This window comes from Astatotilapia calliptera, chromosome 9, assembly GCF_964374335.1.
Source record: "Astatotilapia calliptera chromosome 9, fAstCal68.1, whole genome shotgun sequence".
NCBI classification, from domain to species: Eukaryota; Metazoa; Chordata; class Actinopteri; order Cichliformes; family Cichlidae; genus Astatotilapia; species Astatotilapia calliptera.
In genome coordinates this window covers 4,706,512-4,772,015 of record NC_137430.1, presented here as the reverse complement: position 1 = coordinate 4,772,015, position 65,504 = coordinate 4,706,512, and the positions used below count along the sequence as shown (strand labels likewise).

The window sequence follows — 65,504 nt, the reverse complement described above, 5'->3', positions numbered from 1 at the left end:
GCCACAGTCCTTGCCCTATGGTGAATGCAGTCTTGGGCCGCGCCTCGGCAGCGAGCTCCACCTGCCAGTACCCACTGCGGAGGTCTAGCGAGCTGAACCAACTGGACCCAGCGATGTAATCCAGTGCGTCATCGATGCGAGGTAACGGGTAAGAGTCCTTGCGGGTGACCGCGTTCAGACGCCTGTAGTCCACACAAGGGCGCCACCCCCCTGTTTTCTTCCGCACCATAACCATAGGTGCGGCCCATGGACTATCCGAGGGTTCAATGACGCCATTAGCTGCCATCTCTTTTATCAGTCCCTCGGCAGCTTGGCGTTTGGCGAGGGGCAGGCGGTGGGGCCGCAGCCGGATTGGAGCAGCTGCTCCAGTGTCTATAGTGTGTTGCACCAGGCCCGTCCTTGTGCAGTCCTCTTCCCTGGCGGCGAAAGTGTCCATAAACTCTGCCAAGAGGCTCTGCAACTGCTGCTGCTGTGTCGCACTGAGGTGCACCCCACTTCGCCGCCCAAGCTCCTCTACTGCCGCGACAGTCTCAGGTGACGGGGAGACTGCCGAGCTAGGCGGCGACTCTGGCTGCGGGATGTTGGCCCTGCTTACGTCCACCCCCTGGGTCCTCTTCCGCACCCTTGCCGCCCTCGGCCCCTGGCTGTGGCATGGAGCTGCGGGGCGTAAGGGCTTTGGGGGTGCTGGTGGGGTGGGGGTCTGTCCCTGGCTACCGCGGCCCACTTGAAGCTGCACGGTCTCAGCACCAAGGTGGATGGCAACTCCCGGTACATCGACCCGTGCCCCCCAGTGGGCCAGCAAGTCCAGTCCAACAATGCACTCGTCTGTTATGTCGGCAAGCCAGAACTCATGGTTCACACTGTTCGTTCCCACCACCACCTGCAGAGTCTTTTTCCCCGGCATCACGGTCTTTTCTCCTGTGACAGTGTACAACGCTGTGTGAGTAGGGGTCCAGTCTTTTGGCAATGAGCCACCCGTCTCCGGGAGCACCCCCCTTCGCAGCAAGCAGATGGTGGACCCCGTGTCTACCAGGGCCCGGCAAGACCGTCCATCAACTATACAGTCCAGGTACAGTCCACGGGTGGACCCACAGCGGCCCACCACGGGATGAGTGTCATGGAGAGGGTTTAACGATTGGGGTGGGGGTTCCCTCACTGTCCCACCCCGTGGCCGTTTCCCGTCGGTGATGTCACTCGGCTCCGAGGACTAGGTGCGGGACAGTTCCGGGCGAGGCGACCAGGTTCCCCGCACCGATAACAGCAGTCCGTCCGGCGCCTCCGACGTGGAACTGCCTCTGATTGGGCTCGTCTGGCCTCCTCCTCCTCATCCGACTGGGACGCGTTCATCTCTCGCTCGACCATCCTGGCCGATCGTCGGGTCCCTGGCTCGCCCCGCAGCACCTCCTCAGCCCGCTCAGCCTCCCTCAGTGCCTCCTCCAGGTCTCGGGGGGATGACAGCCGGACATGCTGTCGCAGCCTCTCCGGTGTGAGGCCCCTCAGGAAGGCGTGGAGACCCAGCTCCTCTCGTGCCGCTCCTGGGAATGTCGGGTAGCCCCGTCGGGCATAGAGGCGGACATCCGCAGCAAAGGACCCCAGGCTCTCTCCTTCGCGTCGGCGTCGGCAAGCCAGCTCCTCCCTGCTCTGTTCGGCTGGTGGTCTCTGTCCAAACCGTCTGCCGAGCGCCGTGGTCAAGGCCCGGAGGTCGCGCTGCTCCTCTGGGGGCAGGTCCAGCAGAACCTGGAGCGCTGGGCCCTCCAGTGCAAGCGCTAGGTGGGTGGCAGTCTCTTCTTGACCCCACCCGTTGTGAGTGGCAGCCAGCGTGACTTGGGCCAGATACGGCTCCAGCTGCGTCGCCCCAGTGTAGTGCTGTAGCTTAGCAGCCGTCCTGCCAGGAAGCTGTGGTGCGGCCCCAGGAATCCCCTCCCGTCGCAGGGAGAGCAGGGGGTGGCTGTTCCGGGGCGCGCTGTGGCCCTCTGGCCGCCCCAGCTCGGGTCTTCTCCGCTGGGTCTCGGCAGCCATGCTTTCCAGAAGCGAGCTGTTGTCTCGGATTACGCGCTCTAATTCGCCTATGGTCGGCTCCATAGTGTCTGCTAGACACTCATGAATCCCACTTCTGACACCAATTGTAACGACCGTGGGTTAGTGGAGCTAAACTGGCTAAACTGCTCACTAGCTAAAACGGCTAGCGGGGCGCTAGCGGCTATCGCTACACTTCACAGCGAGTGGAGAGCACTCGTGCCTCATACACCGCACGACCCCGAGCGTCTCAGCAGCAGACTGATAATCCCCAAATGATCCAGCAGGAGGCAGTAGTGGTTCACACCAGTCATTTATTTGCCGTATTTTTCACCCCACGTAACACTGCTGACACCGAACCCCTATCACGCTCCCACCACATAGAGTCGCGGTGTCAGCCAACTATGCCAATTCACCCCCCTCCACAGAACACACATCAACTTCACTGTGGCTTACATTAACATAACACTAACACAACATGCAAATCAACACATATGAACTAGCAGAACGATAGAAACACAGAGACAACACAATACCCAGAATGCACCTGGCTAACAACCCCAGCCAGGTCATTACAATATCGTGGCACCACTAATGTCTGCTCATAACGTGAATGGAGATCATTCATCCTTTGGGGAGGCGGACAGGTGTGTATAGGTCGACTGGCATAAAGTCAGAATTCAGGAGTGATGGGAATAACGCGTTACTAATGGCGTTACTGTTTTCAGTAATCTAACTAATTACTATTTCTATCGTTACAACGCCGTTACCTTTACTAACAAGAAAATGCGGTGTGGTCGCTTTACTATCTTTCAACAACCAGACGGTTGAAGCTGCCTTCAGCTTATCGCACCTTACCGCATCAGAAGTAGCTGCCTACTAGAAAATCTAGTAGACAGCTAGATAGACAATCTAGGTAGACAATCACTTTCGCCCGCTTAAGCTGCAGTGGGCAGCTTGATGTCTGATGATCACTTTTTGGCACAACACCTGGAGCTAAGGGAGCAAAACAATCGCATAAGTGCTGCTGTTTGACCACTTAAAGATAACAAAGCAACAAGGTGATATATACCAGTTTTTAAATTGTGTTGATAGGCCACCTAAAACCAGAGTAATGCTAAATAATATATACATATTTTTTTCCTGAATAGTTTCGTCATGTTTACTGTCTAAGGACAGTGCAGTGAGCACTCTCTGCTTATGAGAGTGCTTGCTAGAGTTAAAAAAACAAACAAACAAAAAAACCTGCCCCTTCCTGTTGGTGGAAAAACGCACCATGTCGGCCAATCAAAAATGATATGCCAACATGACATTTGGTTGTTTAGGAAGAGGGGGAAGTTTTAGGAGTGACCGCAAGAGAGAGAGAGAGAGAGAAAGACAGCAGAAAAAGAGAGAGAGCGAGAGAGATTTCTGATTTTTAGCTGTTTGGAGCGTGTAGTTAATGTGTTGTCTTGTGTAGTTGGTGTGTAGTGTTGTGTGTTAGACAGTGTTGGGTAAGTTACTTTAAATTAGTAAATTAGTTACATTACTAGTTACTTCTAGCAAAAGTAACTCAGTTACTTCAAGTTACTCATTACTTTCAAAGTAACTAGTTACTAGGGAAAGTAACTTTGTTTTTACTCAGAATTCTGGTTTTAATATTGTGTTGCTTCCCTAACTGGATACCCAGCAAGGATGCCAGTCTTCTAGCTTGCTTACATGTTAGCACGATCTTGCCACAAGTGCACTGTGCCACCTACCAACAGAAAGGAAAAAATAATGTGCACATTTCCACGAGAGAAATCCCACGCCTGGACCGTCGTTGACCGCCGCCATGATTCTAGCCTACGTCACAGCGTCATGTGCGCTTTTTACATCCAACAATAAAACTGCAGTCATGGTGCTTTCGATGTACTCAGAACAGAAATTCTGCCTTCCAAATAGAGATTGACAGACCACGTGACATTTACGCATTGCATTGTGGATATGAGTGGCAACAAAATCAAAACACTCCATCAAGCGCTAGCATTTCCAGTGGTGGTAATCATTAATTCTGCAATTTTAATCCCTATTTGCATTTTATTTGGTCCAAAAACAGTTATGTACAAAACGACGGAGAACACGGCAGCTCCGTACAGAGACAGAGTTCACGCAAAGGCAAAAAAAAAGTACAAGGAAAAAATCAAAGGAGTTGAAAGAGTCAGACCCATATGAGCATACAGAGTGGAGTAAGTACTGCCCAACTTTCATCACTCACATATTTATTATTATATGGTCCAAAATGTTTAGTAACTTCAGATCCCTGCAACAAGCCCAGGTGCAGTTTACTTTGGTGATTTGGACGATTCCATCTCACAGCTGTTGTTAAACTTCTTTTCCTTTATCTCCTGTACAGGCCAACGCATGTATTTGACGTTTCAGGTTGTAGTATTACACAACATTTTCAGATCTAATAGAAATAAAATAAGTGTTTCATAATTCACTCAATTTATTGTCATTATTTATAACTAGCATTATTGCTTCATGCTATTATTGAATCTCACAAGAAAGAGTCAAAATTGTATTCCATTGTGCTTTATTAGCTGCTTCAGTGAAAAACAAATCAACAATGCAAAAAAAACAAAAAAACAAAACATATCAAAACAACATACTGGAAAATGGTTATTCATCACTTGCTTGCTTCAATACAACACTTGGGCAGATGTATGCGTGACGTTTCGTGTTTTGATCTCGCTCTCTCTCTTAACCGATCAAATCTGGCTGTGGTAGCAGCTTTAAACTCGGTCTGACCCAGGCTGATAGAGGGGCCCAGTCTGGATCGCATTCCTGCATTTTGTAGGCTGGTTTTCCTACAAAACACAACAAACATTAGCCCGCAAAGCCACAGTGAACAAAGCAGCATAGCGCAATGTTATGATAAATTACGTAATAACTACAACAGAAGACGTACCTCTGTGGGAATGCTTGGAGCAGACTAACCTGTGAGCTGGAGTGTTCTGGAACGTTATATTTGGTCTTTGAATGGCTGCAATCCAGGCCATCCGTCGCCTCTTTGTTACTTCGGTAACACGGCTTGAACAATTTCTCTTCCACGATGGAATCCGATAACAACCGATCTCTTTACCCGTCGGCTTCCCGTGGCTGTCGTGCGACCGGCTATTGCAGTTAATAATACAACAGCTTCTTGCCATTTTTTGTGTTTCTTTTTATCGCTGTGTGACTGTTTTCTTGTGAAAGCCTGCGCGCGCTAGTACCGCTTGCCACTTGTACCTACAATTCTTTGCGGTTTTACGCCGGAAATGACGTCACATTTTCAATCTCTGTAGGAAGATGTAGGTAACACCAGACTGCAGATGAGCTGCATACAGGGCTGGACTGGGACAAAAAAATATAGGAAAAATCATAAAGCCTTTGAATGAAAACAAACGCTGTTGTGACAGTGATGTACACTGTTTTGATGGTATATATGAATCAATCTATCAATCCTTTGTTGTAAGATTCAGATAATTACTTTTTAAAAGTGAGACATTTTAAATGAGAATAAGAAAGAAAAGTATTTCTTTGTGCCCCCCTTTCCCTGTTAATGCCCCACCTGGACCCCTGGCAAAACTTTGCTAGACCCGCCCCTGCACAGTTACCAGCTGTCAGCTACCTAAAAAAGGATCCTGGTGTTATTTGTCAGAAACAGTTCATAACTTCTCTTCAACTCATTCATGTCACCTAAAAGGTAAACCTGTGTCTCCATCACCTGTTCAGCTCTGATGATCCAGTAAGGACATCTCCTGGTTTCATCTTCATGTTTCCCTCTCACCACATAACCAAACCGACATCATGACCTGCAGTTTTACAGCTGTGGCTCCAGCAAACATCAGCTGATACTAGAAATTAATATTAAATAAATTCTAACAGATCTGATCAACCTTAAACGTGCTGCTGCTGTTTAACGCGACATTCACTGGTTTCCTCTTTCTGGCGCAAAGTGGGCGATAAACAAACAAGAGAGACGGGACTTGCGACAGAAAAAACGATCAGCTGATCATTGATCAGTTTCTTGATTGAAGTAGAAACAGGAGAGGGAGGGAGAGAATGAGAGAAGAACAGGCAGCTGTGCAGCATAACGACAGAATAACTCCAGCTTTGTGTCTTTTTCATTGTAGCTGAAGTTCGGGACAAACTCTTCCTTTTTCATCTCAATACAAAAATAATATTTTCTCTGAATACGAGAATTCCGTTTCTTAGGGGACGGTTGGAAACTCTAATAATTAACCTTATGAACAAAATAAAGTTCACTATCAGTAACATCATAGCACCCACCCAGCTGTATAGAAACTCCGTCATGCTAGCTAGAACGCAGTACGAGTTATTGTAACTGACTCTAAAAAGTCAGCATAACGAAAATAAACTCCACCTAAACTTGGTTTATATCTGACCCAGATAGACTGCAGGTCATAACTTCTTACCTGAAGTTCAGTTCACCTGACACTCGGCCGCCTCGGGTCTCTTTTCCTTCTGCGTCCCTTTTCCTTCATCCACCTGCTGGCCTCCACCACTTGCTAATGTTACTGAATCTGTGGAAGCTCCGCGATAGCCACCACACGAAGTAACAAATAACGACCCTATCTAAATCCCAGTAATGACTAACGCCTTCCTGATTTTGGCATAATAATTAGTTACCGTGCTCGTTACCACAATAATAACGTAGTTACTGTAACACGTTACTTAATAACGCGTTAGTCCCAACACTGGTGTCAGAACAATCAGGTGATGGCTGTCTCCAGGTAGAGAACAGGAGGAGTGATACACCTGCTATCAGACCAGCAGGTATCAGGCTGTGATGTTCTCCTTTATAGTGGACACAAATATTTAGAGTGACACAAATAATTTGTGTGGTATCTTAGTGCAGCGGTCCCCAACCCCCGGGCCTCGGACCGGTACCGGCCCGTGAGTCGTTTGGTACCGGCCCGTGAGTCGTTTGGTACCGGGCCGTGAGAGTTGAGGCTCAGGTCTGAAATGTGTGGGTTTTCAGGGTTTTTATTGATTTTCAGCGTTATTTTGTTATCGTTTTTATCGTTAACTCGGTTTTCCTGGGTCTTTTCACGTGTGTTATGAATAAATCTTCTTTTTTTCGGTACTGGTACTAGTTTTATTTTGTTGTATTTGACACCTCAAAGGCCGGTCCGTGAAAATATTGTCGGGCATAAACCGTCCGTGGCGCAAAAAAGGTTGGGGACCGCTGTTCTTAGTGAATGCAGAACAGCTGATTGTTCTGTGAATAGTTTGAAATGGTTATTAAAAAAGAGGGTAAAAGGTAAATGGCTGCAAATAACTTTGTTGTTTGCAAAACTTGTGCATAGGATTTTAAAATTAACAATTTATATTTGCATTTAAAGTTATGAAATATGATGCATTAAACATGTTTGTGGTTACAGTAAAAAATACAACTTTTTCTACTCAGATTTTATGTTTTTTGTCTGATTTTAAATCAATTGTGTTAATACAGTTTGTCAAAATGTAAACATAACTGTAAATTCAGACACGTGAGGTTGTGCTGATGATACCAAACAAGGCAAACTAAAACGTTTTTAAAGGTGAAATGTAGAGGAAACATCAAAAGTAGTAAAAATTATACCCTGGGAAAAATGTTAAACATTTTTTTTCAAAGTATCACAATAGTTACTTTTCAAGTAATTAATTACTTTTAGAATCTTGTAACTCAGTTACTTTTTTTGAAGAAGTAACTAGTAACTATAATTAATTACTTTTTCAAAGTAACTTGCCCAACACTGGAATTCATTTAGCAATAGTTACCTGTTCACAGTGTACTACAGCTTTTTCTCAGTCACCTTGGTATTTTCCCCACGAGTTGAAATTCTCAATCGGTAAAACCTGTTTCTTATAAGAGTTAAAAATGAATCAAGACATTACAGATGATACGTCAAAGGCTGCTGCTCTCCCAATGTTCCTCCGACATCCTGTCAATCACAGCAATAAAGATGTTTGGTCATTTGTTTGAAACACAGTCTTAACAGTGAGGCCTGATTATTTTCACTCACATTTATACAGAATTCCTTCCTTTGTAAAGACGAAGAGCACAAACATGTCCATGTATCACTGCAGATCAACTTGTTGCCCTGTTTGATATGGAGCGAGTGGAAGCAGCAAAAAAACAGACACATTACATGTGCGTTACAGATGGCTGCACAACTACAAAAACTAACTGTGTTGCCATTGTGACTCGAAAATAATGCCTTAAAACATATAAAGCTGAGGCTCTAGTCCCACACAATTACACAAATCCATATCGTAATCAGCATACACACATGACCTTTTTTTTCTACTCTTCAGTATGAACACATAACCAACAACAGAAAGAAATGTTTAAAAAAAAGCAGCCCCCAAAAGACTTCAAAGACTTCAAAGTAGAAATGGAGGGTACAGTGCTGTAAGCCTCACTGCTCATCACTGCCTTTGTTACCTGTTGAAGATCAGGCTGCTGGGCTCAGCATGCACTCAGTTATAACATCACTCTGGGTTCTTCTCTAGCTTTATATTACAATACTGTCTGTGCAGATGCTTGCAATGAGCTGATGCAGTGTTAACAGTATAATGCCATTGTTTCTGTCATGAGCCCAGTTTGCACTTTACCATCCTGATCTTGTTCTTTCGTGCAATGAGTAAAGAAATATCCGCATTTCCACTCCGCAAAAGTTGTATAGACTGCTCTGCCATATTCCTCATCCCTGCACATGTGAAATAAGCAGTTTTTAGTGTAGGAAAAGAAAAAAAAGGTATGTTTGATCTTTATTTCATTGTATTTTCCATCCATCCATCCATCTTCATCCGCTTTATCTGGGGCCGGGTTGCGGGGGCAGCAGCCTAAGCAGAGAAGCCCAGACCTCCCTCTCCCCAGCCACCTCCTCCAGTTTATCCGGGGGAACACCAAGGCGTTCCCAGGCCAGCCGAGAGATACAGTGGGGCAAAAAAGTATTTAGTCAGCCACCGATTGTGCAAGTTCCCCCACCTAAAATGATGACAGAGGTCAGTAATTTGCACCAGACGTACACTTCAACTGTGAGAGACAGAATGTGAAAAAAAAATCCATGAATCCACATGGTAGGATTTGTAAAGAATTTATTCGTAAATCAGGGTGGAAAATAAGTATTTGGTCAATAACAAAAATACAACTCAATACTTTGTAACATAACCTTTGTTGGCAATAACAGAGGTCAAACATTTACTATAGGTCTTTACCAGGTTTGCACACACAGTAGCTGGTATTTTGGCCCATTCCTCCATGCAGATCTTCTCGAGAGCAGTGATGTTTTGGGGCTGTCGCCGAGCAACACGGACTTTCAACTCCCGCCACAGATTTTCTATGGGGTTGAGGTCTGGAGACTGGCTAGGCCACTCCAGGACTTTCAAATGCTTCTTACGGAGCCACTCCTTTGTTGCCCGGGCGGTGTGTTTTGGATCATTGTCATGTTGGAAGACCCAGCCTCGTTTCATCTTCAAAGTTCTCACTGATGGAAGGAGGTTTTGGCTCAAAATCTCACGATACATGGCCCCATTCATTCTGTCCTTAACACGGATCAGTCGTCCTGTCCCCTTGGCAGGAAAACAGCCCCATAGCATGATGTTTCCACTAGAGATGGCACGATACCACTTTTTTATGTCCGATACCGATACCGATATCATAAATTTGGATATCTGCCGATACCGATATGAATCCGATATAGTGTTTTTTAATCAACAAAACTGTTTTTTAAATATCTTGCTGCATTTTGTATAAGTTCATACTCAAGTTTAAAACAACAACTACACTAAAGCTATTCTGTTATACCTGTATGCAAAAAAAAAATGTTTCATAGTTCAGCAATACTGATCAATCTAATAAACTTAAACCTACACCATCCTCCCTATTCTGGTATTTTAAAGAGTACTTAGCATAAATATTAAGCAACCTAACTAATAGGGTTCCAACTCCCAGCAACAACAAAAATAAATAAATAAAAAATAGGGAACCACCCCTCACGCTCCACCTCATGATGCTTAATCAACGTAATCAACCTTAATTTGATGCAGTGTGAAAAAAAAATGCACAGAAATCAATTATTTTTCAAGAAATATTAAATAGATTCAACATCTTTCTTCAACAAAATTGCAGACTGCACAGATGGTACCTTCCCAAAGGAAAAAGTACTATAGCTTACTAGGGTATATATATTAGACTTAATAGTTACTATATACAGTAATTGACTTCTATTCATTTTACATCAAATTAAAACTTTGGGTGTCAGATAATTATTTATTAAAAGCTAGACATTTTAAATGAGAATAAGAAAGAAAAGTATGTCTTTGTGCCCCCTTTTCCCTGTTAATGCCCTATCGGCCCCCCTGGCTAAACTTTGCTAGATCCGCCCCTGCACAGTTACCAGCGTCAGCTACGTAGAAAAAGATCCTCGAGTAGAAAGTAATAATAAATAAATTCTAACAACAGCTGATCAAGCTTAAACGTGCTGCTGTTGTTCAGCCGCTGGTTTCCTCTTTCTGGTGCAAAGTGGGCCAAAAGCAAACTAGAGACATGGACTCGCGACAGAAAAGCCGATCAGCTGATCGTTAAGCAGTTTCATGATTGAAGTAGCAGCCGGAGAGGCAGTCGCTCCATATATCGCTTGTTAAGCTTAACGCAGGAATGCTTTACAAACATTCAGAGATGGACTTACACACTTGCTGTACTTCTCTCGGGGATAACTTTGTCGGAGATGAAATGCCGGGTCGCTATCCAGACCACCGACAGGTCCCGCATGCCACAGCCGCTCTATCACGTGATGCATACTGCTCCGACGTGCTAACGTTCTGAGGTGAGTTACGGCGTGTTGCAAGTTTTGTGAGGTGCTTTCGTGATATTTAATGGATCGGATTACATTTTTTATTTTTCTCCGATATCCGATCCAGTAATTTAGGTCAGTATCAGACCGATACCGATACGTAATATCGGATCGGTCCATCTCTAGTTTCCACCCCCATGCTTCACAGTAGGTATGGTGTTCTTGGGATGCAACTCAGTATTCTTCTTCCTCCAAACACGACGAGTTGAGTTTATACCAAAAAGTTCTACTTTGGTTTCATCTGACCACATGACATTCTCCCAATCCTCTGCTGTATCATCCATGTGCTCTCTGGCAAACTTCAGACGGGCCTGGACATGCACTGGCTTCAGCAGCGGAACACGTCTGGCACTGCGGGATTTGATTCCCTGCCGTTGTAGTGTGTTACTGATGGTGACCTTTGTTACTTTGGTCCCAGCTCTCTGCAGGTCATTCACCAGGTCCCCCCGTGTGGTTCTGGGATCTTTGCTCACCGTTCTCATGATCATTTTGACCCCACGGGATGAGATCTTGCGTGGAGCCCCAGATCGAGGGAGATTATCAGTGGTCTTGTATGTCTTCCATTTTCTGATGATTGCTCCCACAGTTGATTTTTTCACACCAAGCTGCTTGCCTATTGTAGATTCACTCTTCCCAGTCTGGTGCAGGTCTACAATACTTTTCCTGGTGTCCTTCGAAAGCTCTTTGGTCTTGGCCATGGCGGAGTCTGACTGTTTGAGGCTGTGGACAGGTGTCTTTTATACAGATGATGAGTTCAAACAGGTGCCATTCATACAGGTAACGAGTGGGGGACAGAAAAGCTTCTTACAGAAGACGTTACAGGTCTGTGAGAGCCAGAGATTTTCCTTGTTTGAGGTGACCAAATACTTATTTTCCACCCTGATTTACCAATAAATTCTTTACAAATCCTACCATGTGAATTCATGGATTTTTTTTTCACATTCTGTCTCTCACAGTTGAAGTGTACCTCTGGTGCAAATTACTGTCATCATTTTAAGTGGGGGAACTTGCACAATCGGTGGCTGACTAAATACTTTTTTGCCCCACTGTATACTCCTCCCGGTGGGACATGCCCAGAAAACCTCACCCAGGAGGCGCCCAGGAGGCATCCTTGTCAGATGCCCAAACCATCTCAGCTGGCTCCTTTCGATGTGGAGGAGCAGCGGCTCTACTCTGAGCCCCTCCCGGATGGCGAGCTTGTATTTTATTGTATTGTATTGAATTTTATTTTATTCTTCTTCCACAGCATGTCTTTATCCTGTCTTCCTTCTCTCACCCCAACCGGTCGCAGCAGATGGCCCCGCCCCTCCCTGAGCCTGGTTCTGCTGGAGGTTTCTTCCTGTTAAAAGGGAGTGTTTCCTTCCCACTGTCGCCAAAGTGCTTGATTATAGGGGGTCATCTGATTGTTGGGTTTTTCTCTGTATGTATTATTGTAGAGTTGATCTTCCAATGGCCTTGAGGCGACTGTTGTTGTGATTTGTTGCTGTATAAATCAATCAATCAATCAATCAATTAAATGAATTATTTTGTTCTGCAGGTAACTGAAGAATCGTTGTAATGCAAGTAACAACATAACTGTAACTGCAATGTTTTTACTGAATATAATACAATAACACATTACATTGCTGTCTTACTAAAAGTAGTGAGATTACTGTACAGGGCACAAAACAACTATGAAACATGGAGAATGATTTAAATGATTATACTTATATCTTACACTTGAAGGTTCGTTATGTGGATGTTTCCTTTACTCTCTGCACACCTCGACAACAACAAAACACTTCCTGTACATTCCTCATGATACTTCACTGGCCAATCAGAAGCCAGGAAATCCTATATTCGGATAAATGCAGGGAAACTAACTAGGTAGGTTCAACACATACTTGTTACTGTTTTGAAAGTGCACGTGCAAACATTCAGATATGTAAACATGTAACCACCAAATGGGTAAATAACTAGCTCTATAACCCTCATAAACACCTCTTCGTTTATCAAACGACATATAAATTTACTTCTACACTTCTAGAAATATTTTCAGTGGATTTGTACATCTCACAGTGTTGTTTCCCACATTTTCTCATCAGGAACAGCAACTTCTCATCAGGATCCCCTGGGAGCTGGGATCTTTATTAAAAGATCCCAGCTCCCAGGGCAGCATGTTGAATGTGTCTGGTCTACAATTTGAACGCAGATAATGTTTCTTTTTCAGCTTCTGACAGGGGGCATGTAAGACATACTCGAAGCTCAACTTGAAGTTCACATTAACCAAATCACACAATTTTTGTTCTGTGCCTTTAAGTGATTTTTATAACAGTTACACTCACACAGTCACCTCTAATGGATGCACCTGGACTGCAGGAGGCAGTGACTGAACAGCCAATCCTTCCATTAGTAGATGACCTGCTAAACTTCCTGAACCAAATGAAATACAAGTTCTTTCTAGATATGGCGATCCATTTATTGGCCGCAGATTCGGGTCGTCCAGTGATTCTGCAATGTTTTGCTACTTTAGTATACTATTGTACACAGCAAAGTGCTGTTATATAAGTGCCACACAATTCATTCTCATAACATAGTGCACAATATGTTTTGTTCTTAGTTGTTAGACGGTTCCCTAAGAAGATTTATTTTACGTAAAATGTCACAGAAGAATATTTACTCATTTATTTCTTTATCAGTTGTTGGTGTTGTGTTGGATTTTTTTCTCCCATATAGTGATTCTGAAGTGAGTGTTTATACTGTTATAGTGAAAAGTTGAATTTAGAAAATCTAGTTGATTAAATTCTGTACTGTACATTTCATTTATGCACTGTATGTTTAGATGCCCTATGAAGATAATCAAGAACATTTATCATGGTTTCATAATTGTCATAAACGTTTTACCTAATATATATGTATATATATATATATATATATATATATATATATATATATATATATATATATATATTCAATTCTATAATTTTTTTATTTTATTTTATATATACAACATTCGTTTGACTGGGAGGGTCCTTCATATTTTAAATTGCATTTTCAGAGTACCTCACCAAGAAAGTTAATTATTACAAGGTTATAGAACAACTATAAAAAGATGAAAGCAGCAAAAATAAAGCAAATGATATAACACACAATAAAGATATTACCAAGTCCAGCTAAAGGCCAGAAACGATTTCCTTAGCTACAGAACTTACATACAAAGCCAAAGAAGATCTTTTTAATAAATATCCTCAGATAATATCTACAATCACTGGAGATTAGTTGAGTTATCCCTCAGAAAAATGTTATGAAATCAGGTATTACTCATCCAGCTTTGTACGTTATTTTATCCTGTGCTGATTTTGATCATTGATACAATTATTCATTAATGTTAAATGTTTTTATAATTAGCAGTGATAAGAGATTGCTGATGTTTAAACTCAGTGCTGTTTTTAATGGATCATCTGTAAGAGGTCACAGGGCAAAATCCTTCACGGTAATTCACTGTAAAAAGCTTGGTACGTTTTTTAGACTTATTTTTTAGAGGTTTGTCTGACCACGTCATTCTGATGTGACAGCAGACCAAAACAAATAAACAGATACAGGTATGTTAAGTACAGCTCGTGGTTTAGTACCTTGTGGCACCGCCTTTACCAGCAGTAATTAATATTTGTTCTGTTTGACATTATCAGTCCGTCACATGTTTGTGGAGGTATTTTGGCTCATTCTTCTTAACAGTATTGCCTCAGTTTATTCAGGTTTGCAGGTAATCATTAGGTTGAGGTCTGGCCTTTGACTAGCCCATTTTCCTTTTATTCCCAGTCTCTTGTAGATTTGCTCCGGTGCTTTGGATCATTGTCCTGTTGCATGACCCAATTACAGCCAGCCTTTGGCTATTGGACAGATGGCCTCACATTTGGCTTTAGAAATCTTTGGTGTACAAAATAATTCACATTTAACTCAGTGACTGCAAGATGTCCAGGCTCTTTGGCTCCAAAACACACTCAAATCCTCACCTCTCCACCACTGTGCTTTGCAGTTGTTATGAGGTGTTTGTGCTATGCTGTGTTTGGTTTTTGCCAATACTAGCATTGTGTATCAGGGCCAGACATCTCCGTTTTGATCTTGTCTGAAAAAAGAACATTGTATTAGATCGCTCGTGGCTTGCTGGAACTTTGCAAATCTAAGGCATGCTCCCATGGTTTTCTTAGAGTGAAGAAGTTTTCTTCTGGCAACCTTTCCAAACATGCCATACTTTTTCACTCTTCGATCTCTGTAGAGCTGCTGTGTCTTTTAGTTTAGTTTCTCTAAACATCGCACAGTCTGCTCTTAAGTTGAATTTGCTGAAATGTCCAATCCTGGGAAGATTGTGGCTTTCTGTTAAGACAGACCTAAATGCCACAGATCTGCAAACTGGCCACACATCAGCTTTTATAAAGGTGGTTACGCTAGCTGCATTTGATTGCTTAGTTTTCACAGCATGCTCTGCAATCCTGTAAAAACTATGTCACATAATTGTATCTGTAAAATTAGACGTACTAACAGAATCATTTTATTCATCTAAGCTCAGATTCATCTGTAAAATTGAAAACACTCTGTTTCCAAGCTTTATTGTGGTTCTTCTAAATGTAGTGTAAAGATTCTGTTGGCAGTGTAGTATATGGGGAAGCCTGATTAGCCGCACTTCAACATACAGGTTGTTTGTTGCTTTGGCTAAAATGTTTCTACTCCCATCTGCTTTGCTGGTGTGTTTACTCACTGTGTGCGAGACAATACATTAGTATACACCTGTTGAGACTGCATGCTACACAGATTATAATTCACGTTTGTTTACTGTCAGAAAAAAAGCTCATAACAGGTGTTCTATTAAAGCAACACAGTGTGCTAACATCATCATTACAAAACTGAACTCACGGGATTTAACATGAATTCGAGGTCCCTCACTTTCAGACTCCATTAGTCTTTATCAAACCTCATCATGGAAACCTTGGTGTTTGGTGTGGACGTTAACTACACAGCTCCAACACCCTATATGCTGATTAAGCACTCGAATATCTACTGTTACTCTTACATTAATTTGATTTTGTCTCATGTGAGGTCTGAAATGACACCAAAATAATGATGAAGAGCTACAGCTACTAACAGGGCTACTGTGTTTGGATATTAAATGTAAAAATAATAATAATTGAGGCAGGTATGTCGATTTTTCTAAAGGTTTGAGTGTCTTAAAGGAAAGTGTGAATGGAAAAGATTACAAGCAATTCTGTAACCATTTATTGTTTTAGAAACATAAAACATACAAACCATGCCTTTATTAATAAGGCACAAAACACTGTTATATATTAAACTGGTTTTTGATTTCAAATAGATAAACATTTTGTAATTTTGTTTTGTTTTTAATACATCCACCACCTAAGTATATTATTAGAGTGCAATTTGCAAAAAGGTTTGTAAAAAAAATTCTGTTAAGTAGCCTCAATATACTGACGGCACTTTTATCACTGTGCGCTGTGATGTACAGCACCTCTTGATCTATGTTTTGCTGACTCAAAGGCTACTTAAATCAGTACAGAAGCAGAGTGAGGCAGAATTATGTGTAAGAATAGAAAATGTATACAAAGTACACAGTATCAACCTACTACACGCTAAGCTCTGATTTCTTAATGAAACAAAAATGTGCAAAAATCAATGACACTTGTAACCCTGGAGAGTTACTAAGGGTTTTAGTGTGTTATGAGTGATGTTAGTATTTTGAGTTCACTGTTAAGTTTTATTAAGTTAAATTATTTTGTTGAGAATTAATAAAATAGAAGATGTCTATAATGTCCTGATGGTCCTTGAAGTATACAGGGGGAAGTACCGCCTCCTGCCGTTCACTGCATAGCAGCTACGGATATCAGGAGAGAGGGAGAGGAAGAAAAGTCCGTTTTTCCAAGTGGAAAGCGTGGTTGTTTTTATCCTGTACGGTGGAAATAAGCTATCTAGGAATTGTTGTTACCCAGAAAGGAGTTTGTTACTGCTCGGATTCTTCTGGGTGAGTTAATTTGTTGTGAACAAGAATATTGTGAGTTTAAGCCACTAACGATGACATGCTAGCGGCTATCGCGGCTATTGCTATTAGCCATGTGGCTGTACATGTGTGATTGTGAGGATTAAACTGTATGTTAGAGTTTGTTAGCTTCCTATGACGATGCATGTAAAGATTGTAAGTCATATGTATGCTGTAGATGTTGATATGTTCCTATATCAATCCTTAATTGTGTTCATTGTGAGGTGAATACAGTTTAAAGAAAATGGGGTTATGTTTCTTTGTAGTTGTGCTACAACGCTTCACCATCGCCATTTTGAAGCTCCAGGAGAGCCCATTTTATTGGTTACTTTGGTAAGAAGTTATCATTGTCTATGTTTTGGAATATTCTGTCGTTCTTTCTGTATACTGGAAAGGTAAAATGCAAATTTGTTAGTATGTATGAACGAAACATAAGAAAGGATATATGTATAAATGACTAAATATAGATTTTTGAATGTTATTCTGACTGTGTTATACAGGTCAGGTTTTTTTTACTTGGGAGTACAGTTCAGTGATGATCCAGTCCAAAGATGGCGAGCCACCCTTCCAGGATCCTTGAGATGATTGCTCTAGGAAGAGAACTAAATTCTTTGGACGAACTGTGAACTGTACAAACTCTACTTAAGTGGTAGGACAGATTTGCACCTCATTCCTCCTTTGCACACCCTGCAAGGAGAATCCTCATTGCTGGACTCACACTTAAGGGTGTCGGCTGACACGAGAGAGAGAGACTGAGTCAAATCCCCCGGGGTTGTGTGTGTTTTGTTTATTATTTTCCGTGACTTGGGCCCAATTTTTCCTTTCATGTACTGTTATTGTTTTCATTGTATGTATGTAAGATTCTTTAATTGTGAATACTGTCATGATCGCTGTGTGGCAGGCAGGAGAAGGACCCAAGATGCAGACTCACAGACACGGGGATAAACTTAAAGAACACAGCTTTAATGCTGGCACGGCAGAACGTAGGACATACAAAACTAAACTGGGATAACTAAATACAAAGCTCGCCAAGAAACACAGGGAGGAGCACACACAACATGAGGGAGAACGCGACGCCGAACAGAGGAAGACGCAGACAGAAATACACAGAGGGTTAACGAGGAAAGTGGGAACACACGGGGAACACAGGTGACACAGATAACCATAACGAGACAGGGCGGGGTGAACATAACGCTGACGGGTACAGGCACAGAGGTTCAGACAGGAGGAGAGAGAGCACGGGAAGAACGCAGACATAACGGGCTAGGGAAAACATAGAATAAAGCACAAAGAGAGACGAGGGCTCATAAATACACAGAGGGGCACACAGGGGGTAAGAGTCACGAAGGGAAAACACATAAGGAACAACGTAACAGATCAACCCAGGAAGCATGGCCTAAATAAAGAACAAAATACAAAAATACATGAAAACTAAGAATACTGGGCCCACATGGCCCAGGACCATGACACCACCCCCCCCTAAAGGGCTGGCTCCTGACAGCCCAAACCCGAGAAACAAAAACAAAAACAGAAAACAACCCACCCAGGGCGGGAGGCGGGGGACCAGGACGGAGGGACCAGAACGGGAAACAAAACAAACAACAGAAAACACAGGAGCACATGACCGTAGTCAAAATAAAGTTCAGGGGGCCGACCCAGAGCCCACAGGCACAAGAGTTCACGGGTCACACGGTCGGGGGGCCGACCAGGCGGGTGGCACAGGTGGCAGAGCTGGTCCGGAGGCCGGCCGCGCGGAAGGCAGCGGCGGCGGCGAAGGAGACGACGGAGCAGTTCAGGAGGCCGGCCGCGCGGAAGGCAGCGGCGGCGGCGAAGGAGACGGCGGAGCAGTTCAGGGGGCCGGCCGCGCGGAAGGCAGCGGCGGCTCTCCAGTGTCAGGCGTGCTGGCCATGGCCCGGTGGGCACAGGACCAGACGAAGCACAGGCCGAAGCCGCGACAGACGAGGCTGAAGACTCAGAGGCTGCTGCAGCTGACGAAGGCTCGGAGGCTGCTGCAGCTGACGAAGGCTCGGAGGCTGCTGCAGCTGACGAAGGCTCGGAGGCTGCTGCAGCTGACGAAGGCTCGGAGGCTGCTGCAGCTGACGAAGGCTCGGAGGCTGCTGCAGCTGACGAAGGCTCGGAGGCTGCTGCAGCTGACGAAGGCTCGGAGGCTGCTGCAGCTGACGAAGGCTCGGAGGCTGCTGCAGCTGACGAAGGCTCGGAGGCTGCTGCAGCTGACGAAGGCTCGGAGGCTGCTGCAGCTGACGAAGGCTCGGAGGCTGCTGCAGCTGACGAAGGCTCTGAAGCTGCTGCAGCTGACGAAGGCTCTGAGGCTGCAGCGGACGAAGGCTCTGAGGCTGCAGCGGACGAAGGCTCTGAGGCTGCAGCGGACGAAGGCTCTGAGGCTGCAGCGGACGAAGGCTCTGAGGCTGCAGCGGACGAAGCACAGGCTGGACCAGGCGTAGCAGAAGGTGGCTGGATGGGCTCCTCGGGCCCTCCAGCTGATGTGGCATGGTGCTGGACGAGCTCCTCGGGCCCTCCAGCTGAGACAGGAGGCTGAACGGGCCCCTCGGACCCTCCAGCGGAGACAGGAGGCTGAACGGGCCCCTCGGACCCTCCAGCTGACGAGGCATGAGGCTGAACGGGCCCCTCGGACCCTCCAGCGGAGACAGGAGGCTGAACGGGCCCCTCGGACCCTCCAGCTGACGAGGCATGAGGCTGGACGGGCCCCTCAGACCCTCCAGCGGAGACAGGAGGCTGAACGGGCCCCTCGGACCCTCCAGCTGACGTGGCATGAGGCTGGTGCGGTTCTCCAGAACCCCCAGCTGACGAGGAAGGTTGCTGAACGGGCCCCTCGGACCCTCCAGCGGAGGCAGGAGGCTGAACGGGCCCGTCGGACCCTCCAGCGGAGACAGAAGGCTGAACGGGCCCCTTGGGCCCTCCAGCTGGAAGAGACGGCTGAAGCAGAAGGCAGTCTGAGGCGGAGAGAAAGCTCACGCCATTCCTAGAAGGCCGAGAAGCGGCCTGTACAGTTGACGTGGAAGGAAGCTGAACGGGCTCCTCGGGCCCTCCAGCTGGAAGAGACGGCTGAAGCAGAAGGCAGTCTGAGGCGGAGAGAAAGCTCACGCCATTCCTAGAAGGCTGAGAAGCAGCCTGTACAGCCGACGTGGAAGGGAGCTGAACGGGCCCCTCGGACCCTCCAGCGGACGAGGTAGAAGGCGGCGTGGGAGCCGCGGAGTCTTGGATGAGCTCATCCGAGCTCCCAGCAGGAGCTGATGCAGAGCCAGAGAGATTAGAGACCCCTGGCTGAATGTTAAGCTGACCAGCGGACCGTACTGCTATCGGGGCCTGCGCTACAGGCGGCACTGGAGCTACTGGGGCCTGAACTGAAACAGGTGGCTCTGGAAACTGAGCTAAAAGTGGCTGTGGGGTAGGTGACACTGGGAGCTGAGCTACTGGAGACCCAGGTGACACTGGTGTACTGGGGTGAAGGCAGCGAGGACGCAGTCTCTCTCTTAAGGGAGGATCGAATGATTTAGCGATAAACCTTGACGGGAAAAGATGCCGATGCTGAGAATACCAGGCAACGGGGGCTTCCAGGAGGGTAGCTGACTGAACTGAGGGTGGCTGCGAGGGAGCTAACTGAACTGAGGGTGGCTGCGAGGGAGCTAACTGAACTGAGAGTGGCTGCGAGGGAGCTAACTGAACTGAGAGTGGCTGCGAGGGAGCTAACTGAACTGAGAGTGGCTGCGAAGGAGCTAACTGAACTGAGAGTGGCTGCGAGGGAGCTAACTGAACTGAGAGTGGCTGCGAGGGAGCTAACTGAACTGACCTGGGAGGAGAAACACGAGCAGGAAAAGGAGCAGGCCCAGAAAAAACTGTCCGAGAAATGGCAGGCTCAGGGTCGACAAAAATAGCTCTATCAAAGACGAACCCGCCGTCCACTTCATGTTTTGTAGTCTTAGCATTGTCCGGTTTATGGCGGCGGGCGCGCCGCCTCCTTCGAGCAGAGGAAGCTGGCGCGATGGGCGCTGATGGCGCCAACACAGAGGGTGACGTAGTGGTGAGTTCCCCGTCGTCCGCCCCCATCCTTGCCAGAAATGAGGCAGGCGAAAAATAGCTTAAGCGGATCGGAGACGGCGAGCGGCTGGTAGGCTGTGCAGCAGGTGAGAGGTCCTCCTCCGGGATGAGCCAGGGTTTCCGCCGGAGCTCGTCCTCCCGATAAGCCCGTAACACCTGCTGCCGCTCCTCCTCACCGAAGTCAACAGCCTCGGGCATCTCCGTGCAGGCAGGCGGTGGCGAAGATGCGGAAGCTGATGAAGTGTGAGCCAATGGTGTGTCCGTGGTGAGCCTCACTGTTCCGACTCTGACCGCCACTGGCTCATGAGGCGGCGGGGCAACGGCGCGATGGCACGGCTCTGGTGAAGGTGCACGCCCACCGGGCCGCTGCTCCCGCGGACGGAGTTGGAGGGTGGAGACGAGAAAGTCGCTGACGAGGGGGTGCAGCGTCTCCCATAACCAGGGGAACACAGATACGCACACCCCTACTTGGCGGGCGAACTCCTCTCGTTCCTCCTCACTGGAACAGTGCAGCCACTTGTCGCAGAGAGACTCCACTGTCCGGACGATCCCCCTTCTCTGCGTCGCTGGGTCCGACATGTTCGCGTCGTCCTGGAGGTCCGCGGAGGGGTTGTGAACTGCTGGGTCCATGTTGTGGTCGCGTTCTTCTGTCATGATCGCTGTGTGGCAGGCAGGAGAAGGACCCAAGATGCAGACTCACAGACACGGGGATAAACTTAAAGAACACAGCTTTAATGCTGGCACGGCAGAACGTAGGACATACAAAACTAAACTGGGATAACTAAATACAAAGCTCGCCAAGAAACACAGGGAGGAGCACACACAACATGAGGGAGAACGCGACGCCGAACAGAGGAAGACGCAGACAGAAATACACAGAGGGTTAACGAGGAAAGTGGGAACACACGGGGAACACAGGTGACACAGATAACCATAACGAGACAGGGCGGGGTGAACATAACGCTGACGGGTACAGGCACAGAGGTTCAGACAGGAGGAGAGAGAGCACGGGAAGAACGCAGACATAACGGGCTAGGGAAAACATAGAATAAAGCACAAAGAGAGACGAGGGCTCATAAATACACAGAGGGGCACACAGGGGGTAAGAGTCACGAAGGGAAAACACATAAGGAACAACGTAACAGATCAACCCAGGAAGCATGGCCTAAATAAAGAACAAAATACAAAAATACATGAAAACTAAGAATACTGGGCCCACATGGCCCAGGACCATGACAAATACAAATTGATCAAACCAAGTTCTCAGAGCGTTTCATTAGTCATCCACTGCTCCAGTAGTCGAACCTCAGCTATTGGCCCAACACACAGGTAACCATTTAAATCTGTATCCCAAGTGTTGAAAGGGGTGTTACAGAAAATTGGCGAGCCAGCCAGGAGCAGGTGGCAGACTATTGACGCTTTGTTTTCATTTTTTCTCCTTTTTGGGCAAAAATTCTTATCTTCAGTCATTATAACAGTAATTTGCCAAATTGGTGACATGGAGGTAGTGACACGTGAGCTGGTAAAGATCCCTAACTCTGTCATGGTTGAAGGGTTAACCTGGACTGAGGTGGACAATGAAGTACAGAGCTATCTAGAGACTCATGGTTCTATTAACCGTGTCTTGCGTATAGATGAACCGAACTCAGAGTTCCATAACAATGCAATTGTTGAGTTCACTTTTGGTACTGCGTTGCAAACGCTTGCTCCTTTGTTGCCATTTAAATACAAAAGCCCCACTCGGCCTGATGTGACTTTCCACGTGTGTGCGCTTGCTAGTGTCTATACCCCTGTGGTTAGCAATAGTGCTACTGAGAGTTACATGTCTGAGTTGCAAAACATTGCTAAGTTAACAGGGAAGTCATTTCAGCTTCTTTTGCAAGATGAACTAACTAAGTTGAGCTCTACAGTTGCAGCCACAGTAGAAAATGCCCCTGTGGACAGGAGTCAACATGAGGGAAGTCAGGCACCTAATTTCAGCTCGGCCTCATTACCGCAAGGTGCAATGCAATCTAGAATTGCTCCTGATACCGCTATTCAGGGTGCTGCACTACGCTCAGCTCCAGAGATACAAAACCTGACCAAAGAGCAACATCCGAGAATACCACCAGTGACGGTGAGTTCATGCCCAGATCTAAGCCCCAGTGATCTCAACCCCCCTGAGATACAAAAGGTCGTTGTGGAGCATATTGTGCGAAATGAGGAGGCACCGCCACACCATTATGCTGCCTCACGCCTTCGAGTCTTTTCAGGCCGATTGCCGCGGCCAAATAATGAAACGGATTATGAGACCTGGCGCTCTAGTGTGGAACTTCTTTTAACAGACCCAGCATTGTCTGATTTAAGTCGCTCCAGGAAGATTGTTGACAGCTTGTTGCCCCCTGCTTCAGATTTCATTAGGCATCTTGATTCACAAGCTTTACCTTCTGCATATTTGCAGCTTCTTGACTCAGCTTATGGTGCTGTGGAGGATGGAGATGAGCTGTTTGCTAAGTTTATGGGTACTCTGCAGAATGCTGGTGAGAAACCATCAAACTACCTTCACAGACTCCAAGTTGTGCTTAACACCGCTACAAGGAGAGGAGGGGCCTCTGCTGATGAGTTTGATAAGCAGTTGTTGAAGCAGTTTTGTAGAGGCTGCTGGGATGACTCCTTAATAGCAGAGCTCCAGCTTGAACAAAAAATTAAAAACCCTCCTAGTTTTGCTGAATTATTGCTCCTGTTGCGTACTGAGGAAGACAAGCATGCTAACAAGGCAGTACGTATGAAAAAGCACCTTGGTACTTCCAGACAACAGCCAGCCCCACCCAAACAGCATGTTTGGTCTCAACTGCAAACTGCCTGTGTTTGCTCTGAGTCTAAGGCTGTAGCAGAAACCAATCTCCTGAAGAAACAAGTTATTGAGTTACAGGCTCAAATGGCTCAGTTAACCCCCCACAGGAAAAGCAGGGGTAAGAACGCAAACTCAAATGCAAAGGTGACTGTGCAGACCAATCCTGTTCCTGAGCAGCCCTTGGCAGTGCCTGTTCCAGAGCACCAGCCACCTCCCAGGCCACGCCCGTGGTACTGCTTTCGGTGTGGAGAGGATGGCCATGTAGCCTTGAGATGCAGTAATGAGGCTAACCCCGTGCTAGTAGCAGCAAAAAGGAAGCAATTTCAAAGAAAACGGCAGGAGTGGGAGACGCAGAATGGCTCTGTGGATCCACACCATTTAAACTGACAGCAACTCCTGTTGTGGGACAGACAGGAGTTCAGTCTAACACTAGTCCCTCTACCTCCAAGCAAAAAGGCAAAAGACAGCCAAAATGTCAGCCATGTGGGCTGCCACAGAGGTTAGTTGGAAGCAAATGCACTGCTGAAGTGTGTGTTGCAGAGAAAAGGGTAAACTGTCTTTTAGACTCTGGATCTCAAGTTACAACGATCCCCTTGTCCTTCTATGAAAGCAACCTGAGGGACCAAGAAATTAAATCATTAGATGATTTGTTGGAGGTTGAAGGAGCTAATGGACAGCAAGTTCCATATTTTGGCTATGTGGAAATAGATATCACTTTTCCTAAAGAGTTTGTAGGAGAGGAGATTGAGATTTCTACTTTGGCCCTTGTGGTTCCAAACATGAGAGAAAATGCCCAAGAGCAAATTCTCATTGGCACCAATACACTAGACGTGTTGTACTCAAGTGTTGCTACTCACATGAATGAATTTGGCCTACCTGTCCAGTATGGCTACCGAGCAGTCCTCAAAGCCTTGGAGCTTAGGCACAGACAGCAACCCAATGGCAAGCTGGGCCAAGTAAAACTGTCTGGGGGGAAATCTGAGACGATTCCTGCTGGACGGACTGTTGCTTTAGAAGGGGTAGCCCTTGTTGGGAGCTCCTTTAATGAAAAGTGGGCCTTGGTAGAGCAACCAACAACACCCTCCTTGCCTGGTGGCCTACTGGTAGCAAATTGTTTAATCACATTGCCTAAGAAAAGGGCGAGCACATTGGCAGTGATAGTCAAAAATGAAACCGCCCATGATGTAACAATCGCACCAAAAACAGTGATCGCTGAACTCAGTGCTGTTCAACAAATAGTAGCACATAAGTCTGACACAAATGTACCTGACTCTGTCAAAGACAAGAACAATTCTAGTCCAGATTTACAGTTTGACTTTGGAGATTCTCCTTTGTCAGCTGACTGGAAGGAAAGAGTAACACAAACATTGAAGTCAATGCCAGAAGTGTTTGCTCACCATGACCTCGACTTTGGTCATGTAGGTCAGGTCAAGCATCACATCAGACTTCATGACCAGACACCTTTTAAGCAGAGAGCCCGGCCAATACACCCACAGGATGTTGATGCCGTGAGAAAACATTTAAGGGAGCTGTTGGATGCAGGCGTGATTCGCGAATCTGAGTCTCCTTTTGCGTCCCCTATTGTGGTGGTCCGGAAGCGTGATGACTCCATCCGTCTCTGCATCGATTACCGCAAATTGAACTCACAGACAATCAAGGACGCCTATGCCCTTCCCAATCTTGAAGAGGCTTTTTCAGCTCTCACAGGCTCAAAGTGGTTTTCGGTTTTAGACTTGAAATCTGGCTATTACCAAATTGAAATGGAGGAGGCCGATAAGGAGAAGACCGCGTTCGTGTGTCCCTTGGGATTTTATGAATTTAATAGAATGCCTCAAGGAGTCACAAATGCCCCCAGCACCTTCCAGCGCTGCATGGAGCGTTGCATGGGTGATCTGAACCTGAAAGAGGTGTTAGTTTTTATTGATGACCTTATCATTTTTTCAGACACAGTTGAAGAGCACGAGAGGCGCCTTCTGCATGTTCTGAATCGCCTGAAGGAATATGGTCTCAAACTTTCACCAGAGAAGTGTAAGTTCTTTCAGTCTTCTGTCCGATATCTAGGCCATATTGTTTCCCAGAACGGAGTTGAGACTGATCCAGAGAAAACTAGTGCCCTGAAAACCTGGCCAAAGCCATCTAACCTAAAAGAACTGAGGTCCTTCCTTGGGTTCAGCGGTTACTATCGCAGGTTTATTCAGGATTTCTCCAGAATTGTGAAGCCGCTGAATGAGCTAACAACCGGATATCCTCCAACCTGTAAGAACAAGGAAAGAAAGGCCAATGTCAAGTACCGCAATCCTAAAGAACCATTTGGTGAGCGCTGGACTGCTTCTTGTCAACAGGCTTTTGACACCATAATCGAGAGGCTCACTTCAGCACCTGTCTTGGGTTTTGCTAATCCTAAACTTCCCTACCTGCTCCACACAGATGCGAGTACGACTGGGTTAGGTGCAGCCTTATACCAAGAGCAAGATGGTGAGCTTAAGGCTATAGCATTTGCAAGCAGAGGGTTGTCTAGAAGTGAATCTAAGTATCCAGCACATAAGTTGGAGTTCCTAGCCCTTAAGTGGGCTGTCACAGAAAAGTTTAGTGACTACCTTTATGGAGCTAGTTTCACTGTGGTCACCGATAGCAACCCCCTTACATATATTCTAACCTCTGCCAAGCTTGACGCGACTAGTTATAGATGGCTGTCTGCTCTCTCCACCTACTCATTCAAGCTGCAGTATAGGGCTGGAAAACAGAATGTGGACGCAGATGCATTATCACGAAGGCCACATGGTGGACTCATAGATGATCATATCTCAGTGAAAGAGAAGGAAAGGATCTGTAAGTTCACTGCCAACCATCTATCAGAAACGGAAACCTCAGAGGTCATTCAACCAGAGGTGATCAAAGCCATCTGTGAGCGGCATGACATCTATTTTGCTGGTGAAGGTTCTGAGTGCTCTGATCACTCAGTTGCTTTGGTTGAGTCCATAGCACTCAGTCCTGAAGCCCTGCCACCTTGCTTCCAAGGGAATGACAGTCATGGGCTGCCAGTTATCCCCTTTTTCTCATTTGCTGAAATCTCAGAGAAACAGCAAGCAGACGCAAGCATCAGGGAAATAATTACTCAATTGGAAAGTGGTGAGACACCTCCACCTCAAGTGAGAAAGGAGCTCCCTGAGTATGGACTCTTGTTAAGAGAATGGAACCGGCTAGAGCTCAAAAATGGAGTCTTGTTTCGCAAGAGACAGGGAGTGATGGGAGTGACTCATCAACTTGTCTTACCAAGAGAACTGAGAGATATGGTACTTGAAAGTCTACACGACGACATGGGCCATCTTGGTGTTGAACGCACCCTTGATCTAGTGAGAGCTAGATTTTATTGGCCTAAAATGTCCTCAGTGGTTGAAGAAAAGATTAAGACTTGTGATCGCTGTGTGAAAAGAAAAACTCCACCAGAGAGAGCAGCCCCAATGGTTTCAATAGCGACCACCAGACCATTGGAATTAGTCTGCATGGACTTTCTGAGTGTGGAACCAGATCAAAGTAATACCAAGGACATATTAGTAATAACGGATCATTTTACTAAGTATGCCCTCGCAATACCAACGCCAAACCAAAAGGCGACTACCGTGGCTAAGTGTCTGTGGGAACATTTTATATCACATTATGGGTTCCCTGAAAAACTCCATAGTGATCAGGGCCCCGATTTTGAGTCCCGTACCATTAAGGAGCTGTGTGAAATGGCAGGAATCCGGAAGACACGGACAACCCCATACCATCCAAGGGGTAACCCTGTTGAGCGTTTTAACAGAACGTTGCTGCAGATGCTAGGCACTCTAAATAATAAGGACAAGTCCCGTTGGAGGGACTATGTTAAGCCTCTTGTGCATGCATACAACTGCACAAAGCATGAAGCCACAGGGTTTGCACCTTATGAGCTTATGTTCGGGAGACAACCAAGACTCCCTGTGGACTTAGCTTTCGGGCTTCCTGTTGATCCTCTGCCATTGTCTCATTCACAGTATGTGCAAGGCCTGAAGAACCGCCTGAAAGAGAGTTATGAGCTTTCAAGCAGAAATGCTAAGAAATCTGCAGATCGTAACAAAACTAGGTTCGACCAGAGAGTTACAGGGTCTAGCCTTGAACCAGGGGATCGAGTGCTAGTTCGAAATGTGAGACTGAGGGGAAAGCACAAGCTAGCAGACAAATGGGAGGCAGATGTGTATATAGTTGTGTCACATGCTAATGACCTTCCCGTGTATACAGTGCGGCCTGAGGCTGGAAATGGTCCTTTGCGCACTTTACACAGGGACCTCCTGTTGCCCTGTGGGTTTCTGCCCGTAAGTGCTCCTGAAACCCCAGTACCGCCAACAGTGCGAAGGCCAAGAACCCGTCAAAACCCAGGTCATGTAAACGAATGCTTTGATGATGTCATGTCAGACGAAGAAGAAGTGTATCCTTCAAGGGTTGTACTTTTGGATCCAGCTGCCTCCAACCTAATGCCCAAGGTTGACCACGTTTCATCCGACATTCCACCAGAGCAGCACGCTACTGACAATGTGATCCCTCTTAGCAGAGTGGTTGTTCCCGGAGCAGTTTCAGATGAAATTGAGGTGGAAATTCCCATAGAAGCAGGGGAGGAGTCCCCAGCCACAAGCTCACCTCAGGTCAGCTTTCTTGACCTTGAAGAGCCAGGAAGAACTGGAGGTGATGAAAGTGAATCTTCTGGGAAGATTGGTGAGATTTCAGTGCCCCTCATTTCACCTGTTGGGGAATCTCAGCTGCTTGACATTGAAGGTACACAAGATGTTCCTGAAACTGATGACATAGCTAATTTAACCCACATAAAAGAGCCATCAGAGGGGTTAGATGAGGCTGTCAGATGTTCGAACAGGCAGCGAAGTCGACCAAAGAGACTCCATTATGCTGAACTTGGAAACCCTTTAATAGAGGTGGTTCAGTCACTTTTTCATGGTCTGGGTGCTGCTATAATAAGGTCAATGGATGCTGCAGAACCGTTATGGTACAATCAAACCACCATCCCTCCTGTCGACCCAGTAACAACACAGCCGCAGAGAAGGTGCACGGGGACGTGCCACCCTTCAGTGGGGGAGGGTGTAACCCTGGAGAGTTACTAAGGGTTTTAGTGTGTTATGAGTGATGTTAGTATTTTGAGTTCACTGTTAAGTTTTATTAAGTTAAATTATTTTGTTGAGAATTAATAAAATAGAAGATGTCTATAATGTCCTGATGGTCCTTGAAGTATACAGGGGGAAGTACCGCCTCCTGCCGTTCACTGCATAGCAGCTACGGATATCAGGAGAGAGGGAGAGGAAGAAAAGTCCGTTTTTCCAAGTGGAAAGCGTGGTTGTTTTTATCCTGTACGGTGGAAATAAGCTATCTAGGAATTGTTGTTACCCAGAAAGGAGTTTGTTACTGCTCGGATTCTTCTGGGTGAGTTAATTTGTTGTGAACAAGAATATTGTGAGTTTAAGCCACTAACGATGACATGCTAGCGGCTATCGCGGCTATTGCTATTAGCCATGTGGCTGTACATGTGTGATTGTGAGGATTAAACTGTATGTTAGAGTTTGTTAGCTTCCTATGACGATGCATGTAAAGATTGTAAGTCATATGTATGCTGTAGATGTTGATATGTTCCTATATCAATCCTTAATTGTGTTCATTGTGAGGTGAATACAGTTTAAAGAAAATGGGGTTATGTTTCTTTGTAGTTGTGCTACAATGCTTCACCATCGCCATTTTGAAGCTCCAGGAGAGCCCATTTTATTGGTTACTTTGGTAAGAAGTTATCATTGTCTATGTTTTGGAATATTCTGTCGTTCTTTCTGTATACTGGAAAGGTAAAATGCAAATTTGTTAGTATGTATGAACGAAACATAAGAAAGGATATATGTATAAATGACTAAATATAGATTTTTGAATGTTATTCTGACTGTGTTATACAGGTCAGGTTTTTTTTACTTGGGAGTACAGTTCAGTGATGATCCAGTCCAAAGATGGCGAGCCACCCTTCCAGGATCCTTGAGATGATTGCTCTAGGAAGAGAACTAAATTCTTTGGACGAACTGTGAACTGTACAAACTCTACTTAAGTGGTAGGACAGATTTGCACCTCATTCCTCCTTTGCACACCCTGCAAGGAGAATCCTCATTGCTGGACTCACACTTAAGGGTGTCGGCTGACACGAGAGAGAGAGACTGAGTCAAATCCCCCGGGGTTGTGTGTGTTTTGTTTATTATTTTCCGTGACTTGGGCCCAATTTTTCCTTTCATGTACTGTTATTGTTTTCATTGTATGTATGTAAGATTCTTTAATTGTGAATACAAATTGATCAAACCAAGTTCTCAGAGCGTTTCATTAGTCATCCACTGCTCCAGTAGTCGAACCTCAGCTATTGGCCCAACACACAGGTAACCATTTAAATCTGTATCCCAAGTGTTGAAAGGGGTGTTACACACTTATTTATTAAAAAAAAATACATTAATGGTATAAAAATAATGATTTGTTTTGTGTGGGTTGTGTGGCGTTTTTGAGGAAATGAAGGTCGGGACATGAAATAAACATCTTGTGTCTGGGATGCATCGCCGGTTCTATTTCAAATAGTTTGAACCGTCAGAAAATTGCTTCTTTTTTTAAGTTGTGAGTGAGTATACAGCAGCAAAGTCAATGCAGTGGTCGGCTGTACTCCACCACTCTCCCCAGTGTGAAGCAACAACTAGTTACCACTCAAGGATTCTGCTGTCTGTCATGCCAAAGTCATCTAAGCAGGGCAAGCACACAATGTTATCTGATTTCCAGCTATGGCTGAGAAGTTCGCTGTATCACCGAGTGAACAGAGAAGAAACTCGACATCTGCTTTTTGGGGGCAAAGTTTCTAATGCAGCTCACAGTTAGTTCACTTGATAAGAGTTTCAGAACAAAGTTCAAGTTTCAATACATTTGATGTTTAGTTTAATAAAAGCAATAAAGTAGAGTATAATGTGGAGTAAGCTCTGATAAATGATAGTGGGTTATAGTTTGCTGCTGTCTTTTTGGCTGCCTATTTTCTTGAGGTTTTTAAGTCATTGTTTAGGAAATTACTTAATTTAAATTTAATTAAAACAAGGGAAAAAAAGTTCCACTCATTCCATTTTCAGTTCATAGCGTGACAGTTCATTAACTGTGCTGTAAAACTCCTCCAGGAAAATCATTTGCAACCATGTAATAGAAAATATATTTCATAAAATAAGATCTAAGAAATTCTTTCCAGATAAAAATCTGGGAGCCCTGCTGTGAGAACAGGGAAGCCTCTTCCAAACGGTCATGTGGAAATCTGCATTTGTAACCCTCTGCTTTGATATAGAATATTTGATCAAATTTATTGTTGGGTTATGAGCAAACTAATCATAGCACCACACTAAATTCAAAGGGTTTAACACAAAGCACACGATCTTAGTAATCTCTTTCAGTCCTTGTGTTTCCCTTTACATGGTTTTGCATCAACCGCTTGCTGGTGTGTCTGTGGATATATACAGCGTGGGCCATTTATATGGATTCACCGTAATAACATGGGAATGGTTGGTGATATTAAAGTCCTGTTTGTGGCACATTAGTATATGTGAGGGGGCAAACTCCTCAAGATGGGTGGTGACCATGGTGGCCATTTAGAAGTCGGCCATCTTGGATACAACTTTTGTTTTTTCAATAGGAAGAGGGCACATCAAACTTATTGGTAATGTCACAAGAAAAACAATGGTGTGCTTGGTTTCAACGTAACTTTATTCTTTCATGAGTTATTTACAAGTTTCTGACCACTGTGTTGGATTGTCAATGCAACCCTCTTCTCCCATTCTTCACACACTGATAGGAACACTGCAGAAGAAATGCCAGCACAGGCATCCAGTATCCGTAGTTTCAGGTGCTGCACATCTCGTATCTTCACATCATAGACAATTGTCTTCAGATGACCCCAAAGATAAAAGTCTAAGGGGGTCAGAGCGGGAGACCTTGGGGGTCATTCAACTGGCCCACGACGACCAATTCACTTTCCAGGAAACTGTTCATCTAGGAATGCTCAGACCTAATTTCAAATATCCAGTGGCCTTGAGGTTTCCATGGATGGAGGATGGACCCACTATCGTTGTTCCCATATACCACACCAAACCATCACTTTTGTTGTTCCAACAGTCTTGGAGGGATCCATCCAATGTGGGTTAGTGTCAGACCAATAGCGGTGGTTTTCTTTGTTAACTTCACCATTCACATAAAAGTTTGCCTCATCGCTGAACAAAATCTTCTGCATGAACTGAGGGTCCTGTTCCAATTTTTGTTTTGCCCATTCTGCAAATTCTGTGCGCCGATTTGGGTCATCGTCGTTGAGATGCTGCAGCAGCTGGAGTTTGTAAGGGTGCCATTTGTGAGTAGCTAATATCTGCCAAAAGGATGTTCGACTAATGCCACTCTCCAGTGACATGCGGCGAGTGCTACGCTGTGGGCTCTTGCTGAATGAAGCTAGGACAGCCACTGATGTTTCTTCATTAGTGACAGTTTTCTTGCGTCCACATTTGGCAAATCCAACACTGAACCAGTTTCACGAAACTTAGCAAGCAGTTTGCTGACTGTAGCATGGGAGATGGGTGGTCTCGTAGGGTGTCTTGCATTGAAATCTGCTGCAATGACCCGGTTATTGCGTTCACCAGATATCAACACAATTTCGATCTGCTCCTCACGTGTTAACCTCTTTGACATGTCAATGGCTGTGAACAAAGAGAAACTTGTAAATAACTCATGAAAGAATAAAGTTACGTTGAAACCAAGCACACCATTGTTTTTCTTGTGACATTACCAATAAGTTTGATGTGTCACATGGGCCTCTTCCTACTGAAAAACAAAAGTTGTATCCAAGATGGCCGACTTCTAAATGGCCACCATGGTCACCACCCATCTTGAGGAGTTTGCCCCCTCACATATACTAATGTGCCACAAACAGGACTTTAATATCACCAACCATTCCCATGTTATTACGGTGTATCCATATAAATGGCCCACCCTGTATATTCCCCAAAAACCCAACAAAAAAAAACACATTTTAAATCCTAAATGGGCCACTGGGGGCAGCACAGTGGTGCAGTGTGGAACCAGCATGTTTTCCCCATTCCCAGGGTTAATTGGTGATTCCAAATTGGCTGCAGGTGTGAGAATGACATCGACCACTGGTAGGGATGATAATCGAGAACTGGTTCTTGTAGAAAACCGGTTTCCAGTAGTCCAATTCCTTAAATTGTTAGTCTGCCTGCCTATCGATCTCGCTTTTCAGTTCTTGCACTCATTCAGCTGATTTCAGTTCACGTGTCAGAAGAGGAAAATAGTGATGCATCCTGGCCCGGTAACTCCACTGAGGCATGTCTACAATTGGTAGACAAAACTCCCGGACTAGACATTTGTAGTAAATCTCTGATTGTAGCTCCACTGTTTTTTCTTTATTTTCTTTTTTTTTTTTTTTGCAAGGGCTCTGGCGTTGGTGAGCAAGATGGATGGAAGCAGGGTTTTGTATTGTTGTTTGCACAATCGGACGCGATAGCCAGCTCTGCATCCGGCTTTTGTTTCCTCTCCCTGTGCCGCCTACGTCACTTGCTGTTCCCGACTTTAACTCACAGAGCGCTTGGTGGTCTTGCAATCTCAGTTGGGATACTATCAGTCCGATCTAAAGTAAAGTCCAGGTTCACGCTGAGGCCAGTGTCTATCAATTCCTGGGGACTGAAAGTGATCAGTGCATTGCAGGACGAGGGAGTGAAAAGGCATAAAAAAAACCCCCAACAACACAAAAATTTGCACAGTAGTTGGGAGCATTGTGCCCTTGCATATATTCGTAGGACTTTAACCCTTTAAGACCTACCATAGAACCAAGTCCGCCAGAGCTTATATTATATTTTTACATGCTGTGGAGCCATTTTTGGGAGCATTTCAAGTTGCTATACATCAATACAACCATTATAGCCCAAACTTTAATAATATGTCTGCATTAGGTGCATAGTAATTACATAAATTGCAAAAAGTGCAATAAACTACAAAAAAATTGAAAATCGGTTTTGTTTTTTTAACATATATTTCTAGTTAGAGAAATTTAAGAGGCTCATCCCTCAAAACTGTAAATACAAAAAAGTTGCACAAACTAGTTTCCCACCACAGGAAATTTATTTTGAGTGTCTTCATAGTTTTATTTTTGAAATACACCAATTTTTATATACTGCAGGAAAAACGAAAATAAATATTATAGTGCAAATTTGCAAAATAACAGCATATGCATCAAAATAAACTATTTCCAGCAGTGCAATATGAGTCCTAAGCATCCCAGAAAAGACACAGAAAGTCATAAACTCAAACATAACTTTTTAAAACACAAGTATAGGCTCATAAGGCCCCGATCGTAAAAAAACTACATTTCCGCGAAAATGACGTCACTTCCGGTTTCGGGCAGGTCATGTGGTCATGTGATAGTTCGCGCTGATGGACATAGGAAGTATTACAAACAGCTGATCGGATCGGCGAAGCGTGTTTCTGGAATATCATGTTTTTGTTGCTGCAAGTGATTTTTATGCAGTTTTTGCAAAGCTATATGTGGAAGGAAACTGTGACCTAGGACAAACTGATGGCATAAGTTGTAAGTACAACTCCTCCGGTTTCATATGCAAAAAAAATTATTGCGCTAGCTTACGTGGTTGCAGTGCTACCGGGATTTAAAAATAGTTACGCAAAATGGAGCGTGCCCGCTCCGATCGGCTGTAAAGGGTTAAAAAGTCCTGCACGCAAGAATTGAAACAGAATAAAATACGCAGACACAATACCACAACAATTAAAGCAATAAATAAAGCATTTCACAGGCTGTAATTTTGTATCCTCTGGGTAGTAAAGGGGACTCGGATGAATGACCCTATTCTGCATAAAATCCACTGTACTTTATTATACTTTATTATCTGAAGGACTTTTTTCTTTCACTTTCAGCAGTGTAGACAGTATACCATTTTCTTGTGGCTTGACGTTGAACTGCTGTGTTCATCATTAACATGAAAAATCAACAACTTTAAAAAGAAGAGGTGTCACCTCTGCTATAGCAGTCCTCAGTGCATCTCCTCTGTCAAGAAACGCCATCTGCACTGCCAGTACAATAGCCATTAGGCAGTGAAACCACAGTTTAGCTGGTTCCCTGCCAGGATCCATTTTGCAGCCTGAGCACACTCCACAAGGCTCACTGAGTGCAACAGAGTGCATCAAAAAATAATTAAACACTTTTTCCAGGGTGATGATGCAAGCAGTAATTAATTGCCTTTGCATTCAGCAATGTTCATTAATGTGACTGCCACAATAATAATGCTGTCTACCAAACTGTCTCATCTCTCGTGATCTTGCCTCCCAAGGTTTCATGGTAATAATATCTGATTGTGGAGAACTGTGAGCATACCAATAAGACCCAAAAGCTCCCAGTAACCTTTTGACACCATGCATTGAGTGAAACAGCAGCAGAATTAGTTGTAAATCAAGATGCTACAACTGTGCTAATTTATGTCTCAGTCTGTGTGTAATCTGACTTGTTCGTTCTTGAAGCAGTCTCTAAATCTGTGTTAAGAATCAGTGTGTATGTGCTCATATATGGAGGGGGGGGCTGTAAATTAGGTGGTAGAGCAAGTCACCTACTAAGAAGCCTAGTGGTTCAATTCCTGTCTGCTCCAGTCTGCATGCCAAATATCTTTGGTAAAAATACTAACCCCAAGTTCCTCTGCGATGCATCCATCAGAGTATGAATGTGTGTGAATGTTAGACAGAAAGCACCTTTCCCCCGACTAGACGCACACAACCTTTATTGTGAAGCCCTTATAATGCTCTTTAAACACCACACAGGTCAATGACAAAGACAACACCAGACGCCAGATGAGTTTGAATAGGACATGTCTCTTCCTAATGAGGTTTTAATCACTTTTACCTAATGTGGTACAATTTTTCTGATATTTGCAATGTAGTAAAATGCATAAAAAACAACGGTTCTTCATTTAAACATTAGGTTAGATAGAAAGTGTTTGTGTGAATGTATGCTTTAAGTGCTCAGACAGAGTACAAAAGCACTATATAACAACCATCCATTTGCTACATAAAAAATTGAATAAAGATTATGGTTTTGTCATTTTACAACCCAGCAGCTCACCATTCTGATGACGTCCACAATTTAACATTCAAACTCTAAAGCAGCTTCCTCCAGATAATCCATTATGAACTTGAACTTGCATGGACAACAGTCCCTTAATACAGTGCATTGGTGAAGTGACTATCCTCAACTGTATAGGCTCAGTCCCAACTCTTTCATGGCATGTATGGCAGTATTGTGGTCTAGACAACCCAAAATGTGACATCCCCATATGTGGACGCCAGGTCCTAGGAGGTTAAGGTCATGCTGGGTAATACATTAAGTGCATTTTGTCAATGATGGCCATTTGAAGTTTTACATTTATCCAGGGTAGGCTCACTCAATAAGTTAATAGCATGAAAGCATGAAAGAAGCACCTATGCACCATCACATTACACATTCATTTGTGATGGCCAGATCTGAAGCCTCAAGAAGAGCTTTTGCACAAGACCGAGTGGAAGATCTGACTCTGAAATCAAATAATTCTTCATGATTCTTCATGCTAGCCAGTTAGCAGGTCATTGTGATAACAAACTCATCTGTGGGTCAACCTGTGTAAATCAGTTATATGTTGTTTTCTTTCTACACACACATCAGCAGCGATGCAGCAGTTGCTAGCACTGCTGTGATGTCAACAGTTTTACTTTTGTATGTTTTCCAATAGTTTCTGACCTAACCACAAACTGTGGTCAAGAGTTTACATGATTCAAATTCCCCAGAGTGGCACTTTCTCTGCCAGCCTCCTTCTCTATGCCTCACTCTCATTGTGCAATTTAACATTTGTTGAGAAGCTTTTACTGCACTTACAGTGTCATCATATGTTATCGTCAACGCCATCAATATTCTTTGCTCCTCTCTAAATGCAAGCTGCATGTGTGAGGACATTCATGTTATGCTGAAAGCAGAGAATGAGGAACCTGGTGAATCCAGAGGACAGCGGTGTGCAGTCCAGAGTCTGACACTGAGGTGAAGTCAATTTGCTTTTTTTAAATCTACATAAGGTCCTATTGCCACTTATTATCATGGTCAGTGGGAGTGTCTGGGGTGTTTGCCATCTGTGGCTGTTGATATCCTGTCCACCCTTTTTGGGTGGAGCCTCCTACACCTCACCTGGGCCTTGTGTACATGGAATCAGCAGCAGGGCAGTCTGCCATGCCTTGCCAGTCCATTGTGTGCCATCTACCGGTTAACTAGGCCACTCTTTCATGTAACTAAACTAATTGCCTTTTCCTTGAGTAACCCTTTTCTCCCTGTGTGCAGAGGCTGAAGTTTCCATAAACGGAACCATCAGGAGTGAACTTAGTTTCCTCAGCCCTGGTGATCCTACCTGGTTGCCTGCCCTCCGGCCTGCCACTACACCTCACATTCGCTGGCTGTGAGCTGACTCCCACGGACCACCCTCCTCAGGACTCTCTAAAACTGGACCTGCAAGGTAAGGACAGCAAAACTCACCAGCAGACTCCCTTCAGTCAGCTCCTACCACGTGACAATAACAGTTTCTCCATCTCCTTGCAGACCCTCCCTTGTTCCTTCGTTCCTTGTCGCCACACTCCTCTCCTCAAATCCAGTGCCAGTCGCCGCCTTGTCACATCAGTTATTTCCTTCCCTAACCCTCCTTCCTTCCGTGTGTGTTTAGTTTCCCAGTTGAATAAAATCTCTGTAAATAGTTCACCGATGAGTTTGCGTTTGAGTCCATCCCTTGGGCAAAGCTGCCAGGTTTATGACACTTATTGTTTACTTAAATAAGTAAATGAATCAATTCAGTTAGTTTTTATTCTTGGATCTATGATACAACGATTAATTCAGACCTGGTCTTGCACCACACATAAAAGAATGATTCAAAATTGTTTCCTCACAGTGAAAGCATTGGTACCAGACTGGTACTTGATACCGTCTAAGTCCATTGGGGCGATTGTGGCTCAAGAGTTGGGAGTTCGTCTTGTAATCGGAAGGTTGCCGGTTCGGGCCCCAGCTCAGACAGTCTCGGTCGTTGTGTCCTTGGGCACGACACTTCACCCGTTGCCTACTGGTGGTGGTCAGAGGGCCCGGTGGCGCCAGTGTCCGGCACCTCTGTCAGTGCGCCCCAGGCTGGCTGTGGCTACAATGTAGCTGCCATCACCAGTGTGTGAATGTGTGAATGACTGAATGTAGTGTAAAGCACTTTGGGGTCCATAGGGACTAAGTAAAGCGCTATACAAATACAGGTCATTTACCCTTGCTGTTGTATCCTAACTTTAAAAAACATTCTACCTAAAAGTTGAACTCGAGTGTTCAGGATGAAAGCCATACACATCTGTCTGCTGGTCAGATGTGGCAAAGGTACAGGCTTTCATTACTTAAACAGTAGTATTAAAATGAGAAAGAATAAAGTTGTTCTTTGTAAGAACATGTGCTACATTTGATGTAACCTAACTCTGACCAGTCACTGTGTTTTATTTCAGGTTTATCAAATGTCACTGATAATCTCTCTTCTCCCTCCTGTCCAGTCGTTCTAAAAGTGAAGTTATCTCTTTTGTCTCCTTGGGAAATAAAGCAGCAACACATTGTGTGATAAACTGCACTTGCCTAATAACTGTGTGTGTTTGCTGATATTTTTTAAGACATTTGACAGTTGCATTTTAAAATTACCTGACAATTAAAAAGTCATTAATTCTTTTCTTTTCTTTTTTTTCTGTTGAGGTAGCTAGATGCTGAAGTTCTCTGAGAACAACTGGAAATCTGCATCACAAATGCTGTACAGTTTGAAATAGTAGTAGTAATAGTAAGTATATTTGTGTGCATAAACAATATGTTTGGCCTTTTTCATCACTTTGTAAAGCCCAGTGATGGATACACAATAAGTACAATGATGAAGCATTTGTACTTTGTCAGTATGTTGAGTTCTAACACCTCGTGTTGATGATAGAATATGTTTCCCCAAACATATAACTAAAAAAGCAGTTTATCTTCTTTAGAATTTCATTTTTAGGACTCAGTGTATTAAGGTGGAAATATGTTTACCTTTGGTGCTTATTTTGTGCTTCGTTATGCTAATCTTTTTTCAAGCGGGATCATTCTCACTCCTTATCATCATCAACCTTACACTTACAACCAAAGTGTAACATTCTTCCTGAAACAGCATGATGAGAGAGCAATGACGCAGCTTCAGTATTTAAGGGGTCTATGACAAGGTCAGAGTAAACAGCAAAAGCAATGTTACAGCCACCGAGGAACAAGGGATTTGACTTGTGATTGGCTTTAGTCATCGTGTGAAACCTTAAACTGTAAAACTGTAATTCCCCATGTTGTTTTCACACCCGCGTTTGCTGTTATTTTGTTGGCTGCTCGAGGCAGGGGGAAATCCGTTTGAGATGAAAATCCCTCATGGCAGCAGCGCCAGGTCACACCGTTCAATCAAACTGAAAACCACAAAACACCCTTTCAACATGTAATCAAAGCGTATGTTAACTTTTTCAGACAGAGAAGATGTATTTTCATGTACCATGAGTAAAAAGAATCACAAATTTAACACTTGTATGTGTTCATTAAACCTTTGCTTAACCAGGAAGTTAAAACTTGTTTTTCAAGGAACACTTGGTAGTTTCATACACCAGACTCTGCATAACTGTCATTAGTCTGGTACCAACATGTAGGTTAAAAGGATACCTTTCATATAGTATAATTAATTTTGATAGGTATTAATATCACATTAGTTCAATTTTTCAATTCAATTTTATTTATACAGCGCCAAATCACAACAACAGTCACCTCAAGGTGCTTTATATTGTACAGTAGATCGTACAATAATACATACAGAGAAAAACCCAACAATCATATGACCCCCTATGAGCAAGCACTTTGGCGACAGTGGGAAGGAAAAACTCCCTTTTAACAGGAAGAAACCTCCGGCAGAACCAGGCTCAGGGAGGGGCGGGGCCATCTGCTGCGACCGGTTGGGGTGAGAGAAGGAAGACAGGATAAAGACATGCTGTGGAAGAGAGACAGAGGTTAATAACAGATATGATTCAATGCAGAGAGGTCTGTTAACACATAGTGAGTGAGAAAGGTGACTGGAAAGGAAAAACTCAATGCATCATGGGAATCCCCGGCAGCCTACGTCTATTGCAGCATAACTAAGGGAGGATTCAGGGTCACCTGGTCCAGCCCTAACTATATGCTTTAGCAAAAAGGAAAGTTTTAAGCCTAATCTTGAAAGTAGAGATAGTGTCTGTCTCCTGAATCCAAACTGGAAGCTGGTTCCACAGAAGAGGGGCCTGAAAACTGAAGGCTCTGCCTCCCATTCTACTTTTAAATACTCTAGGAACAACAAGTAGGCCTGCAGAGCGAAGTGCTCTAATAGGGTGATATGGTACTACAAGGTCATTAAGATAAGATGGGGCCTGATTATTTAAGACCTTGTATGTGAGGAGCAGGATTTTGAATTCAATTCTGGATTTAACAGGAAGCCAATGAAGGGAAGCCAAAACAGGAGAAATGGTCATACGACCACTGAAATCCTATCTGAAATGTTTTTTTCAAACCTTTTCAGTCTTAGTATGAGCAAATAATAATTTGATGGTTTGTTTGTATTTTACTCTAAATTACTGGCATGAAATCTGTGCAATTCTACAGTTGAAACTGGGATACTGCATCCCATGATGTAGTAAATAATTAGTTTTGACACACCCAAATGTCCTTGAATGTCAGCCATTTTCATCACACTGTAGTTTTTAGTTAAGTGTTGTGTTGTGCATATAATGGAATTAACAGTAACGCTGATATTGAAAGATGAAATACAAAAAAAATCTTTAAAACAAACATATGAATTGTAGGGTCTTCCTTACAATATAAAGCACTTTGAGATGTCTGCTGTTGTAATTTGGCGCTGTATAATTAAAATTGAATTGAATTGAATTAAGGGGCTCAGAGTAGAGCCGCTGCTCCTCCACATCAAAAGGAGCCAGTTGAGGTTGCTCGGGCATCTGACTTGGATGCCTCCTGGGCGCCTCCTGGGTGAGGTGTTCCGGGCATGTCCCACCGGGAGGAGGCCCCGGGGCAGACCCAGGACACGCTGGAGAGATTATATCTCTCGGCTGGCCTGGGAACGCCTTGGTATTCCTCCGGATAAGCTGGAGGAGGTGGCTGGGGAGAGGGAGGTCTGGGCTTCTCTGCTTAGGCTGCTGCCCCCGCGACCCGGCCCCAGATAAAGCGGATGAAGATTGATGGACATAAAAGTAATCTTATAAGATTACTGAGTGCACACAATATGCAGTTTTTAATTGATGATTTCATTTTCTAAAGGGAAAAAAAACATCCAAACCAACATTGTGAAAAAGTAATTACAAAAAGTCATAAGAAAGAAAGTGGGCAAAAATGGCATCCATGGGAATCCAAGGCAGAAAACCACTGTTGACCAAAAACAACAGTTTCTTCCTCATAAGAAAGAAAGTGGGCAAAAATGGCATCCATGGGAATCCAAGGCAGAAAACCACTGTTGACCAAAAACAATACTCAGATGTGTGTCCTCTTGTATCCGGAGTAACATCGTTTTATAAAAAGAACATTTTACCAAGAGTCAAACATGGTGCTGGCATGGAGCTAAACAACTTATCTGTCTGTGAAGGTTCTCAGTCATCCAGGTCATCGTAGTCAAAGGAGCTTGCAAAGAAAAGCGTCTGGACTTCTTTAAGTTGCTTGAAGACCCACACTGTAAAAAAGGGCAGTGAAATTGACATAAAAACCATGTAAAACCCCTACAGAAATGTATAGTAAACCCCAAAACACAACTTTCCTGTTTCGATCACAGTGAATTATTGTAAACCGTTAAACAGAATGTTCCTGTTATATTTACAACATGAATGTGTGATTATAATCAAATTTATTGGTTAAAACTACAAATACTGTGAATAAAAACAGTGAAACACCGTAATACTCATAACCAAACAATCATGTTAATTTGACATGCAAATACTGTAAAGATCAGTTTTATTCAGTTTTTCTTAAAAACACATGACGTATATGTAAGTCACTTTACAACTGCATGGATGTACTGGGCCTACTTTTAACATGATTCATGAAATGATGCAAAGTCATGGATTGGACTAATAAAAATGTTTTCACAGAAGATGTCATTGTGAACCTGAGAGGTTGCCTCTCCATTTATAGGCTATATAAAAATATACAATTAAAATTGTTTACATCATGTTTTTTTCTTAAATCATTTGCAGCCTATTGTAGGGTAACCAATAAGAAATTATTATTTAACGACTAAGTAATGCTTCTGTCATAATGCTTGTATTCGTTATGTTTCTTTTAATTGCAATGTGATACTTAGACTAGAATACTTTTTTGGGTTAGGTCAGCAATGTCTCATTATTAAAGGCTAAACAAACTTACAGTGCCTCCCATAGGATCTCTATGGTGCCTCATCTCCACAGAGCTGTAAGCTACTTCAGGCCACTCACAGTTGCACTGAGCGCGCCTAATTTTGAATGTGCATCTGAAGCTCGTCTCTGATTGGATAATGACGTGAGGGCGGGAGGAGAAGAGCGCCTAGTTCACGACTATAGCTAACGAGCCAGCACGAGAGAGAAGACGGGAGAAGAAAACATCGAACTTTCAGCAACTACGTTGTTAGGACAAATTACAAACATACGATTTCAAGTGTTTTTTGAGGATCTGTGTTTGTTCGTCAGAAAGTCTGCACGGTAAGTTCAATACCTTGGCGACGTTTTTTTGAGATAAAAGCACCAGTTGATATTTAGACCAAGGCTCATAACCTAGCGCTAGCATGCTAGTTCAGCTGAAAAGCACAGGCAAACTTTAGAAATACTAAAAATGATCATCTGCGTCTTTTGTAAAAAGGTATTGGTCACATTAAGAGGCTATGTACTACATTGCAGAGTGCATAAGAATGAGCCTTGTTGTATTTTTAAATGTGTTGGCGCCAATTGCAGCCAAACATTCACCACGTACTCTGCTTTCAAGGGGCATTTTTATCGTGTGCACAATGCACCTGCACTTCAAGCTACTCCTAAAGCTCTTGTTGCAGATTTAAAATGTGCAGTTTCATTATGTGCCCGCCATTTTCAAACAGTGAAAGAGCTAGTGTCTCACTTAAATGATCATATTGCAGGGGGCAGGTCTGTGTCATGTCCAGTAAGTGGTTGTAAGCATATGTTTACAAAAAAGTCATCATTTACTTCTCACATGTGTAGGAAGCATAAAGCTTGTTCCCCAGATGGTATTGATGACATGTACAAGGAATCTCGTCCTCAGCCCCCAAATGACAGTACAGAATATTCAGAAAACACACATGAAACCATGGCATCTGCTAGTTCAGCCAGTGATATGCCAGAGAAGGATAGTCATTCTTATCTCAGAAACATGTGTCTCTTTTACCTTAAACAGCTACTCAGCTACTTTGAAGAGAAGGAGGAGTCCATGCTTCTCTGTGTTGAAGATACATGTCTGGCAGATGAGGTACAACTGGAGCAAGTGCCTCTGACACCCACTATTATCATGTGTGGTAAGTCTGTTTCATAGCTCTCTCTCTCTTTTTTTTTTTTAAGTGCATTTTTTATAGAATGTCATGTGACTGCCGTGTTTATTGATATAACCTGTTAAATAATTTCTTCACAGGACAGTCCTGCTATTCCTCAAGAAGATACACGCTGAGTATTGATCGGAACCTCGTCAGCACAAACATGTCCTCCTTCATTTCTGCACTGTGCCTCATGTTCGGGAGCTACTACAATTTCAACATCCATTATCCATCTGAGCTGGCTTCCACTTTAGAGTTTCTTCAGAGGTGAACAAATATGGCTTTGTTATTTCTTATAACTGAGACTCTGGGATCTGGAGTCTGGCTTTGATGTGGTTCGAGTCCAGGTCTGGCTCTGAGTCTCGGTCGGCTTTGGAGCCGGTTTCAGTTGTTTTTTCTGTTTTTTGTTGTTGTTTTGTTTGTTTGGTTTTTTTAAATACATTAACAGTCTGAATCTGGGTCCAAGCCTGGCCGAGACTCAGGGCTAGACCAAGCGTCAACTGACGTCTGACTACCTATAACCTTTGCTTTGGATTTTAACAATGCTAAAGTGTGACATATCACTGCAGAAGACACTCGTGAAGGGTGCCAATACTTTTGACCATGCATTGTTCACTTCCCCACAGCATTTTGGTTATACTTTGTCTTGAACGTGGTCATGGCCATGACTGTATATATATGTATATACTTAATTTTTACTTACTTTGTATGTGTATTTTAACTGATCAATTATAAAAATGCTTAATAAACTTTTATATGATTGTTATTCTACAGGTGTTTCTTCTCCATAAACCCAGAAAAAGGAACCAAAGTAGAGAACAAAAACTCAAAGCGTCGTCTCAGTGTGAACCCTCGAGTCCTCACCCTGATTTAGGATCTCGCCGACCACGAGTGGCGCTAAGCCTAAATCTTGACTCTCTGTGGACTGTTAGTTTTACTTTGTTAATTTTGTTCCACAATGTGTACTGGAACCTTTTACTGGTCGAATGCATGAAGCCAATTCATGAAGATGTTCTTTCTTTGTAGGAATGTTCTTTATTTACATAAGAAAAGAAAAAAAACAACATGCTGCTACTGCAGTGTTTCTAGACCACATGTGTAGGTTTGTTTCACCACGTGGTTTTGCTGATGTTTTCTGACCAGGGCCATGGTTGTGGTGACAGCAGGGTGCGTGTTGCGTTGCACGGTGATTATGATCATTTTTGGCACAATATGTGTTTTTTGTTTTAAAGTCTTAACAGGTTATTTAACTTTTTCTGGTGGAGGGTCTAACAAATGCTTGTTTCATGAACATGGTTCTTGCTTTGCAGGAATGTTCCACAGCTTTTATAGCCTATATTTTGATTGAATTGTGTAGTTGCTGTGTGCCTTGCATATTGTGTTAGTTGGAAAAATGGATCCATTTGCTGTCATTTTGCTAATGTGGCTGCAAAATAAATTTCCCAAAAGTGATATTTTCCTCTCTTGTGTTTTCTCATGTGTATTTTTGCATGTTTGGGTGTAGGCGTAGCAGTAAGAAATTTGCTGGGTTATGGTTAAAATTTTACATTAAAACATATAATATTCAGCATAGATTTTATGTATAATTTACAGAGCAGCTCCATTTAATATGCACAGTTTCACCGTAGTTCTACCATTTTAAATTAGTTCTTTGTACGATATTTCCCTGTTAATTTTGCAGTTTATGGATCCACAAAAAGCATTTATTACTTGTAAAAGATACAGGAAATAGTGTATTTATATATCACATCTATGTGTGAAATTAACTTCTTTTTCCTGTAGATTTAACAGTTTTAATCTGATATTCATTCACTGTAAATCAATTTACAAGTTGCATCTGTAAAGCGTTTTTACAGGAAGTCCCTGGTAACCCCAGCTGCCAGGGTTTTCCTGTAAAAACAGCACGTTTTTTTTTACAGTGCACGCCCAGTTTCCCACCTTGGCTCAGGCGATTAGAGGATCATCAGGGGGTCCTTTTGTCCTTCTGTGGGGGGTCACTCCCACTAGGTTTATATCTGGGACTCTCCACCATTTGACCTTAGAACTGAAGAAGCTTCTCGGATGAGAGGTGAAACGTCTTCAAGCAACTTAAAGAAGTCCAGACGCTTTTCTTTGCAAGCTCCTTTGACTAAACAACTTATCATAACTGATGGAACGATGACAAACGAATCTCCCTCTGAATGACTAAAGAAATGAAATGATGAAAACTGGATTTTTTTATTTAACTCAGATATTGTTATCTAATATTAAATTAAAGGATGATGATGATGTGAAACATGTAATTGTGACAAATATGCAAAAATGTGAAGTGGGCAAATCCTATTTGACAAAACTGCAATACAAGCCTTTAGATTGGATATTTTCATTTTCCACTGGAAAAAAAAAATGCCTACGACTCATTTTTAATATAAATTACAGCAGCTTTATGTTGTCCTCCTTGTAGCTGCTTCATTTTGAACTGTGTTTCACAGATACCTAGACTACAATTTGACATTCAGGTTTTGATTTAAAGTCTTCCACTTTACCACCTTCACTGCTGGATTAGCGAACTCGTCTTTAACTGAGCAACTCCACACCTGTCATTCTACCCAGTAACACCACTGACTCACAGCAGTGAGTCGACTGAGACAGATTAAAAGTTCCAGGCATTAACATGTACTGTGAATGAATACTGTAGTGCCAGAACATGTTTGTGGAAAATTAAAAAAAAGACATTTTAATTTTTATTTACATTTCTTGTACTAAAAATTGCTTTTGCTAGTGTGAGATAGCTTGGCCAAAGTGGCTAAAAAAGGGCAGGAGACGGATGCTGTCCAGTGTAGCAAGTGATGTATTTACCATCTTGTGACCAAAAATATTTACAAAAATAAAAAAAATACATAACTGAACTTAAACCAACAAAAATACTCAGGTACACTGACTCAGTCCTCTCCTCTTGAGTTCTTCTGCTTGAATACTCAAGCTATCCAAACAATATAGGAGGATATTATTATTATTTCATCCAGAGGAGATAAGATAAACATTACCACTCTCATAATCTTATGATGCTAATCTTTACTAGCAATAAAACACACTAAGGTGTAGCCAGTACATGTTGCATCTTTAAATATCTCTTAAACAAATTCAATCCTAAAATTGTGACATCCAAACTAAACAAGAAGCTATAAATACAGGAAGTGAGCCAGCGCGTCCTCTTTTTGCTGCTGAAACACACTAAAGTCAGGTGAGTTTAAACCCAGTAAACTAGATAACCTCCCAGTTGGAATAAATAAAATTTTAACTTAACAAACTTGATTTAAACCAAGATGTTCTATTACGTAATCTGTAAAAGTGCAAAACATAAACTCGGGATAGTAAATGTTTGCAAACTGCAGAATAAAGATATGGTTAAATCAAAACAAGAATGTTAACTAATAATAGCAAGCTTCAACTCTGGGCAAATGGAGTTCTCACCCACTTTGTCACAGCTAGTCTCTGAAACATGAGGTTTGAGTTCATCGCTGATGATGAGTTAGAGCTCTCAGAGTTTAACATCCTTCTGCTCTGGATTTCACTCTTTTTTTGCTCAGATTACTTCTCCACATTCTGCAACCTCTGTTCAGTCCAGCTTTGTTTCTCCTGCTGCTCTGCTCTGTGTAAACAATCGTGTTGCTAGGCAGCCTCTTTCCCTTTAAATGGAATTTTTGCCTATTTTGAATACCCAAACTGAAATTGTATAAGACAAAAACTGGAAGGCAAAAATGCATGTGAGAGACATGATTTGTAAAAAGCGCCATCTTCTACTTTCTAAAAGCTTTCTTGTTTATCATGTGGCTAAATGGCAACATAATCATAGGACTACAAGAAGTGCCTCACTACCAAGGGTAGGGTAAGATGGCAGCCTTAACCCAATTTCCCTCGGGATGAATAAAGTATGATCAATCAATCAATCAATCAATCAATGTGCAATTGTAAATATAATTAGTAGAGCTGTCCATGTTTGTGACTGGCCATATCCAGAGTATTTTAAAGATACTTCATAGTAAAGACCCCAGTGCATATCCTATGAAAACATCTCTCACAGATTTCTGATAAATCTTCTGCCTTGACCTATCAGTACTAACAAAAACAGTTTTCATATATAAACTAACTGAATCCTTACTATGTGCTGTGCTTGTTTAACTTGACTAACTACTCCTGCTATCCTATCTGTCCCTGTCAGAAATAATTGTTTTCCTAGTTTTCATCATCATCATCTGTGCAGTGCAAAGGTGGGCTAATATTCTAACCAATAGAAGCAGACTGTTAGCCTCAAATTTAGCCTGTATGTGTTCATAACTGTTCTCACATTACATGCTGTCTAAGGAAAATGTCGAGATTCTCTTTTCCGTATTCTTCTTCAATGTGAAGCGCATCCTTAAATCTCATTTATGTGTTTGTTCATCTTTCAAGTCTTCCTTGTAAAAGAGTTTCTTTCGTATTTAGCTAAGAATGGCGGTTCTTGCATAAGTTACAGAAAAGAGTCTTTGTATTCTAGTTCAAGTGACAGTCGCAGACATTGCCATTAAAGGACTGCCTGTTTACAGCCCTATTTTTAAGCTATCTTTCCCTTTCTTCAAGTAATGCTGCTGAACAACTGCAGTCTGAAGTAACAGTGTATGGCCTCATGGAGTGAGGATGATCATGAAAAGGTTGGGCAATCAGCCAGAACTACAAGGGACGAGCTTTGCAGTGATCTGAAGGCAGTTGGGACCACAGTGACCAAGAACACCACTGGTAACACACTATGACACGATGATTGAAATCTTGCAGCATCCCAAAGGTCCCCTGCTCAAGAGAAGGGGGGCTATCAATAAGCCATTTATAAGAAAGAGAAAAGGACTGAAAAGGCCGAGCTCTGCCAAATTACACATTAACTGGACTGAAAGTCACTGGCAAGCAGTCTTATGGATTGAGCAGTCTACATTTGACATTTCTTTTCAAGCTTTCATCCATATCTACGATCAGAAGAAAGGTACAAGAGCGAGTTTTTACAACCATCTATAAACATGGTGTAGGCTCTGTCATGATTTCTGGCTGCATTTCTGACAGCTGTGTTGGGGATCTTCTGAAAACTGAAGCAAAAATACGACCAGCTTTTTATCCACCATGGAGTATCATCTGGAAAGCATCTGATTGGTAGTGGCTGGGCTTATTTTTTCACCATGACAGTGATCCTTTTCCTTCTTTGTTTTCTTTTATTCTTAGTAGACAAAATCATTAATGTGAGAAATAATATTTCTTCACCAGCACTGATCAGGAAATATCTTTTCCTGATCCAACTCCGTTACTTTAGAAGCTTTTGCAGTTATTTATCTGAGAAGGCCAAATGTGTTAATTACATGAAAATTTAATGAGAGCCACCCTTTGCTCTCTCGACATTTACCCGCATCTCTGTTCAAACATGACTTTCAGTCTGTTGGTCGCTATAATAGACTCCTTAGTAGTCTCTGGTCAAGTCACTGCTTAGTTTAAGAAGCTGTTATCCACCCAAAGAAAAAAGCTTGACCCTTCTCTTCTTAGCAGCTATCTCTATCTCAGAATTATTGTTTTTTGCCAAAATTGTAGCAAAGATTGTGGCTAAACAGGTCCATGCTGTCTTGGACAAATACAGCGTTCTTCATAAATTTAAATCTGGCTTTCATAGAGCACAGGAAGCAGCTCTTCTCAGAGTCTCCAGCGACATTTTGATGCAAAGTGATGCAGAAGAATGTTTTGTTCTGCTGACCTTTGTTGAACCATACCTCTGTTTTTGACACTGTTGACCATCGCATTATGCTCAGTAGGCTGAAATGTTTGGTGGGTGTATCTGGGTCTGCTTTGAAGTGGTTCACATCATATTTATCTGAACAATCCTTTTCTGTGGCTGCTTCCAAGTGTAGGTCCTCTTCCGCTTCTCTTTTCATGGTGCTCCCTTTACAGCAACACTTTGAACCCACTTAAATACATTTGCTATCACTGCTATGCAAATGATTTTCAGTTAATGCTAATATCAAATCTCTGGTTTGCTCTTGTTTTTAATCACTTAAGAAAAACTGCCAAGTTCATTTTCATTGAGTCACAGCAAAGATTTCAGTTTTCCAAATAGTTGCATGTCACACTGTTACTGCGACCCAGCTGCAGTTACTCTTGATTGTAGTTCTGACTTTTAGAGCTCTTTGGGGACACGCACCAGCATACATCAGTCAACGTTTACATGCATGCATCCTAAGTTCAAGTCCCTGAGTTCATTTGGGCAGAGCCTGCTGGCTGTGCATCACACAAAGCTGAAAACTACAGGAGGCGGAGCTTTTGCAGACTGTGGAACTCGCTCCCTCTGAGCTAAAGATCTGTTGTAGCTGAAAACTCGTCTTTTTAGACTTACGTTTGGTTAACTATTGTTTTTATAATCAGTCATTTTGTTGTGAAGGACTTTAATGTTCATCTGGAAACGTACTACAGAAATAACATTTTACTTATTTTCTTTCATTGCAAATGTAGTCTCAGTTTAACAGACAAACTGTAATGGGAAAATCAGTATTGTTTTCAAATTGTGTGATGTGATGGTGTCAGATGGTGAAACCACCAACCACATTTGTTCAGCACACGCCACAAAAACTACTCTTGCTCTTACCATCACAGTTTGGCTCACTGTGTGGGGTGAGGAGGTGGACCCAAGTGCAGACACGCAAAGAGACAAAACTTGATGTAACAAAAACGAGGCATTTATCAAGGCTGGCAAAAATAAAACAAACACAGGGCAAGGGCAAAAGTTGAACCTAAACTCGGTGAACCAAGGTTAAACATTAAAAAAAAAAAACATGGAACATGAACAAGAACATAGAACAAAGAACTCTGAGATGAAGTCATGGCATGGCGTGGAAACAAGGCAGGATAACAGACGTTTGGACTAGGAGTGAATGAAAACACACAGACTAAATACACACAGGAGGTGATCAGGGGAAGTGGAAACACATGGGGAAACAGCTGATTAGAATGAACATAATGACACCACAGGGGAAGTGAAATTGACCACAATGAACATGGGACACCAGACCTCTTCAAAATAAAACAAACATAACAGGACGCAGACATGGCAACGTGAGCCTGACACTTAGAACATGCAGACATGAAACACATGAAGAGTGAGGGAGATGTAACTTTCTAGGACCTGGCGTCCACATATGTGGACATCACATTTTGGGTGGTCTAGACCAAAATACAAAATTTTGTTCTACAAGGGCCTGATATCCACTTACGAGGATGTTATACTGCCACTGTTCTATCAAAATTTAAAATGAATGTCCTCATATGTGGCTCTCATTTTTCTCAAAAACAAAAATCAAGTAAAATAAAATAATCAGGTAATTCTTTATTTTTACATTCATCAGGTCCCAATCAGCCCAGACAGAAAGATAAATTAAAAGTGCATGCCATGAAAGAGTCCAGGTCCTAGGAGGTTAAACACAGGGGGTGAAGACACAAGTGGACCAATGAACTATGACGGTAACTATGGGCAGAAATCTGTGCCATCAGAAACTGAATTTGAATAAGTTAAATTTGAATTTGAATTGCTCAATCTGAATTGTAACTTGAATAAATGCTTTTGAAAACCGAATTTGAATTAGTCTAATTTGAAATTGAATTTATGGTTTGAAAATGATCATCACTAAATTGAAATTGAATTTTATATTTTGAAAATGAATTGATTTGCTTTGAAACTGCATTTTATCCTTTAAAAATTCAGCTCTCGAATAATTTCAGTTTCACTTCTCACCATTCAGTTTCAGTTCTACAATTCAATTTCAGTTCCAAAATTCAGTTTTTTGGAACTTACATCCGGTTCCGGTTCAAGCGCAGATTAATAGAACTACGTTTTACTAGCGGACCGAAAGTGTTACCGACGGGAATCTACAGCGTCTTGAGCTGAATTAAGACTTCAGAAGTCATTCGTCATGTCGAATGACCAGCGGATAAACTTTCAGGTTGGTAATAAATGTACTACATGTATAAGAACAAGCGTCATGTTAACAAATGATAGCCGTACGGTAACTTTTATGCTTATTGTAGCTGCTAGCTAAAAACGCTAATTTAGCGTAGTTTGCCCTGAATTCAGCTTTGACAAACAAATATGATCGACTGTTTCTAGTAGAATTCCAAAGCTGTCATCTTGTACCCTCTCAGAGTACCCCCTCTGTATGCTTGCAGAGACCCCTACAGTAGGGAAACATGCAAAACGGTGTCCAAACCTTTGTGTTTTAGCTTTATTTATGTCTTACACAGCATCCCAACTCTTTAGCTAACTTAATAACTTTAGCTAAAGTGAATAGTTAGTCTAATTCATTAGTGCAGCATTACTGGATCACCTCTGTTTGAAGTGATATAATATGATATACAACTATCACTGAAACAGCAAACTTTGTAAATAAGCAAACAACACTTCTCATTCTCTAAACGTTTGGCCACAGCTGTAGATTACACTATCAGTGCTTGTTCACTCTTAACAATAATTACATTTCTAAATTTACTTTGTGCATTTACAGGTAAACAATATCTAATATTTTATCTAAATGACTGCTTTGTCTTTGAAAAGGGTGAAGAGCCTGAGGCCGGTGACAGTCCAGTTCTACTCTAAGTACATCCTTACAGTGGCTCACAGGACAAGGCCACATTCCTGTCCTGCCAGAAGAAAAGAGAAGCTTCAGAGTCTTCATGCAGTTCAACCACACCTGTCATATTCATGCATGCCTGCATGCGCTAGTACCTCTTGCCACAAGTTCCCAGAATCCTTTGCGGTTTTACCCCTGAATGACGTCGCATTTTTGGTGGGTCGGTCTCTAGTCAAAATGCCCGGGCCGATTTTTTGTCCCAGTCCAGCCCTGTCTACGTGTTTAATACAGGGACTTCCACAGCCTTTTCAACAGCGCTGCGGACCGCGGGGTGGGGGGCAGTGTTTTGAAAATGACAGTCTTCATTACAAAGCTTTCTTTGTTATGAATTAGCATACATGTTTTTATTGAACATTTGAAGAACCAGGAAAAAAAACAAACTCTTGTAGAGGACATAAAGTCAGAGATAGAAAAGACAAGGAGCAGGTGCATCTTGTACAGGTAGAGCTGCTGCAAAAACCCACAGAGCCCAGCAGCCAGCGTAACAAATTCTGGATCCTTTGCTTTTAGTTAGCAGTTAGCATTAGCAGCACGTCCTGCGTCCGATGTGAAAGGACTTTTATGCTGCGCACTGTGACTCACAGCAATGGTCCTGGGTCAGCCCTGACTTTGTGTTAAACTAATCCTAAAGTAATAACGGTATTTCTAACCACTGATATACCAAAACTTTTTCCTTTCAACAGCTACTGAAAGTTAGGGGACCTAGCTGCTATCGGATATTTATATAGCGATCCTCCAGCTTCAAACTGTATCACCCTTCAAGGACCTGCAGTTCAAAAAAGCGCCCCTCCGACAGCCAAACCATCTGTTCTCTGATTGGATTGTTACATTTGTGATTGACATGACATTGACCAATCAGATGAAAGGAAGAAAAATAGGGTCAAAATCCGTACTTGTAACTTGCAGGGGTTTTTTTTTCTAAGTCCACACACAAATCTTTTTTACGCACACACAAATTCTTTTTACACATACAAATCTTTTTTACGCACACACAAATCTTTTTTACAAGTACAAAATATTTATGACCACATTTTGAGCCCATAAGAGTGCCCCACACTCTGTGGGGCCAGAGTGTCGATGGTGTCGTCCAGAGTGCCGATGGTGTCTGAGACGCAGCGGAGTGGAGGTGTAAGTACCTGGCTTAACACAGGACATATTAGCTGCATTTAACCTTCAGTTGCTCTTTATATAGTTAGGTAGGAGTCAGACCATGTTTCTTTTTAGCTGAAAAACATTACACCAGGTGTTTCAATATTTCTATCTTTTATCAGATGTTCGTGTGGTTTGGGTTTTTGCCTTTTGGTTAAAAGTACACTGAGAGAGGACTTTTTGTTAGCGATCTTAATAGAATTATTTTCATATTAATGTAATTTTTCATCTAATAGAATACAATCTATTTCTGTATGATTGTCAGTCCAAAGAGGGAGAGAGAAAAAGGAGAACGTGAGGAGAAAGTACAAGGTCAGGAAGAACCAGGTAAGCAAACAGACAGGGAGCAGTGACAGGCACAACAGAAACTGTTAAACTGACAAAGAGGAAAAACCTGATTTTACTCACAATCTGGAAGTTGTGTTCTCTCTATATTAAAGCTGCTGTACAGAATCTGCTAAACAAACTGGGTTGAAACATTTTGACCCTCTTTAACAACATCCCAACATAACATTATCATTGATTGGGGAGATTAAAATTCATGATATATTTTTCTGTGGTTCAGCCACAACTCTACTAAAACCTCAGCCAGTAATAGGTAGGCCAATTTTTGGACCGTCCAGTTGTCTGTATGACTGCTGCAGTACCTACATCACATTTGCGCACTATCAGAAAGAGCCAAACAGCCCTGGTGGAGTGAGGAGCTGTAAAGAGAAGCAGATGCTCTGTTTCTAAAAATGTTTTAAGCTTGTTTCAAAGATTCTGTACAGCAGCTTTAAATGTTTTCCAAAAGCACACACACACTTATCAGTGTTTCTCACACTTTTTTTTTTAAAATTAGTATCTGCATTAAAGATTTTTTCATACATTGTATACATTCTACCACAGGCAAAGGTGCCTCCATTTTTATAGTTTTTATTAATATTTTGTAATAATTTATTCTGTTTTGGGAGTATTTTTTATGTATCTGTATTATATTATACACACACATTAAAAGTGAATCTCTGTCCAAAAAATGCACTCAGTTTACTTCTTACTCACTATGAGCATCGTTCATTATTCTCACGCTGTAATTAAGGTTAGCATATGTATTTTTTTTATTCCAGCATTTTTTGCAGCATTTAAATAACCTTTATCAGATTTGATGGTTTTGTTACAGACTTTTCAAAAAAAGTGTTTTGCTTTTCTTTCACAAATGTGGGATTAAATTGTGTTAAAATGTACAAAACAGTGATGTCATGTTTTGTGACGAGGACCCAGGCACAGAGAGACGTGATGAATTTAAGAATCTTATGATTTAATAAAGAAATTTGCAGAGTTGCACAGAGATGGTAAAATTATGATGATAATGGAGACGAAGACAACAGACGATGAGGACAGGGAGGTACAGGGGTTTAAATGCACCAAAGTGACAGTCAGAGAGAACTCGGGACAACATTTAAGGATGCAGGGACTGACAGAGACAGGTTTATCTGGCCTGGCTGGGCAGCTCTCTGGGTGCTCAGCACCCGAAAAGCTCTGAGCCTAGAATCGCCCCTGATTAAAACTCAGAACAGTGACACTTACTGCTCCTGACTGGGAAACACCCCAAACCAATTTCTACGTTGTCCCACGCTGGTCATCGGGTCCAGTACTCACCACCACTGTTCTTTTCCCTCTTCACTTTTCACTCCAGAAATAATACCTAATAATTGAATTTCAATGACATGAGATCATGAGAACACTGGTGTCAGATTTCTCTGTAATAACTTGCACGGTACGTTCTGCATCCACAATGTACCAACACCACTGGCCCTAAAACAGCCGCAGAACATAATGCTAACACCGTGCTTGACAGTTGGTACCTGTTCTTGTGTTTAAAGCCTCACCTTTACTCCTTAAAACATACACTTGTTATTGTTAACAGATGACTCAAACTTTGTGTAATTTAACCAGAATTTTTTCCTGCAGAAACATCTGGTTTTTACATGTGGGCAGCTGAGAATTTCAGTCAAATTATGCACCAAGTTCTTGAATTCTGAAGTCATTAAAGATGCATGCTGCAAAATCTTTTCATCTTGCAAAAGGAACAGTTCAAAGAAATCATTAAAAGTCCAAAATTATCAGGACATCCATGCCCATGATGAGTTTATGTAAACTTCTGAACACAAAGGTATCACTTCAGTAATTAGACAAGACTTTGAGTTTGTGTAACGTTCTTTTACACAAATCTCCAGTCCTGTCTAAGCTGGAACCCCCCTCACACACACACACACACACATCTAACATCTTTTTATTCTTCATCTTAGCTAATTCATTTATTTAGTCTTTGCAGTATACTGCATTTTACATTTATTTACCAGTCAGACTGTGGTTGTGTAAGCTGGGAGGTACTCCACGCTTCTCCAAGTAGCAAAAGAGAGCAACTTAACCTGATGTTAGCCTTCTGTAAGCACAATAAAAGCTTCCTAAACAGTTAATTAGTTGGGCTGAACAGATGCTCATCAAAAACTCTTTATGGGTCTGATAGCAGGGAAGCCAGTGTATTTGGAAGAGTGGCTTGTGTATTAAATATAAAGGCTCTCTGTTCTGCCCGGAAGCAATTTCACTATCGTTGCTTGAAGCATGGCCCTGAAAGAGACAACGATGCTCTTTTTTATTTGTATTGAAATTTCTTCCTTTTTGTGGTACCCATAGCAAAGTTTTAACCAAACTTTATAAATAAAATTGACTTGTTTGAGACAAACCCCAGGACACAGTTGTTTTTAGAGTTGCACATTAATGACCGTGGAGGCTTGTTTAAATGAATGCAGGTTTGCAGAAAGCAACTGCTCGAGACATCTTTCACACCACTGACCTTTGACAAATGAGATATTTGTGTGAGCTCAGTACATTGTGAAAACTCTCTCTTCAAGTCGGTGATCTTATCAGATGTGATTGAAGCAAACACTATCAGCGATGAGGGGAACCTGTTAGCCTCTCTCTGGCAATAGTGCAGAGCCAGTCACACATCAATGAAAACATCTCATCAAACATTTATGCTATCAGCACCACAGCAAATCCATTTGAATGCGCTGAGCCCCAGGTATAATTACAACCCATGATGATAAATAATCTCCTCAGCAAAGTTAGAGGGACAAATTTAGGCATTATGTTTCTCCCAGCCAATGAAAATGATGAGATAATTAATAGCAGCATGAAAATTGTGACACAATTGCATAGTTAATACTAATTACCTGTCTCACTGTGGTAAATTTCAGCAAGCCCGCTATATTTTTTGTTAGTTTTGGGTTGTAAGCTCAAGGCTTTTGGCTTGGTGTGTGTTTAATGAAATAATATGAAACAGCATGTAGAAGAAAACAACAACATTTATTAGCCAAATGTTTTTTGGGGCCCACGGGGGAGAAAAACTGTCTTATTGGGCTTATCTGAAGAAGTTCAGTCTGAGATAGAACTAGTTACACTGAAAAATAAAACAAAATAGTACACTGGCAGTATTAAGCAAAATCAGCTTTTGTCTATATATTTTCTGCATTCAGTCATAGTCCATCCATCCACTGTATGATTAATCAGGCCAACACTGGTTAAGTAAATAAGAGGAATGAAATAAAATAATGAATCCAGACAAAAAAAGAAGAGGTTTCACCATATACGAGAAAGAAAATGCAAACTTAGTGAATATTTCAAAAAGACAAAATTCATGAAGCCAAAAATGTAACCTTACCCTTTTCAATGTAAACTCTAAAAATGACCACAGCCGTTTGTTGACTTCTGTACATGCAGCATGTTCACAACGATTTTAACCTGTGACCTGATATAGGAGACAGATGCTTGCAGCAGAAGACGAGTCTCATGATTCAGTGCTACTATATTTATACATGTATGTATATCTGTACTGATCTAACTCTGACAAGTCCAACTGTTTAAATACCTCTAAAGGCAAAGGAAAAACTGCAGTCCAACTGGTGCTGCATTGCATTATAAAAAGCACAGAAAACAATCTTTCTGCCACATTTTCATGCGTCTGTTCCTGGGTTTTGAACTTGGCTTTTACCCAAACAAACGTTCCATCACGTTTAACTCTACCAGTGTAAGAGAGGAGATCTTAATTCACCATTATACAGTTCAGCCTGACTTTTATTCCTCCCAGTTTTAGAAGCCATTAAGCACGTGTCCATGTTCCAGCACAGTGTTAACAAAGTTCCATTTCTCTTCTTTCTGGCCAGCACACTAATGGGGTAGAGAATAAAATTCTTGTGATAGACAGACAAATACAAGGCTGGACCTCTGTGAGTCCAGAGGGTGACAGGCAGTCCTCCTGAATCATTAACCCAGTTTGTTGTGAAGACCTGCTGCCACTGTGAGCTTGTGTTTTTGGCAAGCTGTGTTATCAGTAGTGATGGGGAGACTGATTGCAGCTACACAAGGGGGAGGAAATTTCCACAGCCCATCTATCACAGCTTCAGATAAACAGATGGAAGACTGTCGTTTGTACAGGATAAGCACACAGCCTCCCCTGCTGTCCATTAAAGACAAGGATTCAGCAGATGAGGCAAAAAGTTAAAGATGCACTCCAAGCAAGATTCGCTTTAATGTTAAAAAAATAATAACTTAATCATCCAAAATAAAAGAACTACACGACCTATAACAATCATCGCAATGTCATTGATTAATTTTCCATTCCAGTACAGACTTAATAAACAGTATTTTCATCGTCAGGGAGATTGGTGTCCATGGGGACAGACTAGGTAAAATAAGGGCTCCTCCATTAAGGTTTAAACTTACGTATGATAGCAGGACTCTCCTGTATCTTATTATATATTTAATCCACCTTCCCAACAAAAGAGAAAAAAAGGATAAAATGATGCAACCATGTATCAAGCAGTGGTAAGAAGTTCATTTTAGTGATGGCCCTTACCTCAACTTTGCAGCCTTTGATCTCTTGTCACTAATCTGACTAGAGCTGCACCAATTTTTGAATTCATTAATTCATTTTTAAAAAGAGAGGAATGGATTCATATCATTGCTCTGATCTAAGCCCAGCAACAGGGATCTACAGAGCAAGCAGCCAAGGTTGCTAGCTACGAACTAACACGAAAGGTTCAACACAGAAACACATTTTTGTTAAATATAAATAGCTCTCAGTCGATTTGTTAGCTAATGCCTGCGCTGACCAGCCAGCTCTGGTATCCACCACCATAACCTAACACAATTAACAAGTGTATTTAACAAGTACTGTATAATATTTAAATGTATTCAAAGATAACTAATTAGTTAATAACTAATAACTAAAAAGTTTTATTAGTTTATGGTCTTGGTTTTTTTAAGATATGCAGTATGAGTTGCTGAACAACCTTTGCCATAGGGATGCGCCTTTCAAGTTACTGACAAATTAAAAAAATTGCAGTCGCAGCAAACGAGAAACAAAAATAGACAATTTGGAAACAGAAGAAAAATATCTGCTAATTACCTCCAGTGAGAAGCAGTTTAATCACAAAAAGATTAAAGGTTAATAATTAAACTACTACAACTATGTTACATGTCAAGTCAACACAGGCCTTCTGCCTGACCATCTCCAGTTTGAATTTTAGAGGACATAAAGTCAGAGATAGAAAGAATTTTATGGTCAAAAGTTTGGACATGTTAAGAGCTGCTGTGAAATCCTGGCATTATTTTCAGATCATATTATTAACATCACAAAGAACTAATCTATTGCTAATTTAGTCCAGCTGTCATCATGTACAGTAATAAGCTCCTAGGACTCAGGACTTAATAAGATAAAAGGTTTATTTTTTTAATTTTGAAGTTTTTAAGTTGGATGAGCTTAGTTTGAACTTTGAACTTTTTTTTTTCTTTTGGTGACCAGAGTGCCCATGAGCGTCTGCACAATCGCTGTGCTCAGTCATCGGTAAAATTGTTGTTTTACGGCTAAATCCCACAAGTGACACCCTATAATCATTTGTATGACTCTAACGTGTCTTTCACAAATTATTTCTACTCAGTTAGTTTCACTTTAGTGAAACAAGCTAGTGCACATCATTTTCATCCGTCCAGTGTAAGACTAAGAAAGAGATGACAAAACTAAACATCAGATGAAAGAAAAACTGTTCATGTTGTGATTACAGTGGAGCCCAGAGGCTTTACAGAGAACACACAGAGAATCCACACAGGCACTCAGAAAACATCCAAACTCAACAAGACCTGATGGTGGATATGAACACAGAACAATCTTGGTTCTATACTGACATGTTCTAGCGACGCCAGATCTGTGACGTGCTGCGTTATCCTGCTAGAAGCAGTGATCAGAAGATGGGTACACACACCAGTAACAATACTCAGGTAGGCTGTGTTGTTTAAATGATGCACAACTGATACAAAGCAGGCTGAGAAATATTCCTCACACAATTAAACCACCATCATCACCACTGGCCTCTGAACAATATATTTTCTGATTTTCTGACTTTTCTATGAAAATCCTAAAGATGGTTTTGTTGGATATTTCCAGTAAATCAGCAGTTTCTGAAGTACAGCACAGCCTGTCCGGCACCAGTAACCACACCACTTTCAAAATCACCTTGAACTTAAGCAGGTCAGGTGTATGTCTTGAATATGAATCACATTTTGCTTATGATTATGGTCTGTTTGATATGAATTTTTATGATTAAAATCCAAGATGATGCAAACACAAACACTGTAGTGTCCTAAATTTCTATTCTTTTAAATGCCTATCAAAGGAAAATATCAACAACAGCCCTGGCCTGAAGAGTTCATGGGCTCCGTCGCTCATTTCACGTCATACAGAATTAAACATTCAGCCCATTTTATACATTTTGGTCCTTTTATGTGTCAGGAAGATTCCACAAAAATAATTAAATGTAATTTCCACACAATCTCACCACTGGTTATGCATTTATTAAATGAGGACATTCTGTTGACCTTCATCAGTTACCCACCAAAGGTAAATGTATTGGCGGTAAACAAGACAGCGTGCATGTTCAAGTGTGAACTGGGTGTCAGAAAGATGCTGCGTGCAGTTTCACTGTAAAAGCCAGGCCTCGCTCACCACGACCCAAGATGGCACAAACATGAATAACATGTTAACGCCTTTGTGGCTCTGTAACAAGTGATGTCCTCCGTTTGGTATGATAACAATTACTATGGTCACTTAAAAATAAATATGGTGTTTTCAGCCATCTGCTCAAGTGAATGATTATCTACACATGTCAATAAGAGGCTTCTTATTTCTTAATGCCAGACAAAATAAATCATTTAAAGTGAAAATTGCACCACAAAAGCATCGTTCTCTTCTTCAGTGTGATCACCACACACCCACACACACTGACACACTGCCTAACATATTCTCAGCAACTGTATCTGGAACTGATTGTTACAGTGGCTATGATAATTATGCCCTGCAAGACTAAAGATTGGGACCTTACTTTCTGATTGAATGCTGGCAAAACTAGAGGGAGGACAGCCTAACAAGATAGCACAATAATAAGCACAGTGCTGACTTTAAAACAACTGGCCCTGAAACTTCAACATGCAGTGCTGATGAGTGCGTACTGTATGTGTGTGTGTTCTCTGTGTGGGCAAGCAGGGATGATTCATGACAACAGTCAGTGACTCACCTTACAGCTGAGGACAATGACAGAATGTTGCAGTGAAAAAATAACAACCTACCCAGCTGTAAATTACATATAGATATTTCAGTCTGTTAATTTCTTCACGCTGCAATTACTGTAAGTGACTTTCTTGTCTGAATTATCTGTGGCCTTTCCGTCCCTTTGCCATGCTCCCTGTTTCATTAATGCTGAGGCTTTAACTTTGGAACTTGAAGATTTATTTTAAGAATTTGTTTCCACAAGAGAGAAAACGAATCAGCTATGAAAAGGTTAAATGCACCACTTAGCATTCTGGAAGGATCCAGCTTCATCCTGCAAGTCAATCTATCATTAAATCACCAGCAGCACCATCTCTGCTCCACGCAATGTGAGGACATCAATAAGCCATCTCAAGCAGCATTGGATCAGGCTGGAGAATTGATTATTGTTATCTTAATGGCAAAATGCCATTGCCATTAAAAGGCTGTATCTTATGGAATGGAAGTTGTTTTCAATTTAAGTAGGACAGGTGTATGTTTCCAGTATTGTACTATGTGTAAGCTATGTGCTAGGACGCCTTTATGTTTAGTCTGTTGTCTGATTGGACTACCTTTAAGTCCCCCCAAATTTCAGTCACAGGTGTCACCCTTTGGAACGGAGAAAAGTTACTGGCACATTGAAAATCCTGCAAATGATCTTAGTGGTCAAACTGGAAGAGATGCAGGTCAAACAGACCCACCTTTCTCTCAGGTATCATTCCCAAAGAGCCTCAGAAAGAGTGTCTGAAAAAAAAACTGCACACATGCCATCATATCCCATCGCAAAATGCATTACAAAAAGAAAATCATATTTTGCCTGTCATACTTTGTTTTTGATGCGAATTTGTCATTATCTGCTAAATGAAATCCAAGTTGTTGCGTTGACACAGACACATTTCGGGATTTCCGGGAGCAGCCTAGAAATAGCACCTTTGAAGGGATTAGGGAAATTGAAAATGTAACTTTAGGATGGTAGCTTCTTTAGCTCTGTTTTTGGTCTCTACCAGCTTGTAAAAAATATCAGACTTTAACTGTTTAATATTCTACAAAGGGATTTTTGCTGCAGAGCAAGTAACATTTCTTGTGTATTTTGTGTATTTGTGTGTACAATACAAGAAAAACAGATACAAAGAACTGGTTATGTCTTTAATTCATTGCAAACTGTTCAAGTTTACTTTTCTTGTCAGGGCGAGGTGCTCAGTTCGAAATAGAAATCAATTTAAACCGCAGTAGAGCAAACAGTAGCTGAAGAGTTGTGCATCCCTGATCAGCCAATCATTGTGTGGAGAGCTTCTAAAGACACCTGTAGCATTAAGACTGACCGTTAGTCTGCAGTCACACTGGCACTGCTGCCATCCCACACATTCAACTGCTTTTTCAGGTCTATCCTCATTTAAATTTCTTTTATATTAAAAGTATGCATGAAGAAAGACCATTTCTTCCTGTGATTCATGTAAATTTGTGGGGGTGTAAGGTGAAGAATAAAGCCTGAGGTTGAGCTGCCTGTCTTATTACACACCTTGGTTTTAACTGAGCTATATATTACAATCCTCAGCAATGAATAAAAGTGGTTCTGAATAGAGCTATACATCTCTCCAGGCTCTCAAATATCACTGCCTAATTTCAACAGAATAAGTCTGTCATATTTTAATTGGGCCAAAATAATTACGTTCCAATTTTATGCTGCTGTAACATTTGCAGATCTGGGCCCATTAAACCCTGCACTACTTCATTACTGCAAGGTGAAACCTTGAACAATTAATGGCTTTAGCCTGTGCCGAGGTGCAACCATAAAGCATTTTTTTCTGCTTAATGTAATCATAAAATGTGTCAAAAATCTGTTCTGTGCTTTATTAGGCCGTGAAGAGGGATTTCTGAGTACATTCAATTATGTTGGGACACACCACCAAATGTCATCTAGTGCTCCACAAAAACCACAGCTTCGTATTAATGCTTCACTGAGTCTCTTCCACCGATCGTGATAATACGGCGACGGATGACACAAGCGGTGAATTATGAGGACGTCGGAGTAGCAGGTGTGTGTGTGTCCATGCTGAGCAGCTACTCAGAGAATCTCTGTGTGTTTCACTCTGATGATCCCTAATGAGAAGTAAATGAAGCACTTGTAATGTTGCATGAAGGAGCGAACACCTTGTAAGTGCAGGTATGATTTAAACATGAACACAAAACAAAACATAATTATGTGAGGTGTGCACACAATGAATAAATGTTTAATCTTAAAAAATAAGCAACTGTTGCTTAAACTTGACCGTTTTCTCTGTTTTTTCTTTTTCTTACATATAAAAATATAATAATTGAGAGTGAAGAATGATTTTAATTAATGCTATAATGCACTTAGCTTAAATTAGGACAACATATTTCAACACACTGGAGTAAAAACAAAACCAAAAAACCCAAGTTTATGAGAAGATTGGCATGAAATGTACTAAATAAGGAAGAAAGGATAAAAAATGAGTGCAAGAACAAAGTTAATAACATGCAGTAGTGGTATACAAAAACATTAGGGAGTGGGGGAGAAGTGCTGTGTGCACTTGGAATAAAAATGCACTATAACAATAAAGTTTTACTTGTTTGTTTGCACCTGCTCTTTTTGTTTGTTTTTGTTTTTTTGCAGTGATGGCTGAGGGTAACTTTCCAAACTGGAAGGAAAGCCTTACGTGCAAATAAAAGTAAACTCTTGCTGTCATTAAGAAATAGCAATTCATTAATGAATGCTTTAACGAACCAATTGCTTTGGTTCAAAGCAAAATGAGGACAATATAACAGACAGTGGTAAAAACATAACAGCACTGCTTACAACATCTGGAAAATAAAAACTGTCAGTGTCGATTTTTGGAATGAAGGATTGTGGACAATACCATGACGTTTCCGCCCTGTTGGTTTGCTTAGATCCTGTGTTTGACTATACAAATGAATTGTACTCGGGATCTAGGATAATGTTTTACAGTAGGAGAACGATCTCTGTTCATTAGTGTGACTAAACCTTCCCTGTCTGGGCACAGCTGCTCACATAAAAGCACTAAATGTGTGTTGGTGGAGAAAGATGTTAAAAAAACATAATATGGTTCTTTTTCCGACTTTCTATCGTTTACACCAATGATAAGGTAACTTTTTATGTTAAAGGTACGAGAATGATCATTCTTAACTTTGTGACTGTGCATAAAAAGGCATTAATTAGTTTATGTTCAACCCCATTAACTATCAGGATTGTAGATCAGGAAGATTTAATCATCATTAATAGTGAGTTATTAGTCATATTCATGTTGTTCATAGTCAATCTGCTGTTCATGAGACCATCATTTTTTATGCCATTAAAGAGTATTTATTCCAGCTTTCTACAAATCCATCGTCAGGTCATTTATCCTGTCCTGATCTGTCAGCTGTTAACTAAATACTAATATTTAAGGATACAATTGACTTACTCAAGAGGCTTAAAAGTTAAAAAAAAGACAGTAATTTTTGAAAAAAGCAGTGGTACATTTCTTTATTTAATATGCACATTAAAGGATATATCTTGTTCAAAATGACTCCAAGATTCCTCACAGTGTTACTGGAGGCCAAGATCATCCCGTCTAGAGTAAGTATCTGGTTAGACACCATGCTTGTAAGATTTCTGGGTACAATAACCTCCGTTTCATCTGAATGTTTCATCTGAATTTAGAAGTAGCTTAACTAATTGGTGTGTGTCATCTGGCTTCATTGATAGATAATACTGGGTATCATCTGTATAGCTCACTCAAGCTTTGTTGACATAATAGGAATGTTGGTCTGTAATTAGCTAAGATGGCTGGGCCAGCTGACAGTTTTTAACAGTGCTTAAATCCCACCATTTTAACAGCCTGTAGACCGTTTACAGCGGTAATGCAGTTTGAAGTAACCTATTTGTGAGGTGTTACTATACATGATTAGTTATACATGGTTTCAAGTTACCAATGTTGAGTAAAAACTATGTAAAAAGCTCCTTTTCCAGCCTGCCTGTCTTTCACTTATATGCACAAATGTCATTGCCCACTCGCATATTTTAGATTTAGTTATTGATGAAAGTCTGCCAGAGCCTGAGAAATAATGCATACTGTCTCTGCAGGATGATCACATTTAATTCTACAAACCTTTTAGTATTCCTGCTTAATTGTGTGAATGAAAACAAAAAGCAATATGTGCGCTTGAAAATCATACATCCTTTTCCTCCTCACGTACTTTTTACAACCAAAGCTGGTCATTGAGGCCAATTACAATTATTCATGCTCTCATACTCCTCTCTTCAAGGCTGTGTTAGGTATTAGCGATGGTCCCAAATCCACGTCTGATGACCATAAAACAGAAATAATCTTATTTGTAAAACACATGTTTACTCCACATCAGCTCAGCATGACTGGGGCACCTCGTGGCTGAATTCCATACTTTTGTTTCCTTCTGTTTCCTTGAAGACCACACCAGTGTTTTAGCTTTTCAAATCAGACTAATTTTAGAGTAGTGTTGTGTATTGTAGAATTTGTTATGAATTCAGTGTGTGGTATAGCTATGGTATTATTATCTAA

General features: G+C 42.1%; 1 protein-coding gene and 1 long non-coding RNA gene across 3 annotated transcripts; both read left to right on the top strand.

Moving 5' to 3' along the window:
• Positions 1 to 16,741: 16,741 nt before the first annotated feature.
• On the top strand, positions 16,742 to 17,759 carry LOC113023315 (uncharacterized). Its single transcript, XR_003272543.2, has 3 exons — positions 16,742 to 16,893; positions 17,175 to 17,241; positions 17,409 to 17,759. It is a non-coding gene; the product is annotated as an uncharacterized LOC113023315 (long non-coding RNA).
• A 24,700-nt stretch (positions 17,760 to 42,459) lies between these two features.
• LOC113027828 (uncharacterized) lies at positions 42,460 to 44,961 on the top strand. Of its 2 annotated transcripts, XR_013911206.1 has the most exons (4): positions 42,460 to 42,673; positions 43,377 to 43,494; positions 43,608 to 43,776; positions 44,284 to 44,961. XR_013911206.1 is itself a non-coding variant. In XM_080305864.1 (3 exons), the coding sequence occupies exons 1-3, from the start codon at positions 42,804 to 42,806 to the stop codon at positions 44,381 to 44,383; spliced, it is 960 nt and encodes a 319-aa protein (XP_080161990.1). In that variant the 5' UTR covers positions 42,697 to 42,803; the 3' UTR covers positions 44,384 to 44,961. The 2 variants fall into 2 exon arrangements, 1 of the variants encoding a protein (XP_080161990.1); XM_080305864.1 differs by lacking the exon at positions 42,460 to 42,673 and having other exon boundaries at positions 42,697 to 43,494.
• Positions 44,962 to 65,504: the final 20,543 nt, after the last annotated feature.

Excerpts from the sequence above, each read along its gene's own strand:
- LOC113027828 (XM_080305864.1), top strand. The coding sequence starts at position 42,804 with ATGATCATCTGCGTCTTTTGTAAAAAGGTATTGGTCACATTAAGAGGC. Across the intron at positions 43,495-43,607 it reads ACCCACTATTATCATGTGTG|GACAGTCCTGCTATTCCTCA; the intron begins GTAAGTCTGTTT and ends ATTTCTTCACAG. Across the intron at positions 43,777-44,283 it reads ACTTTAGAGTTTCTTCAGAG|GTGTTTCTTCTCCATAAACC; the intron begins GTGAACAAATAT and ends GTTATTCTACAG.